Source organism: Balaenoptera physalus (genome assembly GCF_965194825.1).
Source record: "Balaenoptera physalus genome assembly, chromosome: 5".
Classification (NCBI taxonomy): domain Eukaryota; kingdom Metazoa; phylum Chordata; class Mammalia; order Artiodactyla; family Balaenopteridae; genus Balaenoptera; species Balaenoptera physalus.
This window is the reverse complement of record NC_138884.1, coordinates 92,734,891-92,806,979: the sequence shown is the minus strand read 5'-3', so window position 1 is coordinate 92,806,979 and position 72,089 is coordinate 92,734,891. Positions and strand designations below refer to the sequence as shown.

At 34.9% G+C, this 72,089-nt stretch overlaps 1 pseudogene across 1 annotated transcript; it reads right to left on the bottom strand.

Annotated features, from left to right (window-relative positions):
* Window positions 1-12,757: 12,757 nt before the first annotated feature.
* On the bottom strand, window positions 12,758-60,173 carry LOC309662117 (DNA-directed RNA polymerase III subunit RPC4 pseudogene; annotated as a pseudogene). Its single transcript has one exon. The product of its transcript is annotated as a DNA-directed RNA polymerase III subunit RPC4 pseudogene (transcript).
* Window positions 60,174-72,089: the final 11,916 nt, after the last annotated feature.

Here is a 72,089-nt window from a genome sequence, read left to right as displayed (position 1 = left end):
CTTCAAGGATGCTGGGGCTCCCTCACAAATTTATTCCTCACAGTCTTAGTAAAACTTGTGTTCTCTAGTCCCTGGGTGAGCAGGTCTTAAATAATTAATCCTCTCTAACATTCCAATCTCCCTAAGCCTTTGGATTTCTTCCACTGTAGTATATATACCGCAACACTTCTGATATTTCAACTTCATTTAGTGTAGGCCAACTTTTGTTTGAGTCAACCAACTAAACAAACTATTACATCATTTTTTAAACCACCCAATTTGCAACATTAAATCCTGAATCTCTGTTTAGTGGGTCCAAATCAATAAATTCAGCCTAACTCAACTTTATGTCCCTTCTACTTAATATTTATTTCCACACATATTCCCGAGATTTTCATCTGTATAAATTGGAGAAATCATTTAGTGTTTTTTGGAGTGCAGCATACTTCCTCATGTGTCACATGCTTTGTACCTACCTTTAGGAAAGCACTGGGACTCGTGTTCAGTTATAGGTCTAGCAGCAAAGAGTGATGGGAGTGGGTCCTAAGGAGAATCAGCAATGTCATGTAAGGCAATGACCTCAGAAGAAGCTATTATACTTTATTCAGAAAAAGTAGAGTGAGTCTCCTCATTCAGAGATAATAGAGCTGTCTTTGCTAGCAAACATTCATCAGAATTTGTGCCTTAATGTCCCCAGTTTCACCAAGATCTCCTAATATGTCCCTATTCCAATTTTCAGGATCCTGTTATTTTCTAATCAATGCCCTCAGTTTAGCACAGACACTCTATGAGGTTAGATACTAAATTTCTGTAGCAACTAAGCTATTTGCTAAATGTGATTCTGGATTTAGTTCTCAGCACCTTAGCTCTGAATCTATAGGAGATAATGGTTTCTTTCAGGGAAGCAATAGTAAAATGGCAGAGCAGAGAGATAACTATGGGAAAGAATTGATAAACAAAAGGGGACATGGACTTGATGATTTTGAAAAATCATCTCCAGATGGCAAAAAATGCTAAATTAAGAGATTTGTTGTCCAGATACCATGCTCTAGAAGAAAAGGCCAAAAGTGTGACTATACAGTCTTTTGCAGAAACCTTATAAGATCAAAAGTTTAAAGTCAGAATATTTTGTCACACAAAGGGGTCTTTTAAGAGATTAAGGGTATACCTCCTTGAATCTATCAATCAAATTTTGGGGCTCTATAAGTCTTCAGAGTACTGTTCCTGAATCATCTCAATAGAAGGCCAATATAAACAAAGGATTATATTAAAAGAATCTGTGGAAGCAGCTTTTATCTAATGGAGTGAAAGCTAGTAAAACCCATGGAAGATCCAAAAAGCATTTCAGAAAATTGTTCCAGCAGGAACACTGCCAATCTGCACTAAAAAGGACATAAAGAGTACAAATTAAAAGGTATCCAAAATTCTACTGACAAGAAGAAATTTGATGAAATTATTCAGCAGCAAAACTGTGCTACCTTTCATGAAAAAGAAAGAAGGAATTAGAGGGTAGGAGCAAGATTCTACAGGAAGAGCCTAGGACCACTGTAAACTACTCTGAGGCCTCGAAACTCAATCAAGAAACCCCCACTCTTTGTCAGCTTAGAGTTCAGAACTTCAATGACTTGCAACATTTTTACCTCCCATTTGCCTCCTTTTGAACTGGAATTTAGAATGCTTTTTTTCCTAGACCTGTTCCATCATTGTATGTCAGGTTTGTTGGGGGCAATTATTTTGCCTCTTTAGTTTCACAGGTCACAGATGGAGAGATTTTGCTACAGGAGCAGTACTTAATGGATTATGTCCTAAAGACTCATCTGCATCGGTAACTGGTTTATATGATGAGATCGTGCATATTGAGCAGATGTTGAAATGGTATGAAACTCTGGGAAACCTGGAACATGGTGAATATTAGGAGGGATATGAATCTTTGGGGATCAGAAGGAAGACTGAAAAAGACATACCCAAAGGTTATGTCCAATGAGTAATGCCCTATAATCTCTCCATTTGAGTATGGGTAGACCTGTGACTCACTTCTTAACAGGTCAAATATGACAAAGGTGATAGGATGATTCTCCCCTGATTATGTTACATTGTATAAGACTCTGACTTAGCCATTTGGAATAGACTTGTTCTCCTTCTATCCCTTCTGGCCTTGAAAAAGCAAATTTCTTTGATGTGGAGAAAGCCACATGGCAGGGAACTATGGGCAGCCTCTATGAGCTGAGGGCCTACAAATACAAGGAACTGAATTCTGCCAACAACCACATGAACTTGGAAGAGGACCCTGAGCCACAGAAAGATTGCAGCCCCAGCCAACACCTCTACTGTAGCTTTGTGAGTCCCTTAGCAAAAGACCCAACTAAGTCATGCCCAGACTCCTATCCCACAGAAAATGTGAGATCATAAATGCGTGTTTTTTTAATCACAAATTTTCATATATTATTAGAAAATTAATACAATACCTACTCCAATTTAGGCAATATAACAAGAGGTTTGGATCAAGTAGATGGTCTCCAAAGTAAAATCTGGCTCTAAAATTCATGATTTGGATGATGTGGCAATAAATTATAGTGCCAAGTACCAAATAAATTAATAGGTCATCCTTCAGATGCATTGGATTCCAGGATATCTATTCAATTTGTATTAGAACAAGGAATTTCCAAAATAACAAGATATAGATATGTTAGTTGAGTTCCATATCAATTACAGATAAATGCAAAATACATTTATAACTCTAACTTGCATTTGGAACATGGCAACTAAAAGAATCATAAGCTAATCAAATCACGGCCTGAAGAAATTTTCATGAGAACAAGTTAGGTGTATATCACTCCCTGTGCTCAATACAGACAATTTCACAAAGATACCTGGTTTTTAAATGTCATTCCAATGATTGTCAATGAGTGTAAAACTAACATAGCAATGACCTAATTTAGAAAGCATGCTTGTAAATTATTGCATTGTTATTTTTATTACTTTACTTGATTTTCTAGATATCACTATTATTTTTTCTTCATGGTAAGCAATTGCTTCTGTAAAATAACCTTGATAACCAGTCATAATTCTACATATTCACAAATTAAAACTAACTTTCTGAGAAAAAATTATATAAGAAAGGTGAGGACAAATAATTTTTCTCTAGGAAGTTTCCAAAAAATTAACATTTTCCTCCTTGCAAATTCTCCAAGAAATTGTATGATTTTCTTATATATGGTAAACTTTATATAAATAAATGTATTAATATGGTGCATAAAGGCATTTCAGTAAAAAAAATGATGTCAAATAACCAAAGAGACATGGTGCCATAAAATAACAGCAACCCCCCCCCCCATTTTGATGTGATGTTATTATACAGCTTAAAAAAGTCTTGAACCAGCAATATTCAGATTTATTTAGACTTTTCTTATTAATCCTCAAAGAATTTTTGGAAGTGGAAGACATGAATGATACTACTAAAAACTTTGGTGTCTTTGAGCATTCCTCCCTAATTCTAATACTGGGCAATAATAGAATGTATGTGTGATTTTAGGAGGACTCTGGATCACATGGTAAATATATTCAAAGAGTCCATGAAACCAAGAGTCAGGAACTAAACTCTCCATGGACTCCAATCTAAGTTCCGAAGCTCTAAGTAGAGTTTAAGCTTAATGCTCTCTTCCAGAGGGAATAGGAACTCCATGTCTGAAAGACAGCTACCATAGGATATTTAAGCCTACATTTAGCATTATCTTCATGGATGAGAAAAATTAAAATCAAAATAGAGATAATTACATAAACTTCACTTACCATAATATCAAGGAATTTATGGGTTTCTTAATTAGGTAAGACATTCTAAAAATAAAATAACAAACATGTTAGGAAAGGAAATTAGTAAAAATTCATGAAGAAATGGAAAATTTCAATAAAATATATCTGTAAGTAGCTTTAAAATGATTATTAGTGTGTTGAATTTTGGACATAATCTCATCTAACATGAAGATAAAAAATTATCTGCAGTCCAAATCTTATGCATCTTAATATCCTCCTCCATAGTTACCATACAGTGGATATTCAATCAAAATATGCTGTATGGCTGAATAATCCTTTCTTTTTTCATTTTCTTTGTATTATATTTTATTATATTTCTTTATAATACAACCAGGGTGATTTTGTCTCCTAGTGGATATTTGGCAATGTCTGGAGACAGTTTTGAATGTTATAACTGGGCAGGAGCTACTGTCATTTAGTGGAGACCAGGAATGCTGCTAAACATTCTATAATGCATAGAATTGTCCTCTATGCCCAAATTTATCTGGTCTAAAATGTAGTAGTGCTGTGGTTGGGAAACTGCTTTAAAGGAAGCAAAGTGTGAAATTATTTCATGGTTTGTAAGACATAAGCAGGATTGGTGCAAAACATTTATTAGACAATGATAAATGAGCATGTGGTTCATCAGGAATTCTTTCCTGGAATTAGACAGACAATTTCATATCAACACTGCCTGATTTCCTCAACTGCTCCTGGATATTTTCTGCTGTAGACATAACATTTCAAAAAAAACATTAAATGTAAAGATGATGAAAATGTAATAGAAATGGAGAATACATTGGCAAATCCTCTAATTCTAGAATGACAAAACAATTCTGATTGTCCTGATGAGAGATTAATTGAAAATGATTTGGGTAGAAAAATAAGATAATTTATTGATATGAATATGGTAATATGAATAATTTGGTTTTCACAGCAATAATTTGAGTGCTGTGGCTTTTATGCTGAAAGTTTCCTATTAGAATCTGAATCTAAAATTTTAAATGACTTATAATGTAGTAGGAACTCATGGCTGAATGACACAGACAAACTATTCTAAGGAGTCTTTTTAGGGATTCTAAATAAAATTAGACTTAGCAGGATCAAAGCCAGAGATTTTATTAGAAATATAAATAGCCCAACACAAACTGCTCTGATTTTAAATAGTTGCATAGTAGTATACATCCTTGAAACACTTCTACTGCGTTACATTCATGATACATAAGAGAAATCCCAGTAGTAGTGTGCTTCAGTCATCCAAGGGCCAAATTCAAAATACAGATTTAAACAGCCATGTCTTATCTTTATCATCTTACTTTAAAAGAGGAAACATTAAGAGGATATTTGTTTGAAACATAATTTGCTGAAATTTAAATGGTAAGATGAAGTTATCTTAAGTCAGAGATTTGTCACTTGTTACTTTATCCCTAGTTCTTGGCACAGTGCCTGGCACAATAAATGGTGCTCAATAAATATTTAAATGGATGAAGATGATCATACTCATCGGTATGAGGATTGTGATGACGCATCTGCAACTGATTATCTATTTTACACTTAAAATATTTAGAGGGATTTTTAAAAAAAATTATCCACTACAGCCTTAGTAGTTTGTGCTTTCCTCTTTGATTTACTGTATGCTAAAGCTGGCATCTTATTGTCTGTCTGGCTCATTTATTCCATGTTTTTCTTGCTATATGTACAAGGTACACCAAACCAAAATACACAGATACTGAACAATTCTATTTCAGGGTTAAATGAATAGGGTGGAGTCATTTATTTTATATAATTTATAGAACACCTGGTATTTTTCTAATACTCATCAATGTGAATATGAGTACAATAGGTCTGAAACAAAACAAGGCTCATTGGTGTAGCCAATGTCAGAGTGTTTCAAATACTATATTTCAACTGTAATACTTCACTGTATAGTTTTTGGGACCAAAAATCCAAATTAAAAGTTAAAACTACCCTAGGACCTTGTGAAACTAACCTTTGGAGTAAATGACTGCTTTAGAAAGAAAGACAGGAGAAAATATATTGTGACTGATATCATACCTTTTACTATAGACACACCAATATGTTTAAGATAAATGAGAAAGGGATAAAATGGCTGACAAAGGCAAAGGGTTTATAATTCTTCTTGCTATTATCTCCTAAAGTTTGAGAAAGAGAGAGAAGAGAGAAAATACATTGAAACCCCACTCATTTTCTTACTCCCTAGTTTCAGAAAGGAACTTAAGACCATGCTAAATCACATTAGGACTTCATTTGAAGAATATAATAATGTTCTTTCTCCAAATTCAGAAACTTCAGGGATAGTTGTTTCTAATATCCTAATTGGAAAAGAAAATAGTCAGTTGAAGACCATAATTGAGGAACAATTGAAATATTGGTGCATTACAATGACATGGCACACAGAGGATACTTTGCAACTTTCAGAAGACAAGAGATTAAATTTGTACACCATGATATATCAAAGGGGAGATGGTTCATGGTATTATGTTATCAGAACTGAGGATGAGCTGGAACAATTTAGCCACTAGCCAAGGGTGATACAAGAGATCTGCCTCAGAAATGTTCTGTCCTTGGTAGCATTGGGGCCTCTAAGATTTTCTGGAACCAAGGACACCAGGTGAAATGGGGTGGTTAATTTTAAGTGCTTTGTACATTGTTTCTCTTTTGATCTTGTCTTCCTATAAACAGTCCATGGTATATTTAGAGGCAAAAGAGGTAATGGAGAGGGGAATTTCTTTATTTTCCAATAACTACGAGGAGACTCAAATTAATGCTAATAGGAAAGAAAGAAGGTTGGGTAATTATATTTATATTTGCATTATCCCCACACCCCAATGACAAGCTATCATCTATATCTCTCATGTTACAAAAGTTCTTGGAGGTATTTTGACCCCTTGAAACTATGGGATAAAATTATGTTAACATAAACTTATGGGAGACCTTCAGGATGGTGGAGGAGTAAGATGTGGAGATCACCTTCCTCTCCACAAATACATCAAAAATACATCTACATGTGGAACAACTCCTACAGAACACCTACTGAATGCTGGCAGAAGACCTCAGACTTCCCAAAAGGCAAGAAAATCCCCATGTACCTGGGTAGGGCAAAAGAAAAAAGAAAAAACAGAGACAAAAGAATAGGGACAGGACCTGCACCTCTGGGAGGGAGCTGTGGAGGAGGAAAAGTTTCCACACACTAGGAAGCCCCTTCACTGGCAAGGCTAGGGGGTGGGCTGGGGGGAAGCCTCAGAGCTACAAAGGAGAGCACAGCGACAGAGGTGCAGAGGGCAAAGTGAAGAGATTCCCACACCGAGGATTGGTGCTGACTGCACTCACCAACATGAGACACTTGTCTGCTCACCCACCAAGGCAGGTGGGGGCTGGGAGCTGAAGTTTGGGCTTCAGAGGTCAGATCCCAGGGAGACCCTTCACAGAGGGCTGGCTGTGTGAAGACAGATTGAAGGGGGCTAATGTGCCACAACTAGCCAGGAGGGAGTCAGGGAAAATGTCTGGACCTACCTAAGAGGCAAGAGACCATTGTTTTGGGGTGCTTGAGGAGAGGGGATTCCTTCCCTGCGTGCCCACAGAAGTCAGAGCACCACGTAAGCGAGCTTCAGAGATGGGAGTGAGCCACGGCTATCAACTCGGATCCCAGAGACCGGCATGAAACACTAATGCTGCTGCCACTGCCACCAAGAATCCTGTGTGCAAGCACAGGTCACTACCCACACCCAACCTAGGAGCCTGTGCAGCATGCTACTGCCAGGGTCCCGAGATCCAGGGACAACTTCCCCAGGAAAACACACACTGTGCCTCAGGCTGTTGCAACTTCATGTCAGCCTCTGCTGCCACAGGCTCGGGCCTCATTCCAACTATGACTACTGTACCACTCCCTCCTCCCAGCCTGAGTGAGCAAGAGCACCCTAATCAGCTGCTGCTTTAACCTCCTCCTGTCTGGGCAGGGAACAGACACCTGAGGGTGACCTACACACAGAGGTGGGGCCAAAACCAAAGCTGAACCCCAAAAGCTGGGCAAACAAAGAAGAGAAAGGGAAATTTCTCTGTGCAACCTCAGGAGCAGCAGATTAAATCCCAACAATCAACCTGATAAATCCTGCATCTGTGGAATACATGAATAGACAAAGAATGTTCCCAAAATTGAGGTGGTGGATTTTGGAAGCAACTGCAGACTTGGGGTTTGCTTTCTGTGACTGATTTGTTTCTGATTTTTATGTTTATCTTAGTTTACTTTTTAGTGCTTGTTATCATTGGTGGATAAGTTTATTGGTTTGGTTGCTCTTTTTTTAATTATATTAATCTATTTTTTTATTTTATTATTTTTTAATTTTATTATTATTATTCTTTTCCTATTTTTTCATCCTTTTCTTCTGAGCCATGTGGCTGGCAGGGTCTTCGTGCTCTGGCTGGGTGTCAGGTCTGAGCCTCCGAGGTGGCAGAGCTGAATTCAGGACATTGGACCATGAGAGACCTCACGGCCCATGTAATATCAATTGGCAAAAGCTCTCCCAGAGATCTCCATCTCAACACTAAGACCCAGTTCCACTGAATGGCCTGCAAGCTCCAGTATTAGATGCCCCATGCCAAACAACAAGCAAGACAGGAATACAACCCCACCCATTAGAAGAGAGGCTGCCTAAAATCATACTAAGTTCACAGACACCCCAAAACACACCAGCGAATGCAGCCCTACCCACCAGAAAGACAAGATCCAGCACCACCCACCAGAACACAGGCACCAGTCCCCTCCACCAGGAAGCCTACTCAAGCCAGTGAACCAACCTCACCCACTGGGGACAGACACCGAAAACAACAGGAACTATGAACACGCAGCCTGTGAAAAGGAGACCCCAAACACAGGAAGTTAAACAAAATGAGAAGACAGAGAAATATGAAACAGATGAAGGAGCAAAGTAAAAACCCACCAGAGAAAAAATGAAGAGGAAATAGGGAGGCTACCTGAAAAAGAATTCAGAATAATGGTAGTAAAGATGATCCAAAATGTTGGAAATAAAATGGATAAAATACAAGAAATGTTTAACAAGGACCTAGAAGATCTAAAGAGCAAACAAACAATGATGAACAACAAAATAAATGAACTTAAAAATTCTCTAGAAGGAATCAATAGCAGAATAACTGAAGTAGAAGAATGGATAAATGATCTGGAAGATAAAATAGTGGAAATAAAAGCCATAGAGCAGAATAAAGACAAAAGAATGAAAATAATTGAGGACAGTCTCAGAGACCTCTGGTACAATATTAAATACACTGACATTCGAATTATGGGTGTCCCAGAAGAAGAAGAGAAAAAGAAAGGGTCTGGGAAAATATTTGAAGAGATTATAGTTGAACAGTCCCCTAATAAGGGAAAGGAAAGAGTCAATCAAGTCCAGGAAGCGAGAACAGTCCCATACAGGATAAATCTAAGGAGATACATGCCAAGACACAAATTAATCAAACTACCAAAAATTAAATACAAAGAAAAAATATTAAAAGCAGCAAGGGAAAAGCAACAAATAACATACAAGGGAATCCCCATAAGGTTAACAGCTAATCTTTCAGCAGAAACTCTGCAAGCCAGAAGGGAGTAGCAGGACATATTTAAAGTGATGAAAAGGAAAAACCTGCAACCAAGATTAGTCTACCCAGCAACGATCTCATTTAGATTCAATGGAGAAATTAAAACCTTTACAGACAAGCAAAAGCTAAGAGAATTCATCACCAACAAACCAGCTCTACAACAAATGCTAAAGGAACTTCTCCAGGCAGGAAACACAAGAGAAGGAAAAGACCTACAAAAACAAACCCAAACAATTAAGAAAATGGTAATAGGAACATACATGTCAATAATTACCTTAAATGTAAATGGATTAATTGCTCCAACCAAAAGACATAGACTGGCTGAATGGATACAAAAACAAGACCCGTATATATGCTGTCTATAAGAAACCCACTTCAGACCTATGGACACATACAGACTGAAAGTGAGGGGATGGAAAAAGATATTCCATGCAAATGGAAATCAAAAGAAAGCCAGAGTAGCAATTCTCACATCAGAAAAAATAGACTTTAAAGTAAAGGCTATTATAAGAGACAAAGAAGGACACAACATAATGATCAAGGGATCAATCCAAGAAGAAGATATAACCACTGTAAATATTTATGCACCCAACATAGGAACACCTCAATATGTAAGTCAAATGTTAATAGCAAAGGGGGGAAATTGACAGTAACACAATAATAGTAAGGGACTTTAACACCCCACTTTCACCAATGGACAGATCATCCAAGATGAAAATAAATAAGGAAACAGAAGCTTGAAATGACACATTAGACCAGATGGACTTAATTGATATTTATAGGACATTCCATGCAAAACAACAGAATACACTTTCTTCTCATGTGCTCATGGAACATTCTCCAGGATAGATCATATCTTGAGTCAGAAATCAAGTCTCAGTAAATTTAAGAAAATTGAAATCATATCAAGTATCTTTTCTGACCACAATGCTATGAGACTAGATATCAATTATAGGAAAAAAGTCTGTAAAAAATACAAACACATGGAGGCTAAAGAATACACTAATAAATAACCAAGAGATCACTGAAGAAATCAAAGAGGAAATCAAAAAAATAACAAATAACAATGAAAACACGAAGACCCAAAACCTATGGGATGCAGCAAAAGCAGTTCTAAGAGGGAAGTTTATAGCAATACAATCCTACCTCAAGAAACAAGAAAAATCTCAAATAAACTTCCTAAACTTACACCTAAAGCAATTAGAGAAAGAAGAACAAAAACAAAAACCCCAGAGTTAGCAGAAGGAAAGAAATCATAAAGATCAAATCAGAAATAGATGAAAAATAAATGAAGGAAACAATGGCAAAGATCAGGAAAACTAAAAGCTGGTTCTTTGAGAAGATAAACAAAATTGATAAGCCATTAGCCAGACTCATCAAGGAAGAAAGGGAGAAGACTCAAATCAACAGAATTAGAAATGAAAAAGGAGAAGTAACAACCAACACTGCAGAAATACAAAGGATCATGAGAGATTACTACAAGCAACTATATGCCAATAAATTTGACAACCTGGAAGAAATGGACAAATTCTTAGAAAAGCACAACCTTCCGAGGCTGAACCAGGAAGAAATAGAAAATATAAACAGACCAATCACAAGCATTGAAATTGAAACTGTGATTAAAAATCTTCCAACAAACAAAAGCCCAGGACCACATGGCTGCACAGGTGAATTCTATCAAACATTTAGAGAAGAAATAACACCTATCCTTCTCAAACTCTTCCAAAATATAGCAGAGGGAGGAACACTCCCAAACTCATTCTATGAGGCCACCATCACCCTGATACCAAAACCAGACAAAGATGTCACAAGAAAAGAAAACTGCAGGCCAATATCACTGATGAACATAGATGCAAAATTCCTCAACAAAATACTAGCAAACAGAATCCAACAGCACATTAAACGGATCATACACCATGATCAAGTATGGTTTATCTCAGGAATGCAAGGATTCTTCAATATATGTAAATCAGTCAATGTGATACACCATATTAATAAATTGAAGGATAAAATCCCTATGATAATCTCAATAGATGTAGAAAAAGCTTTCAACAAAATTCAACGCCCATTTATGATAAAAACTCTCCAGAAAGTAGGCAGAGAGGGAACCTACCTCAACATAATAAAGCCCATATATGACAAACCCACAGCCAACATCGTTCTCAATGGTGAAAAACTGAAACCATTTCCTCTAAGATCAGGAACAAGACAAAGTTGCCCACTCTCAACAGTATTATTCAACATAGTTTTGGATGTTTTAGCCATGGCAATCGGAGAAGAAAAAGAAATAAAAGGAATCCAAATAACAAAGGAAGAAGTAAAACTGGCACTGTATGCAGATAACATGATCCTATACATAAAGAATCCTAAAGATGCTACCAGAAAACTACTAGAGCTAAACAATGAATTTGGTAAAGTAGCAGGATACAAAATTAATGCACAGAAATCTCTTGCATTTCTATACACTAATGATGAAAATTCTGAAAGAGAAATTAAGGAAACAATCCCATTTACCATTGCAACAAAAAGAATGAAATACCGAGGAATAAACCTTCCTAAGGAGACAAAAGACCTGTATGCAGAAAACTATGACACTGATGAAAGAAATTAAAGACGATACAAGCAGATGGAGAGATACACCATGTTCCTGGATTGGAAGAATCAACTTTGTGGAAATGACTCTATTAACCAAAGCAATCTACAGATTCAGTGCAATTCCTATCAAACTATCAATGGCATTTTTCACAGAACTAGACCAAAAAATTTCACAATTTGTATGGAAACACAAAAGACTCCGAATAGCCAAAGTAATCTTTAGAAAGAAAAACGGAGCTGGAGGAATCAGGCTCCCTGACTTCAGACTATACTACGAGGCTACAGTAATCAAGACAGTATGGTACTGGCACAAAAACAGAAACATAGATCAATGGAACAAGATAGAAAGCCCAGAGATAAACCCATGTACATATGATCACCTTATCTTTGATAAAGGAAGCAAGAATATACAATGGAGAAAAGACAGCCTTTTCAGTAAGTGGTTCTGGGAAAACTGGACAGCTACCTGTAAAAGAATGAAATTAGAATACTTCCTAACACCATGCACAAAAATAAACTCAAAGTGGATTAAAAACCTAAATGTAAGGCCAGGCACTATAAAACTCTTAGAGGAAAATATAGGCAGAACACTCTATGACATAAATCATAGCAAGATCCTTTTTGACCCACCTCTTTGAGAAATGGATATAAAAACAAAAATAAACAAATGGGACCCAATGAAACTTAAAAGCTTCTGCACAGCAAAGGAAGCCATAAACAAGATGAAAAGGTAACCCTCAGAATGGGAGAAAATATTTGCAAACGAAGCAAATGACAAAGGATTAATCTCCAAAATATACAAGCAGCTCATGCAGCTCAATATCAGAATCAAACAACCCAATCCAAAAATGGGTGGAAGACATAAACAGACATTTCTCCAAAGAAGATATACAGATTGCCCACAAACACATGAAAGAATGCTCAGCATCACTAATCATTAGAGAAATGCAAATCAAAACTACAATGAGGTATCACCTCACACTGGTCAGAATGGCCATCATCAAAATACCTACAAACAATAAATGCTGGAGAGGGTGTGGAGAAAAGGGACCCCTCCTACACTGTTGGTGGGAATGTAAATTGATACAGCCACTATGGAGAAAAGTATGGAAGTTCCTTAAAAAACTAAAAATAGAACTACCACATGACCCAGCAATCCCACTACTGGGCATATACCCTGAGAAAATGCATAATGCAAAAAGAGGCAAGTACCACAACGTTCATTGCAGCACTATTTACAATAGCCAGGACATGGATGCAACCTAAGTGTCCACGACAGATGAATGCATAAAGAAGATGTAGCACATATATGCAATGGAATATTACTCAGCCATAAAAAGAAATGAAATTGAGTTATTTGTAGTGAGGTGGATGGACCTAGATTTTGTCATACAGAGTGAAGTAAGTCAGAAAAAGAAAAACGGATACCATATGCTAACATATATATATGGAATCTAAAAAAAAAAAAATGGTTCTGATGAATCTAGGGGCAGGACAGGAATAAAAACACAGACGTAGAGAATGGACTTGAGGACACGGGGAGGGGGAAGGGTAAGCTGGGATGAAGGGAGGAGAGTAGCATTGACATATATACACTACCAAATGTAAAATAGATAGCTAGTGGGAAGCAGCTGCATAGCTGCTGAGATCAGCTCAGTGCTCTGTTACCACCTAGAGGGGTGGGATAGGGAGGGTGGGAGGACAGCGCAAGAGGGAGGGGACATGGGGATATATGTATACATATAGCTGATTCACTTTGTTATACACCAGAAACTAACACAACATTGTAAAGCAATTATACTCCAATAAAGATGTTTAAAAAATATGAACTTATAACATGTAAACATGGTGTTAAAATTGACTAAGTTTGTAGGTGTCAAAACAATCTGGCTAACTTCTGGAATATGAATGTGTAAATGAAAGGGTATTCAAAGGTCACAATAAAAAAAGTGAAAGTGTAGCTTCTCTCTTTAAGTCTGCCACAATATCTTGAAACCTGCAACCAGCTACTTAGAAGAAACTTTTTTGTACAAAAAAAGGAAACTAAAGAAGATAGATATGAAAGGAGAGAAACCTCCTTTAAACTGGACTGTGCTTTGGGCCAGTAAGAAGGTGGCTCAAGGGAGTTTCTAGGCAAGAGACCCAGGCAAAGTGAAATAACCCTTTTTAAGAGTGTAGTTTTAAGGAGTGTAGTTTCGATATTGAACTGCAGCAGAAACACCCAGAAAGAATTCCAGAAAGGACTTTGTTTCATCAGTGGCCAATGCAGTAAAAGGATGATGTTAACTTCAACTGCGGTTGGAGGCAAAGGTGAATTGAGTAGGTAAAAGTTGAAACCCCTGATCAGTGTGCAGTAGAGTCAAGTTGAAAAATGGAACACTATCATGCATTTATAAGTGTTTTGTACCTCCCAGTGTAGCAGAAGAGTTTTGCTCTCTAACCTATGAGTTTTGCTAGAAACACTGCCAATGAAAGATATCGAATAAGAATAGTGAAAAGGCCCTAGTCCCATTGTAAGATTCCTACTTTTAGATGAAAGACTCCCAAGCTCCTGGGAGGTAACAGTAGACAACTACTAGGGCTGGAATCACACAATCTTAATTGATTGTTTCCTATGATTCAGGCACTGGTTAAGTGCATTTTATGAATCATTTTATTTAATCGTAACTCTACAGAGAGTTGTATTTCTATTTAATATATGAAGGAAACAAGGCTTTAAGCAATGAAGTGTTATACCAAAATCCCAAATATGTTAATAGCAAAGATGGGATAAAAAACAAGGTATATCTCTTTCCAGAGCCCGTGTTCTTAGATTATATACTATACTCTACGTTGGTGAACCATGCAATTTGTAAGTCACTCAGATTTGCTTTGGTATAGAAACCACCAAGGGGCTAGATGCACACCACTGTGAATAACATTTAGTACATTTGTGAAGTTAGAACCTCCGCTTGACCCATAAGCTCTCAACAGAGAGCATTTGCAGAATAATAATAAGCATGAAGCAAATACAACATTAGACTTAAAAGAAGAAAAGAAACTAAAATCACTAATAAAGCAATACAAGTATAGTATTCATAATTTGGTTTTTTAAGTCATTATTAGTACTATACATGTGAAAATATATGAAGTGGAGAATAATACCCTGGAAAGGAAATGTTTGGCTGCAGATCCTCAAAGCATTCCTTCCCTTTACGGAGTGACATTCCTGGGAATAAAGAAGGCAGATAACCCCATTGAGCGTCTCCTTGTAAATATAATGACGTCAGACCTTCTGGCGTTTTGCGCTCAGGTCTTAATTTATAAAGATGACTGAGTGATTACACTGTGAAGTCAATGCCATTGAAAGAAAAGTTTAATGTTACTTCAATTTCTCATAGAAACAAGAGACATGACTCACCACACAGATCCACAGGAGAAACACCAGGTTTTGTTCAGGAAGCAGAAGCAGAAGTGAGGAAAAACCCATGTCTTTACTGGGGTTTCTACAAGAAAGGCAAAGCAAGACAGGGTAAACAAATTAGGACTGGGTAGTTTGAATAAAGTTGGCTGGCTTTGGGCTATACGGGTGGTCTCTAGTTGCCTGGGACCTGGCCTTGGGATAATTAAGACAGAAGGCTACTGCCTGCTGGGGTATATGAGCCCAGAGGAGGGATAGATCTAGATTGATTAATTTGCATATCAAAGGTTTGCAGGCCAAGTCCCTTGCCATCTCTAAGAATTGGCTAGCCCAGAAGGGACAGTCTACTCAGCCAGAAAGTTTTTTTAAGATGTCAAAACATGTGACACAGGTGTGATGGATCCAGGAGTGATCTCCTTGGATCTCTGGAGCATTTCATCAGCCTGGGATTCCACCCATTTGAGCTGGCAATGGGCCCTATTGTTTCTAGGACACCTAGAATTCATCATTTGTGCCTGGCTCGTTTTATTCACTTATACTTCTAATTTCTTTGTAGTCAAGTCATTTCCTGTTTAAATCTCTTCAGCTTTTCCTCTTTGACCCAGAACTGACTGAACAATATCTCTGCTCTGCAGTGCATGAAAGATTCTTCTCAAAAGTAAGCCATTTGTGGGATGTTAGTCTGTCATGGGAAAAAAGGCAAAGTAATCAAGAGATTCAGTTAGCCCACCTGATTTGGGAAGTTTTCCACCAGCTCAGCTCTTATTCAACACCCTGAGGCCTTTTATCCAATCACTCATGTTTGACCACTTGTTCTAGGAACAAATGTTGGGGTGACCTCACAGAGTCTATAACTGAAATGAACAGAGGAATCAGCAGTCAGAGTGACCCAAGGAAAACTGAGGGCAACTCAGGAATCATAATTTAATTTTCACTTAGAGTTCTCAATCAAAAATTTAAAATAGGATTATAAAAATAGTATCTACTCCTGATGGAAAATTTGGAAAAACAGAAATATAAAACAGGAAAAAACACAAGTCCACCACTGACATATATTGGGTGTATTTATTTTCATTCTGTGTTCTCTGCCCACATGAATGTATAAAATTGAGATCATACTATATATACATGGTTTTATGTTAATTTTTATCTAACACTATACTATAGTCATTTCCCATGTTATGAAGCATTGTAAACATTGATTTTAATGGCTGTATAATATTTCATCCTACAAGTAAATGATGACTTATTTAAACATTCCCCTTATTGGGGCACTTAGGTTGTTTGCAGTTGTTTTTCCATTTGTTTTTTGTGGGGTTTTTGTTTTTGTTTTTTTGAAGTAACACTGTAATGAATATCTGTACATATAAATATTTTACTACAATTAAATTTATTTGCTAAGGAAAAGAAAGGTTTCAAAACATAATATACAGAAAATAAATATATATATATAAAACAATATACCTAGCAAATAAATAATATTTTCTAGCAAGAGAGTCCTCATCTAAGGCATGCTTTTAGCAGAATCTATCTGATCTGTCTACTATTGCTTATGCAGGGGTCAGCAAACCATGACCCCATGAGTTAAGAATGTTTTGACATTTCTTAAGTGTTGTAAAAGTAGAATACAAAGATTAACAGAGACTATATGTGGCCCACAAAGTCTAAAAAATATTGACTGTCTGGCCCTTGACAGAAAAAAAATAAATTTCTAACCCCTGAATTATTGTAAACAAACAAATCTATGGATTTATGGGGAAAAATAAATTTGCTAGAAACATCAACATTAGGAAGTAAAACTGTTCTGCTACATTAGGATGCACAAAACACTTAAAATGCATGATTATGTTATATTTTTCAACTTAACTACACGTGTTGATCAAGGGTTTCAAGTTTTACTTATTAAATTCACCTATGGCTTAATGTGGAAAATGTCACTTAAGCAATGTACCTATCAGAATATAAAATGGAAATATTTCATGACCAAAGCAACTCCTTTCTGCACAACTGATGTGATGAAATATGGAGCTTAGAGACCTTTTATGTTGATATGGGCCAGAGAATGCCCTAATGTGGCAAGAAAAAAACCTGGGGAGCTATATTTGTGGTCCTTATGCCTCCCTCTGCTTTGTCAGTGCTCACAATTAATTGTATCTTTGATATTGTTAGTAAAGTAAACTGGTTAAGGTCCTTGATTTCTTAATTCTCTAATAATTTGATCTTTAGTGTTAATTCATACAGTTTCTGTTCAATCATTTTCATATACAAAAATGTAATGGTGATGTTTTATAGAAAGAAACACTAAAGAGTGAAAAAGGAAAACTGCAAACCTGAGCATTTAGGATTATATTATGGACTGAATGTTCATGAAATCCTCAAATTTATATATCGAAGCCCTAATCCCCATTGTGATTGTATTTGGAGGTGGGATCTCTGGGAGATAATTAGGTTTACAGGAGGTCATGAGAATGGGACCCTCATGATGGGATTAGTGTCCTTATAAGAAGAGACACCAGAGAGAGGGCTCTCTTTCTCTCTCTAATATGTGAGGACACATCAAAAAAAGATGGCCCTCTGCAAGCCAGAGAGAGGTCTCACCAGAACCTGACCACGCTGACGCCCTGATCTTGGACTTCCAGCCTTGAGAACTGTGAGAAAATAAATTTCTGTTGTTTAAGCCACCCCGGGTCTTCAGTATTTTGTTATGACAGCCCGAGCTAAGACAGATTTCACCCAGGATACTCTTGCGAGAATAAGGACATGGTAATATTGCTAAGCTGACTAGGCCAGTGCTGATGCAGGGATAATGCATGATGATAATGTTGACTAGAATTACATCCACCAAATGAACATTGAACAGATGAAGATGGATGTTGTACACATTGCAATAATTGGTATGATTTTTCCTGTGACTTCACATGGGAGGCAGAAGTTAGGTCCTCAGTGTCTGATGTCAGTCTAACAGGCAGTGAGCCATCAGCCTTAGGTGTCAGAGAATGAGATGTCGTTGTTAGCTCCACTTCATCTTGAATTTTTGTGTGTGTATAGACCCTGCTGCTGGTGATTGTTAATTCTTTTTTTTTTTTAATGGTGACAGGTAGCCATCATGTATGTTAAGCTGCTTGTCATTTTCTTGAAACAATATCAATGGATTCTTAACACTGGCTGGCATTTCCTGTATGATTATTCATCATTTCCTAGAAATATAATCTTTAAGGTTTGGGATTTTTTTAAACCTCATTGTTAATTAATGTTTTATTCTAGTCCTTAAGAAATCAATCTCTTCTTTCCGGATGCTGATGAAACTATCACAATCTGTTACTCCATCCACTTACTTAAATTTTGTTTTTTCATCTTTATAAATTGTTGGATTCATTCAAACATTATTTATATGGCTTTCACTAAAATTGTTTACTTCGTTCAAATTTGGGTTTTTTAAACTGTTTTTTTAAACATAATGAGGCATTAACATATACACACTATATATAAAATAGATGATCAATAAGGACTTACTGTAAAGCATGGGGAACTCTACTCAATACTCTGTAATAACCTATGTGAGAAAAGAATCTGAAAAAGAATAGATATATGTATATGCATAACTGAATCACTTTGCTGTACACCTGAAACTACCACAACATTTTAAATCACCTATACTCCAATATAAAATAAAAAATTTTTAAATAAATAAATAAATATAGTGATGCAAAGATCAATATTTAAGGGCTGGCAGTATTCTATCTCTTTGAGATACATACCATAGTAATGTAGAATCTGAAGAATGTAATCCGTAAATATGTGACTTTGAACCTGAAAACAGACCTTGTTGGAGAATACACAAGGATGACATGGTAATTTCCAGCTAGAGATGGGAAAAGTTATCAGTCTCATTATGTATAAACTGTAGTTCCTCACGGGGCCAGGAGCATTGTATATGACTGGTGGCATTGCAATCATTTCTTTTCTAGGGTACCAATCGCTCTCCAGGATTAGACACCTGTGGCACTCATGTGGTTGTAAAGCTGCGGTCACAGTTTGTTGTTGTTTGACCACCAGAGTAGAAATATGCATTTTTGGAAAGGCAACGTAATTTATTTTCTTTCCTTTTATTATTTATGTATTTATTTTTGGTACACATGTAGTAATATTTGAGTAAGTCACAGGATATAATTTTACAGTAAAATATACATGCTTTTCTTAAATTCATTTTGCATGTTTTCTTTTCAGTGAAATTTTCAGTGATTTTTTTTAAAGCTATACTACATAATCATTTATTTGTATCACAATGGAGTTCCAAGTGTTCAGATGATTAAGTGAGTTGTCCCTTGAGGAATAGCAAAAAGGGAAACACTGTTGTGCTGCTTCATTAGACTCGTAACCAAATAATGAAGGAAAACCAATTTGAAACCAACAGTAAGAGGTCACCTTATTAAAACTATCCAAGTCAACTTAAGACAAATGAATGCAATAAAAAAATTAAATATCTGTAGCATTTTTCATCATTGAATATGGTTAGAATTGTAAAGTCTGTTTATTAAAAACTGTTGATTCTCATTGGGTACTTTATAAATTTATCTATCTATTTATTTATTTATTTATGGCTGCGTTGGGTCTTCGTTGCTGAGCACAGGCTTTCTCTAGTTGCAGCAAGCGGGGGCTACTCTTAGTTGTGGTGTGCAGGCTTCTCACTGTGGTGGCTTCTCTTGTTGCGGAGCATGGCCTCTAGGTGTAGGGGCTTCAGTAGTTGTGGCTCGCGGTCTCTAGAACGCAGGCTCAGTAGTTGTGGCATACGGGCTTAGTTGCTCCGTGGCATGTGGGATCTTCCCAGACCAGGGCTTGAACCTGTGTCCCTTGAATTGGCAGGCAGACTCTTAACCACTGCGCCACCAGGGACGTCCCTTATTGGGTGCTGTTTTACATTTGGGTAGGCAGTCTTAGGCTTAGTTTTAGTTTCTAGTTTTGTTTTTTTTTTGAATCTATTTAAAGTCCACTACAAAGACTTACACTAGTTGTAAATTCACACTTTCATATTTTCAATATACATTTACTGAGAATTACTGTGATTCGGGATATTTGGCTTGATAATAATATCAAAAACCTGTATTAACAAACCACTTAATATTTGCTAAGCTCTGTTGTAATGTTTTACAGGTACTAACTCATTCCCTTTTTGCAACAACATGTAGAGCTAAATGCTATTACAAGCACATTTAAAGTAAAGAAACTGATTATCAGAGAAGTTAAATTATTTGTCCAAGAGCACAGTGAGAAATTAGCAAAGACAAGACTCAAACCCATGCATGTTAGAACTTTGCTCTTAACCAGTGAGCAAAATGCACTAATTAAAAGATGGTTCAATAACAGAATACAGAAGATATATGAACAGTGCCCTGGTGCCTCAGAAAACAGTCAGCTCTGGTAGAGAAGGCTTTCAGAGAGGTCCTAACTGAGTAAAATGAATGAGTTGTAGTTTGCCAGAGAAAGAAAGAAACTGGAATATTCTAGACAGGAAAAACACAACATGTGTAAATCCAAGGCCACGTGAAATAACGGGGCTTGATTAGGAAAAGCTGGGAATTGTGTGGGAAGAGTGGTGTAACTGATGCTAAGAGAGTGTGGGTGGGAGAAAGCCAGAAGCTCAGTTAGTCTTTTGTGTAAATAATGTAGTTGTAATCATCTGTACGACCTTTCTCATGTACTAAACTTTAAGTGCCCTGATGGCAGGGAACATTTCTGTATCATTTACTGTACTCCCAGCATCTATCTCAATGTCTCTTGTTTCTCAATCAATATATATTAAAAGAATCAATGAGTGACGAAGATATGGCTTGATGGATGCATTGGGGTTCTTTGAGGCTCTTTTGAAGGTTCATTGTTTATAATGGAGAGTGACAAGATTGCGCTTTTTTTCTTGCTTTTTTCTTTTTTTTGGCCTTGCCCCACGGCTTGTGGGATCTTAGTTTCCCCAACCAGGGATTGAACCTGGTCCGGCAGTGAAAGCACCGAGTCCTAACCACTGGACCGCCAGGGAATTCCCTGCTTGATTTTTTAGAAACATAACTCTGGGAGTAGTTTTGAAGGAGCCTTTGGAAGTAGCCTCTCTTGGAGATAAATGATAATTTATACATAAATGTATGCTTCTACAATACTTCTGCTGCTGAGTAAATCATGAGAACTCTCTATTTCCTCCTCTGTAAAATGAGGGGATGAGATCATCAGGTAATCCTGCTCAGCAAGCGTGTAGCATGAATTAGAGCCTGTGAGCATGGGTCTTACTGTGTTGAGAGTTATACAATGAGCAAGATTTGCATAGCAGAGCACCCATGGCTGGGGCCTGGGAAGCACAGGGAAATCAAGCAGGGGCCATTTATGATAAAAACCACAAAACCAACTTTAGAACGGTTATACTTGACTTATGTCCAGGTTGGGATCAGGGACAAGATGACTTTAGCACTTTGGATAAGTCCTAGAAAAGAACTTTCCTAAGGAAAATATCACTATCTAAAATCTTTGAAAACAGAATTCGTAGTCTGGGCCATAGGCCTCCTTATTCCAGCAATTTACTGAAATATTGCATAAAAATCCTCTTTTGTCCAACTGGCAAATTCAGTCCATCCCAACTCACAATTCTTTGAATAATAGCTAAAGAAACTAGGGCCTCCGAAAAGCAATAGATGAACTAACAGTGGGAGAATTCCAAATAGTTTCAACTGTTTTAGATCATGATTTTTTTATGATTCAAAGCATAAATTGTTTTCCAAAAAGAAATTCTTCTTTAATAAAATAACAATTTAAAAGTTAATTCCTTTCTTTTAAATATGTAAGAAAAATAAATTAATGACTATAATTGATAATGATATTAATTCTAGAAGAGTAATTTATAGAATACCTGTTCTTATATTATCTCCACAGACAACCTGTAAATCAGAAGTCCTGTATTCCTCTTCTTATTGTGTAAAAGATGACACTGAAGGAAGCAGGAAGTTTTAAGTGATTTACCCCAAGTTACACAATCATAACAAAATTTAGAACTAAATATCAAATTTTCTCAAAGGACTGGAATATCATTTTATGTCTGTTAACTCTGACTTCTACTCCTCATCCATACCTATTTTAAGTGTTGGTGTTCTCCGGGAGTTCTGATACATATTTAGCGTGTGAAACCTTTGGCAATGCTCACAGAACAAGCAGCTGGAGTTCTTCTGGTTTGATACATCTCAGCAGCTGCTTCCAGAATTATTGAAGCCACACTCTTTCCCCCTCTACTTCTGCACTTCTTGGGAACTGTTGATGTCATGCTATTTTTCTGCAAAAGCTGCTATTCATCTTTTCATAAATAATGCATTTTTGGTAAGGCTTCAACTTAACTCCTCCTTAACCTTCTTCTCTTGTTTCTTCTCCTTCCCCAGTGACACCTAGTGGTGTTTTGTTTACTTCCATTTTGTTTTCCAAGAAGATATCTTTACCTTGGTGATGAGACCATTATTACTTCCTTGTATCCACACATTTTGAATTAGTGTATTTAGCACACCATTAGCTTCTTACTTGAAGTGAACAAAATGATTTATCTTGCCCTTAATTTTCCCTTTCATAAACTTGTGCTAGTAAAGTGCTGAGGCCATATTTTCTCAGCAATCTTTCATGATATATTTTGGAAACCAGACCAAATCATTTTTTAGAGACCCATACACGCCTTGCAAATGAGATGTGTCATGATGGTGGCATGGAAAAACTTCTCTGAGAGTTCAGAGGAGTGGGGCATAACTTGGGTCTGGGGTGTGCAAGGAAGGCGTGGAAAAAGAGCATTTTAGATCAGTCTTGAATAAAATTATGGTTGTGCTGCTCATTTAGAGAATAGTGAGGTGAATAATAAGTTACAGAGTCAGAAAAATTCATATTATTTTGGTCCCCATGACCTGAGGAATCTCTGATAGAGTGTTATGATTCATTATATGCACAATAAATATTTTCTGATTAGATGAATCTTCTAGTACAGTTTGATTTAGTTCTCTTTTGATGGAGTAGAAGTTGTAATTGTTCCATAGAGAACAAAGGCTCAGATAAGATCACTACTATTGAGTGATGGGAATGAAGATAAGAAAAAGTCATCTTTTAAAACAAAAGATTGTAAAATCAGTATATAGTGAATGGGATATACTATCCACAGAAATGCTTCTCCTTCAGGAATGATCTGTAATAAATAGTTAACTTTAGTCAGCATTTGCTATTTGTTAGATATTGTGCCAAGCTGTTCACATGCATTTTCCCATTAATGTTCATAACAGACTTATATGGTACTACCAGACACACTAATTTACAAGTGAAGGAAAGCAGGTGTAGTGAGGCACAGACACACAAACTTGATCTATGTCAGAAATGTATTCAACCTTCACTTTTAATCTCAGGAATAATACACTTTGAAGAAGATACTGCCTGGAATATGACAAAACAGAATCAACAACAAAAACTTTATTATTTTCATTTTGTTCCTGCTCACCTGAAAAGCATCAAAAGCCTGTATTTAGCAGAGAAAAAATGGAGATTTGCAAGCAAAGTTCCAACGAGCATTTATCAAAGCCAGTGGAGAAGGGAAGCTTTGTTCTACAACCTGCCTTAGTTTTGTCAATGAGAATATCCCTATTTTATGCAGGAGCACAAGATAATCTATGTTAATCTATGAAATGCATAGATTAACAAAAAAAATCATTAGAAATATCCTATTTCTTTTGTTTATATTTTATTACCAATGAACACTCTGCTTGATGGGTTGGTCACCTTTGTGACTTACTCATAAACACTGTCAATTATATTATCAAGCCATATGTTAAATTTTGATTTTGATGGTAAGCACAGTCATACTTCTAACTGCATATTTTTTTGGCATCTAAAATTTAGTTGTTGAGGCCTTGGTTATTTGGGCTGCAAACTACATGCCTAGACAGTACTACAAAGACACAATTTTTAATTTTTTGGTACTTTTTGACTACCTTTGACCAAAAACACACCATTTCTTAAATTTCTTTTAACTCCTTGAGATATGAAATATTTCACATATATAGCAATTATGTATCCCAGCAATGAATTCCAAAAAGTCATACCTACTGCTCAGTATCTTGATTTTAAGTAAACTACAATAGAAGAAAATTTCTATGAATATTTTTAAGTGTTAACTACAGATATCACAACACCTTTTTTTTTTTTTTTTTTTTTCGGGAAACTAACCTAACATTAATTGAGTGGCAACTTTGTATGTCTGGCCTTGTGCAAGGATTTTTCATTGACGATATTCCATTTCATCGTCACACCAACCCTGTAAGATAGGTATCACCCTCATTTTTGTCAGAAGAGGAAGATGAGGCTCAGAAAGGTTAGGTAGTTTGTCCAGTCACACAGTTGGTAAGAGACAGAGCTGCGACTGAGTCTCAGACTCAAGTCCCTGCTCTCTCTCCGACGCCGCCTCTCGGGAGGAAGGAGGGAGAAAAGGCAGCAGCAGCCATCCTTCCATTTTCTTCCCTGAGAACCAAGGCGTTACCAAGAGAAGGAGCCTGTCCTTTCCCACAGACCGTCCCCTCTCCACCTGGGGAGGATGCACTCAGTTGAAGAGCCAAAACATAACTATAAAAATAAGTAGCAGGGGGGCTTCTCTGGTGGCGCAGTGGTTGAGAATCCACCTGCCAATGCAGGGGACACGGGTTCGAGCCCTGGTCTGGGAAGATCCCACATGCCGCGGTGCAACTGGGCCCGTGAGCCACAACTACTGAGCCTGCGCGTCTGGAGCCTGTGCTCCGCAACAAGAGAGGCCGCGATAGTGAGAGGCCCGCGCACCACGATGAAGAGTGGCCCCCACTTGCCACAACTAGAGAAAGCCCTCGCACAGAAACGAAGACCCAACACAGCCAAAAATAAAATAAATAAAATAATTAAAAAAGAAATAAGCAGGGACAAGACGCCCAGCAGCGAGGGTGTGCGGTTTCGGGGCTGTGGGAAGGTCTTTGCGCCGTTCACAGCTGCTGTGGGAGAGAGCCACGTGGGCCCTGTGGACAAAACGGGGACAGTGGCTGGAGTGGGTGGGCTAAACAGGCCCCTTTTGGGTCGAACAGATTTTAGATCACAACGCCTGGAGCAGGCAGCAGCCGCTGTTTGCACGGTCACCACCGCCCTCCGTCTGCTTATTTTACCGGTGTTTGTGATCCAACAGGGATTCAAAATTGGGAGAGCATACAAGTTTGTGCTTTACGTGTCCCAGGACTGTCGTCTCACCCCTCCTACTGTCTCCAAGGCCCACAGACAGGACAGCAGCAAAGAGCAGGCGGTCCCCATCGTCACGTCCAGAGTCACCTTGCCCAGGAGGCGCTGCACCTTCCCGGACTTGCGGATGAGCAGCTTGCAGACCTGACCCTCTGTCAGGGTACAAGCACTCTCTACCAGCCTGGCTTCCCGGTCTTTCTCCTGCTTTGTAACCACCCTCTGTCCGCCCTCGCTCTGCGCCTCTGATTTGGTAGGCTCGACGTCCGGAGTGGGCGGCTGGCCGGGGAGCCAGTCTTGCAGCTGCAGGAACAGCAGCTCCTCCTCCTGCGTGAGGCTCAGCTTCCTGAAAGCTCTGCCACGGACATATCCTTCGGGAGGCCGGGGGTCTTCCTGGCTGCTCTGGGAGGAGGCTTCATCTTGCCCTCCTCCTCCTCATCTCGGGGCTCGTGGCTCGTCTTTCACTTTCACAGCAGGCCCCGCCCACTTCCACGTCCTCTTCCTTGAGCCAAGGTTTGACATCTGGTTCTTCATTCTCTTCCTTCAAAAGCCAGCCCGAGTGAGCCAGAAGCAGCTGCACAGGCATATTTCGAGCGTCGTTCCTCAGCCCAGGGTCATCGATGAAATCATCCTTCTCCAGCGTGCACAGGATCTGTTTTGTTTCTTCATCTGTCTCCCTCGTGTCCTTTTTGATGTTGATGTTGTGAGAGGGCCCCATGTCCGACACATCCACAGTCTTAGCCCAGTTCCCCTTTTTCTTCATCATTTCAGCTGGGTCCTGCTCAAAGATGGAGTGGGACCGGAACACTTCTGGGCGCCCCCCGCCCTGTCCATGGCCCTCTCGCTGTCGGTCTCTATCCCTTTCACGCTTTTCCTTCTTGATGGTTACTTCTTCCTTGGGCTCTTCCTTGATCTTATGACTGATATTTGGGGAGAAGGTTTTCTTCTTGACTCCCTGAGGGTGAGGTCCCTGGAGTGGATGGAGGGAAGGCAGCCCGGGGTGAGGGGAGGCACCGGCCTCCACAGGAAAAGACCCCCGTGCCCCAGAGAGGAAGGGTCGGGGCCCTCCCGGAGCGCTGGGCTCGCCTGCGGCGTTTTCTTCATGTTGCCCCAGCGCACCGGGGCTGGAGCTCCGCACCACGCGCATCCCGACTTCACCTCCTAGGCGACCTGCAGCCGGGCCTCGGGGCCGGGGCGGAAGTCCACAACACCTTTTAAAACTTAACCTGAGTATCTTTTCATCTTATTTAAATTAATTAATTAATTAATTATTTTATTTCTATAATTCTCATTGCTTGCTTATTACTTATCAACATTATTAAAATTAAGAAGAGGTTTTTTAACTTATAAAATATATTCTTTGGAAATACATAATATGCTATTATAATGGGTTCTGTGTGGTTATCTACTGCTACCATAATGTTGTGTAACCAACAACCACAAAGCCTATATGCTTAAAACAATAAGCTCTTTTAAGTTCATATGTGTGTGTGTTGGCTAGCGGAGCATTTGGCCTCCAAGGGCCTAGAGATACCCACGTGCACGTCTGTGATTAGCAGCAGACAACCAGGTGGTTCTGTTTGTACTGGCTGGACTCAATAACGAGGACTAAGCTCTTCCTCACTTGGTTGCTTATTCTTTAGCAGGTTAGCTGGCATTCACTTGTTCTCAAAGTGGAGTCAGAGAAAAAAGAGAACATAGGCACTAAAGGACTCTTGATGTCTTGTTTGGAAATGGAATACTGGCACTTCTTTCATACTCTATTGACCACAGCAAGTCCAAAGCCAGCCCACATTAAAAGATTCAGGAAATAAGGTACAACTCTTTTAAAGTTACAATGTTATGTTATCAAAGGAGTAGTTACAGGGAAGCATATAGGATCTGGGACATTTTTGTAACTAATCAAAATTTTTTTTATTAATTTTGGTAGATATTTTAAAATGTATTAATCTTTGAAGAGAAAAAGTAAACTTGTCTCTGACAATCTTAACAATTTTATGTCTGTATGTCTATTTTATTTCTACCCCTTTTTTTTTTTTCCTTTCTATAGTTGTTTGGAGGATATTTTATTAATAGTATACTAATTGTAAAGTTTGATGCTTAGCTACTTAATTGGCTGCTATTTTTCTTTTCTTATATATTAGCATATTTAATTCTCATATAATAACAATTCAGCTTCATCTCATAAGTTTTGAGAAATAATAACTTTTACATATTTAAGTATAAATATTTTCTAATTTCAAGTATGGGTTCTTCCTTACTTGATATAAATTATTAGTGTGTTCTAAATTTTAAAAATACATTTTTAAAAATCTTAACTTTTAGATATTATTTTCTAACATAATAGCATTGTGTTCAGAGAATGTGAACTGAATCATAACATAGATGATTCTAACAAACGTGATGTAGAACTAAGTTAGACAGACACAAAAGAATACATACATATGATTCCTTTCATACATAAAGTTCAAAAACAAGCAAAACTATTGTTTATCCTTGGGGAGTATGTAGTGACTAGGTAGGGGCATAAGGGAGCTTTTGAGAATGCTGGTGATATTTTCTTTCTTGATCTAGGTTCTAGTTACAAGGCTGTTGGTAATTTGTGAAAATTTATCAAGCTGTTTATACTTGTGATTTATGCACATTTTTATGTATTTGTTATACTTCTGTAAAAAGCTGGAAATCTCAGTGAACTTGTTTATAGCAGATTAGACAGAGCTGAAGAGACGATTAGGAGAATAAATATAAATTTAAGGAATTATGAGTTTACAGATTCAAAGAGAGAAAAATTATGAACAAGAGGTTACAAGATACACAGAAGAAAGTGAGAATTCTACAATTACACATATTCCTTTCTAACGTGTCTTTGTCACTCCTCCCATCAAAGCACAGAGTCTAATCCCTCAAGGCTTGAATCTGGTATGGCCCTGGGACATGCTTTGACCAATAGAATGTGGCAAAAGTGACACTGCTTTTATTTTCAAGTCTACTATTTGGAAAAGCTTGCAATCAAGTAGTCCCTAAACTGCAAGCTGCTGCTCGGTGAACTTGTCACACTTCCACAGACTTAGTCAGTAAGGAGACAACCAGACCAAATGGTTTTGCACAGTTTATAACTTCTAGTGTAGCAGGCAGCTTGAACTTCATGCTCTCACTGATCTCTTTTACCTTCCAAGTCCCACAGGGGTGATTCAACATGGGCCTAGGTGAATTCTGAACACACAGCTAATCTGTGTCCAGCTTTGAAACCCCCAATCCCATAAGGTGATGCTAAAAAACTTGCCTAAACTTTGCTCCAAAGGAGACATTGTATTTATTACTTTGTAATATAAGAAAGTCTTCCCTGATAACACAGTACTAGCTTGCTATAACTCCTTATACAAACATTCTTAAGTTGTCCATAAATGCCTAGCCATGTAGAAATGTGAGGGATTCGTGGAGAATTGTCTCTAAACAGCAACTTCTGAATGCTTCTACAATCATTTAAAAAGGACTAGTCTAGCATCTAGAGGATGAAAGGGCATGTGGAAAATCAGGAGCCATTCCATCTGAGGACTCATAAACAAGTAGAAGGAACTCTCCCTTGAATTCAGCTCAAATTGCTGACTCACACATTGTGAGTAAATAATAAACTAAGTTTTGGGATGTTTTGTTACACAACATTAGATAACTGAAACAAACATGTTAAGAATCATGAAAGAAAATATCTCAAAGCATAGCTGGCTACTTTTAAGAATAATCATGGGTTGTTTGGTACAAAATGTTTATCAATAATCTCATTCTTCTTCTAGGACAATTTTTGTAAAGATACTTTTTGGAAGCTATTTGGGGAAAAAAATCTATTCCTGTAACTAAAACATTAGCCAGTGGTTCTTTATCATAGGTGGCTAAGTTAAAACTAATGAAACACATTTTTATAGATATCACTATTTTTTTTCAATTTTCTTTCAGTAAGGTTTTGAACCAATGAGAGGTGTTATTAGAATATACCTACCTGTGCAAATACTTGTTAATAGTACCTGCATTTGTTTGATGTAGACCTGGTGAGTTCAACTGAGTTTTTCTTTTGGTTTGTGGTAGAATGAAGTGGAATACTTAAATCTTATCATTATGGAGATTGTTCTTTCATTTATTCAACAACCATGCACTGTTCACAGTGAGCGAGTTATGCCAGATGAAAACTGAAGAGCCCACAAGACCCTCCTCTGCCTCTCTGGTCTTGCCTTCATTGTACTTCCCCTCTGTCACAAATGTTAACCTCCTTACTGTTCTTTAATGACAGAAGTTTGTCCCTTTTTCTTGGAAAAGTGCTTCTTCAATATAACTATACGCCAGGCTTCCTTTCATCTTTCAGCCCTTTGGTCAAATATCAGTCTATCAGCAACTAACTCCTTCAACACACAGTTTAACCTGCATCACTCCCTATTACAAGTTCACATTTTTTCCCACAGCACTATATCACCGTTAACAGACAGTTAAAAAAAAAAATAGTTTTCTTTTTTTTTGTTGGTTTGTTTTTCCTTATTATCTATCTTTTCCCTGAAAACAAGCTTCAAAGAGGCATGGGTTTTTGTTTTGATTACTATAATTTTCTTAGTGCTTGGAACAGTACCTAATTCATAGCAGGTACATAAAAATGTTTGTTGATTGAATGAATACATGAATTAATAGTGTACAATCAGCCTCTGGTTTCTAAAAAGAATCCCCAACACCGTGGCGGCTTATAATAAAGTTTTATTTATCACATTGGCTAGGGGCTCTGATCCATGTCTCCTCACTCTAGGAGCTGATGGAGCCTCCGCCATCAGACACATTGCCTGCCAATGTGGCAAGGAAACAGGGATTAAGCCAACCTCACACTGGTTTTAAACTCTCCCACTGAGAAGTGATAAATAGAAAGTTCAATCACATTTCACTGTCCACAGGTAGGTAGGCTGTAGCTACCATGTTCCAAAAAAGACAGGCTGTGATAATGGCAGAGATGGTATTTGTACAGAGTCGTTAGGGAAGGCCTCTTAGAGAGAATAATATTTGAACTGAGCTCAAATTTCTTCCTAGAGGCCAACAACTAAGGTATTCTAAAACATGATTTAGATCCCAGTTCTATGTTATCTGTCAAAAATTAACAGCTATCCTGCTATCCTTACCTCTTCGTGTTACTGCATTAAATGAGATATTTCATAGAGAGCACTTAACACAGTGTCTGGAAATTAGCAAATGCTCAAAAATGCTATCCATTACTAATCATTATCACTGACATTTAAAATCATTTTGAATTAAATGGTAAGTCTTCCTGAAAACAATTAAATAGGAAAATATATCTAAAGGGAGTAGATCAGTGCTAGGTGGATTTTGTCATAAAGAGGACCATCCAGGCTTGTGGGACGATCTCATAAAAGGTAAGTTTTGAATCATGTTTGGTTGAAACACTGGCTACACACTGATCGGCATGTAAGGTGGGTAATACTCTTGAACTCAGAGCAACGATGGGAGAATATATGAAATATATTGAAGCAAGTGATTTCTCAAACACCAAGCAACTAAGCCCTGACAGAAATACAGGATCAAATTCGTATTCATAATTTATGTTTTATAACCCACCTACTACCAATAGTATCCTGAGGTATTAGTAGAAATATATTGTGCAGTAATAATAGTTAATGCTAGAGACAGAGAAGGTCAACAGAGTATTATCCTTGATTACTTTGAAGCAGATGACAAATTTTAAGAAGATGGTCATGCATGGTCATGTACTATAAGCTGGAATGCTTTGAAAAAGATTAATATGGTAATATCAATAATTGTATAACGCCAAAGCACTGACCACCAAAGAGGAGGAAAAAATCACTGGTATTGGATTACAGGAGGAAAACCCTGTAAAGATAGTTTGGAGGCAACTTTGATGTGATGCATTTACAGTGGAGAAAGGTGACAATGAATTCACACACAAAAACAAATAAATAGAAGTAAAACTCTCTATAACATTCTGTGCCTCCTATATTGTTTTATCCTCAATAATCAAAATTTAAGATAATTAGGCACGCTAGTTAAACACATAGTACTCATTAATAGAGCAATTACCATAGATTTCCACAGTAAGATAAGACTGTATATCTTAATACATGATTTATTATGCAAGGACACTATGTTCTTTAACTCTTTATTATAACTCATGAGGATTGCTAGAATTTAGCTCATAGAATTACTGGAAAGCCTACTTGAAGTTGTGCTGTACAAAAAAGAGTTAAGAAGGTAGAGGAATAAGATCCAATATGGTTGCTTATAATCATATGATACCAATTAGTGTTTCACTAACACTGATTATTAAGAAGCACAGTGTGACTTACATTTCCATTTTCACTTAACACGTTTTATCTAGGTGTTTAGTTGTTCATGGGTATGAGAATTTATTTTGCCATTCACCGAGATCTCAGTTGGAGCTCTGATATTCCTGACTTATCAGTGCTTTTTCCACTTCAAGAAAAAAAAAAATTACCATTCCTCAAGGCACTAAACTACTTTTAGTATTACAATTTCTAGTCCTTTGTCTCTCCTTGATCCTCTGACATTTTTTTCATGTCTCTTCTTGTAGTGCACTTAAGCAGAGCTATTTTGATTAAATAACTCCCCAGAGGACTGAGATTATAATACAATAGTCTTCCAAATAGGTTATTCTTGAGTACATATTGCCATTATGCAGTACAGATATAACATCAGTATTTCATAAATGCATGTTTCTATGAAATCCGCCAAGTAGATGAATATCTCTTTGATTGTTCCTGACATCATTGAGTTATAAATAATAAAGTGAAGCTCAAATTGTTTATTTGCAATGGAACAGCTCTGAGAAGAATTTCAGCTATCAATGATGTAGTAACCTCTAGAAAAGACAGGAACTTTAAAATTACACTGAACACTATCTGAAATAATTCCCTTAAATTGGGCAATTGCTCAAAATTGCCATAAATCAATTCTCCAAATCCAATAGAATTAAAATGAGTGGTGAGTACATTCTTATTTAATTCACTTTTTTTTTTTTTTTTAGAGTCAGTCCGCTTCAGTGTTTTGGAGTTAAGATAGCATTAGATGGGTGAAGTAATTACTAATTAGCATGGTTTCAGCAGGGCAGACTTTTCACTACTAGTCAGATTCTTTACTCTTCTGAGAAATTGGTTTGCACTTATTTAGAACAGCTCCCAGGAAAAGGACTCTTTCTTCTTTATGTCAAATGATCACTATCATTACACACTTGGAAAATTTCAAACATTAAAGTAAAACATGGGACAATTTAATTAAATCTTAAGAATTGGACTTCTTATGTAAAATAAAGCCAAAAATAGAATTTTTATCACTGTGATTAACTATTAATCTCTTCCATCTTTTCACGTAGTTAGCCTTTTAGTAAAGACCATTGTATGTTAAATCTTTAGCACATAGAAGGCCAATGAAGCCTGATTCAGTTTTAAAGTTCCCATTTCATATAGCTATCTTACTCCCCTGGCCTCAGAAAAATTTAAAAATTCTTAAAAAAAGTTTTTTGACAGATTAAAAAGTAAGCAAAGCTACAAAGTTTCAGTTATGAAAGATTAGTCCTAGAGATCTAATGGACAATGATGTGACTATATTAACAATATTGTACTGTACCCTTGAAATCTGCTAAGAGGGTAAATCTTTAGATCACCACACACAAAAAATAAGAAAATAGTAACTATGTGAGTTATGAATATGTTAACTAGCAAAATAGTGGTGAATATTTTATAATATATATGCATATCAAATCATCAAGTTGTACACTTAACCATATACAATGTTTAACTGTCAACTATACCTCAATAAATCTAGAAAAAAATTTGAAGTATGCAAAGCTGTAAATCAGTGACAGAGTACAAAAAACATATTTCTTTGAGGAACAAATCACTCAGAAACTATTTTGTAATGTATATTTTCTCAAAGTGCTTCCTTTTGAAAAACGAAAGTCCACATATTCTTTTTAGCTTATTAATTTGAGCACAATCTGGTTGTTAATTTTGAGAGATTTAATAAACTTTGGTAAGAGGTTAGGAACTTAGATTTGTTTATTTTATATCTTTTTCTTGGGTTAGCGCTAACAACAGAAAACAAAGAGAATGACAACAGAATTGTAGAGCTAGTTGAAGGAAATAAAAACATATTTTCTATTATTTAGCTAATTAAAGCTAGAGTAAAATTTAGAGGTTGATTTTTTTTGCTATTTTCTTTTACCTAAAACTAACAAGTTAATCATGGTTAGGTATTATCTAGTTTTTTTTTGTATGGAGGGTATACTTTGCTTATTAAATAATGCATTTCCAAACTTTTATCAATTTAGGGAAGAGGAAGGGTGCAAGCACTCTGATTTTCCCACTGAAACATATGCCAAGTACATTTAACTAAAAAAACATTTGAAATGTACACTTTGTTTCTAGAATTTCCTGAGCTGTAACTCCATAGTAACAATGAATAAGATCAATGATAAGGTGGAGAAAGTAGTTGCTTCAAGGATAAAATTCTCTTTTTTTTTTGGAAAAAAATATTTAAAAGAGAAGGCTGCTGTATCCTGATTCATCTCTACTGACAGGACAATACTGAAACCGATTTACTTCACTTTCACCGATCCTTCATCATTTTCCCTGTGATCTCACAGCTATTACAGTCTCTTTTGACATGACCAAACAAGAACACTGAAAAAGAACATTTACTGTATATCTAAATTAATGAAACCAGGGGTAGAAAAAGAAGCACTGTGCCACTTGAGATATTTTTGCTCTCATAAAAGACAGAGGTGCTCATGAGGTCAAGAGCTCTTTTGGTTATAACTTCCAAGCATTCTAGCAATAAGAAAAAAAAGTTCTGTATTTTACTGTACTTCTTAAAATTCTTCTCTTTTTCTTTTTTACTATCCTATTTGTAGCACTCTTGAAAATACAATAGACACAAAAAATCAACTTTCATGTTTCTCTTGGCTGAATATAAAAATTCTGAATATTTTCACAAAATCTCTTATTTTTCATTTTGCTGTCAGCCTTGGTAAAATAAATATTGAAAAATTCTGCACAATAGTATATGTTTCAAGTATATTTTACACTTTTACTTTTATATGAAAATGCTTTATCTTTTTCACTAGTTTATTTCATACTATTAATGAAATATGTCAAGATAAACAAGAAAAATGTGTAGAGAATGACATTAAAATTCATGTAAGTTTGAGATAGTTATCATTTGATATTTCCATTGTCACTGTTAATTGCATGTTACTTTTAATCTTAGGTAAAATTATCTAATAAAATTTTGTTCTTTCTATAAAATATGTAAAAGCATTAATTTTACAGCAGAATTATTTTAATACACTCAAATTGCAATCCCAGGGTGTTTAAAATTGTAGGATATTTATTCCAGAGATGTGACTTCAAGGTTTTTAATCTATTTGGGTTTAAAAAAAACTGTGCCTTCAAATATTACCATGAATATACAAAGTTAAAAGTGAAAATCAAAGTCAGGGATAGAATCTAAAGTTACTTTACCCAAGTATCCTTTGATCTAAATAAATTTGAGGTGAAAATTTCATTTCTTAGGAAAAAGAGTTCAAGGATGTTCCATGCACTTGAGAATATCATTTTGATACTAATCGTTCGTAGATTGTTTCTTTTTCCCCCTCACTCTTCATCTACTTTCTTTTTTGATTCTGAATATATGGTATGTATTCAATTAAAGCAGAGTTATGTAAAATAATCCACTTTTCAGAAGAACTAATGTTTCATAAATGATACATTTATAAGTTCCTGTCACACTCAGAATCTTTCCTCATAAGTGCACTCATAGCATGTAAAACTATGACCAAGACGACCAACTATCACAATATTATCATTGTTATTGTCATTATTATAAAACTATTATAATAATATTACAATATACTTAACAATTAGAAAAATAATCACATCATATATGTCCATATTCTGAGTGAAACAGCTCATTTTTCTGCACATTTCCTTTCAGTCTCTGCTCATATGCATGGTTTTCATTGTCACTTCTACTTAATACTTTTGTTTGCATGTTATATTTGACCACAGTCATTTTTTCCCTGGTTTCCAATTCCTACTCCTGGCATACTGATCTTTCAGTATTAAGGCTACTACTGACGAGTATGGCTCTGCTCATTGGGAGAACTCATAACTACCTGGCCAGCCTCAGAGCAGCAGAATTTTTTCCCCCATGTAAGTGACTAATGACATGCTCTACTGCTCTCCAGTTCAGGGTAAATTGTGGCCCACTGATGTTGAAGGGTAGCAAAATATGCCACTTTGGTATATTGATTATTTTGAGCTGTAGGCAGTTAAAAACCAGCAAATGCAGGGAGAGTCTTTCTCTGAACTCTCCTTATCTGCCTAAAGACAAATCCTCCAGAAAGAACTCAAGTTGTCTTAAATCCTCTCCTGAGAGTTTCATCAACCAAGAAAGATTGATTTCTCATCAGCTAGAAGTTGATACCACACCCAGACAAACTTTGTCACAAACTATCGTATCTCTCATCTATTCTTCTAAGGGCCCATTCAACTTTCCTAAAAACCATTTTCTCTCCCTCAAGAGACCTACATCCCTCCTCCTCTTTCCAGAATAAGATGGTAATTAAGCCTGAATTCTAAGCCACCTCTTTGAGTTACTCATTTTTCCCTGGGTATTTCCCATGCATACATGAGGTATACATGTTAATAAATGTCTGTTTCTTTTTCTCTTGTTAATCTGTTTTTCATTAGAGGGCTCTTGGCTAAGAAGTCAGACGTTAGAGGGAAAAATATTTTTCCTTCCCTACACTATGTGTAAAATTATTACTCCCCTTGTTCTAATACCCTATATAACCACTGTCTTCTGGCATTATCTTCAAGGAAATACATAAAAAACAAACCTATTTTTCTATTTCTTATAATAATAAAAATCTTAAATTGAATTTAAAAATACCATTTACAAAAGCATCAAAACTATGAAATAGTTTATTTACAGATAAATCTGGTAAAATATGTTTTTGAATGTGCATGACCTATATACCAAAAACTACAAACTATTGTTGAGAAAAATTAAAATAAATGGGGAAACAGCTTTTTCATGGGTTGGAAGACTAAGTATTCTTAAGATGTCAATTCTCCTCAGATTTATCTATACATAGAATTCCCAATCAAAATCCCAACAGGAATTTTTGTAGAAATTGAAAAACCAACTCTAAAATTCAGAATCAGCCAAAATACAGAAATTAAAATCTCTAAAATAGCCAAAATGACATTGAAATAAAACAGAGTTGGAGGTTTAACACAACCTAATTTTGACACATATTATAAAGCTACAGTAATCAAGACAGTGTGGTAGTGATGTCAAGATAAATAGATCAATGGAACAGAGTACTCAGAAATAGACCCACACAGGCTTATTTCAAATTTTGTATTTAAACCTTTGACAACTTATTTTTATTAAAGGCAAAATGGTAACTCATTGAGCAAGACTAGTCTTTTCCACAAACAATGCTCAAACATTTGGATAATCACTTGTAAAAATATGAACTTTAATCCAAATTTCACACTATTACAAAATTAATTCAGTGGATCATAGACCTAGATGTAAAACCTAAAGCTATAAAATTTTTAGGAAAAAACACAAAAGAAAATCTTTGTAATCTTGGATTATGGGAAGATTTCTTAGCCAAGACACCTAAAGCACAATCCATTTTTCAACAACAACAACAACAAAAAAAAAAAAAAGAGAGAGAAAGACAGAGAGAGAGAAAATAAGAATGTCTGTTCTTTAAAAGACACTGTTAAAAGAGTGAAAAGGCCAACCACTGACTGGGTGAAAATTTTTGCAAAGCATGTATTGGATCAATAAATTTTACCTAAAATATATAAAAAAACTTTTTAATAATCTCAAAAACCAACTCAATAAAAATGGCCAAATATTTAATTTAATATTTACACAGAAACCTTACCAAAGGAAAATCTCCTATGTACTGGTTAAAGTTTAATCAAAAGAAGCAGTACACTATATTCTGGGGACTTCAGGTGGTTTTAATTTATGTTTCTGTCATTTAAGTCTAAAATTTTAAATATAATTTTACTTATTTCTTATTGGACTTTATAAAAGAAAGATGAGACAAGTAAATTGGTTTTCAAATAGATAACTTGGTTTAAAAAGAAAAAAGCTGGCTCATTAGTTAATAAGAGCTTACTAAATTTTTAATTCATATAAATATCTGTACTTCTATTAGGCATTTTTGGCGACCATGGTTAGATGGGAAAAATAAAACAAAACAAAACTTGATTTTCTTACAACACTACAATACCATGTTTACATTCGTTTATACAGCTTAATTAAATCTCCCTTAGTTTTATTGCCAACATAAGCACTTTTATGTTGCAGTGGCCAAACATAAAGCAAGATATTTAGCAAAATTACTAAGTGGGGAGTATTTGTTGCTTAAAGCTGGATAGTTGATCAATAGCCTTTTAAATTAAATCTGATTTTTTTAATTGCCATTATTCCCTTTTTTCATCAACTTTGCTTAAATAAATTTTAGTCATTTAGGAACACAAAATGCTGAATGGTTCCCAGTGTCTTATTTAGCACAGATCTTAAGCTTTCAGGAGGGATTTTATTTTCTTTTTCCAGATATAATCATGTTGATGCTATTTGTCATGTACCAAAACTGAACAGCTTAGTGTTTTAAAGCCAACCCTTTCTATCAATCGTTCTGAAAGAGCAATGAGATTAACACTACAGGCTTCACATTATTGATTATTCTTAAAGTTATCACTCCAAAAGTTCAATGTGATAACATAACCCTATTTCACCAATCAAAATGTTGAAGAAGAAAGGTTAACACTTTTATCAACTCATCAAACAAATTTTGGCATAGCCAAAGTACATATGTTTATTCAATATATTGTTTTTCAAAATTTCTAATATATTTTGGAATTGGAAAACTATTAAAATTTAAATTGTATTGAGTTTTTTCTTTAGTTCAATTTTATTTACTTTCCTCTCTATAATGTAGTAGTAAGAAAGAGTATCATAATACTACTTTACTTCAATTGGTATAAGATATTCAAAATTAATCACAAATTTAAAATTTAAACCTCTAAGCCATGTTCACCCAAAATATTTGATTAGTGGCACGATATCATCCTTTCTCTCTACTACATACATACACTTACACATACAATGCAAAATCTGGAGAACAAACACTCTAGGTATTTTCATTATTATTAATAAAAATTTAATGTTCTGTAACCACATTAGTAATGTGTTGTCCACCTTCAATAAAAGAATTATGAAACACAATCCTTTTACACATATATGCAAATTCAAGATTATTCTTCAAACATTTGAATATCAAAAAAAAAACATTTTTGGAAAAAGTTAAAAAGACCAACATAAGTTGCCATCTTATCTTCTAAAATTTTGTGAAGGACATACAAACAAAATATTACTGTTCATTAGTACAACTGCTTGATAAAAGCAATAGAGAGATGTTTGTCAAAGTGTACAAACTTCCATTTATAAGATGAACAAGTTCTGGGAATCTAATTTACAGCATGGTGACTACAGTTAACAATACTGTGAGAGAGTAGATCTTAAATGCTCTCATCACTCACACAAAAATAATAAGGTAACTATGTGAGGTGGTAGATTTAACTAGCCTTACTGTGGTAATCATTTTGCAATGTATCAAATCATCAGGTTGTACACCTTAAATGTACACAATGTTACATGTCAATTATATCTCAATAAAACTGGGGAAAAAAGGAATAGAGGACTGCTAAACCAAACAAGTGAGAAGACTACAGTTTTTTAAAATAAATTGTTTTATTTAAAATTCACCTCATTGTCCTTATTCTCCTTTCTCAGCATACTTAAATAAACAAAACAAAGGAACAAAGTAACAAATATATTGCCATTGATCAGCACAGCTTTTAGTCCAGCAAATGAACCATCAAGAACCATACATTTACCCTCCAATCACGACTTACCGAATGCAGTCAAATCCTGATCCAGTCAGATAAGCATTTCGCCCCGTTGCCCTCCTTTTACAGATTCTAAATTGCAAAGGTGTCCATTGTAAAGTTATATTACTGACTCGATTTAATTCAGTTTTCATTGAGTGGTTCTAGTTTCACAGAAGTAAGCACAGTCATCGCTCCCTATCCTTTTCTGTGGTGCTAGATTCCAGGACGCCAGAGGATACCAAAATCCTTGAACGCTCCAGTCGGCCCTTCCTATTCTATCTACAGGTTCCAGATCCGCAGATTCAACCAACCCCGGGTCGTGTAGTATTTTCCGTTCTAGGTTGGTTGAATCTGCGCCTTGGAAACCCGGCAGATTTGAAACCCGTGGATAAGGAGGGCTGCCCGTACTCATCTGCATGTTAGACCATCTTTACATATTCTTTACGTTTGTGTTATTTCGCATAGCTGGAGGTAAAAATTACAAAACATGGAAACTCACTCTAACAATTAAAATATACATTATGCATTACATCATCTTTTCTTTGACTCCATTTCTCATTCTGACTTTTATATTTTTATTACGGTTAAAAACAACACTTCCTTCCTGATTTGCATTTATGAGAACATCCATTGTGAATAGAAGAAATACGTCTGTGACTTTTCTACTTTGGAGCTGGAAGGAACTTTATAAACATTAAATAATTAATTCTCACAACACTCAAGGCAAAGTTTAATATTCTCATTTTATAACCAGGGAAATGAGAACAGAATGCTAAAGTTATTTGCTGAATGCATTAGTTAAAGTGGTTGCCAGGCCTAGGCTGAGCACTTGCAGTGTGAGCCCAGATTTGTAGATGCTATAAATAAACTAGATGTTAGAAGGATTACAGAATATTACTTACAATTAATATGTTAAGAGTTCTTGAAAGGATTATATCTTTTGCTTTGTATAAGCTTCTGAGTAACATGGTCTAACTTTTTGAAGGAATTGCAAAATCAGTAAATTTTGTTAGTAGTGACACAAACCACAGGGTCTTTTCATTTAGTTCAAGCTTCTCGTATTTTTGGCATAAATATGTGATTTTTGAGCTGAATTTTATACTTCACTGAATTCAACATCCCATGACTTGTGTTTTACTTTTCACATTCACAGAAGTAACTTGAGTTACTTGAATAAAGCTCATACAAGTAACAGAAAAAAAAAAACAAAAAACAAAAACTACCGTGTACCAAAATTTGTCGTTAGAAAGGAACAAATTTCCTTATAAAACTGATTTTCTTTCCACTCAATGTAGCTATGCTTTTGGGGATGGATGGAGGGAACGTTTTAATAATGTGAAACTCATGTCAAAAACAGTTTACTCCATGCTTCTTAAGCAGATGAAAAAGCTACTTTAAATGAGAAGCTAATACAGAGCCTGAAGTTCGGAAAACGTTTCTCATCATTTTCATAGCTCACATAGTTGATCAAGGATAGAGATTCCATTAAAAAAAGAGAAAAAAGAAAGGTAACAAAAGGAGCTTAAATTACAGGTGGCCTGGATGCCTGAGTTTTCTCATATAATATCAAAACACTGTTTATTTCCAACTTTTCTCTCTACGCCATAACAGAGGGTGAATGAAATGAAGGAATCTTAGATATCAGAGAAAATAAAATGTAAACTGAGCTTTTGGACTCCAAACTTTGAAAAAAAAAATCAGCTATTTCTCTTCCATTTCTAAATATCCTTCTATTATTCTGATACATAAGTATATGTCTTTCTGATGATGACTATAAGTATATTTAGATTATGATAATGAATTAATCTAATTTATGTGCAAAGATTTAAGAACAGGGTTTTTCAGGCATTTTCTTAGCTTTTAAAGCTAAACAAGGACTTTTTTTCTTAAAGAAAACGTGTTTATATTAGTGAAAGCTTTATTTGCTTTATTGCTTTTGCTTCAGATTCAGAACACTTGCTGCCATTTCACTTTAAAGAGTATTTAAGAGGTTTTCTAGAGTTTTTTTCAGCTGTTGATTTTTTTTTAATCTCTAAACTCCTACCACTTTGTTACAAGAAGATGAATCTTAAAAGTGCAGAGCAATAAAATTTCAAGTTGAAAGAGACAAAGTTTGAAAAGAAATATTTTCTCAAAGGAAGTTTATTATGATTTGCAAGGAAAAACAGCTCAATTTTATCTTGACCTTTGGTTGGACTTCTAGATGATCCTATAGGTGCCTTCAAGTTCAAATATCTTAAAAATCGTATAATACTAACATTATAGCTCTAACATAATTATATTTTTAAAAGTAAAAACCCTTTAAAAATTACTGATATTCACAGTAAAAACTGATATTCTGAACCTTAATTCCAACCAGAAATGTGAGTACAGCAAGAGAATATGTATCATTTTATAATTTTGTAGTATGAAGCCTGTTTTTATTCCTACCTTATGGAATAAACATTCAGTACATGTATGTCTACAATACATATAATTTTAAATTAGATAAGTGGCCAAGTATGGAATGTATAAAAAGAGGCAATCTCACTGCTGGAACTGTGTTTACTCTGAAATAACTAAATAGCAAAGATTCTATTCTGAAATGTTTTCCAAAGGCATAATAATAATTCAATTTGTTATTTTCATAATCGCTCCTGAATTAAGAATTCACAGACATATCAAACAATCATATAGGGCACAATTGAGTACTTATCACACAGTAAATAAATTTATCCATTTTGTGTGAAACCACACATCATTTTTATCTAATAAATTTAATCTTACTTAATACTCAAATATTGTTTTCCAATTCTACCTTAAAAAACTTAATGAGAGCTACATTGCATGAAACAAATTAAAATTGCACATACCATGTGTAATTTTAGAGGTGACACAGTTTTCCATGGTGGGGTGAGATGATATTAATTAATTAATCAGCAATTTAAAATTCTTCCCTCTCTACACTACCTCCTAATAATTAACAAACTACATCTTATGGGATACATAGTAATAATGTTTACTAGTGCACAATTTCCAATTCAAAAAAAATTTTACGGGAGTTAATTTGGTAAAATAATTAGTAAAAGCATTTGATTTCCCCTTTGAAATAGATAAACTCAGTAGTTGATTTATTTTAAACTGTCCTAGATAAATTATATTTTATATTCCAATCCCAATGCATTGGCAAAGTTTTCTGGAACCATTATTTTGAGAAGACTGTGAAACTTACCTTGACTCAATGTAACAGAATAGCATGATAGAAGTGCTATCTTTTCAAAGTAAAAGTAGAAAATGTATGGCATATGAATCATACGTATGCTATTTCAAACTTGAGTCTAGTATATAAATACTGAGTTAATGATTAACAAATGAAGCAAAAATATTCCTCCACATGGCGACTTATTATTTGACTATATGTTATTTGCCATATGGTTTATATATTGAAACTTGCCAAGTAAGAGATTGATGTTTAATAAATAATTCCATGTACTCTGCAGAGTTGCATATCCAGTACTATACTTTAAAATTCTGGTTTCCTGTCGACATTTAATTGCTCAATTCACATGCTTCTCCCTTTAAAAATAACCAGTTTCTAAACTATGGGGGGAGGAGAGGAGATTGAGAGTGGAGAAGGACTTTTTATGATCTTTTCCTCACAAAGTAAAAGTACAGTACTCTGGGACACATTGATTATGTATTTATATAGAGATAATATTATGTGAGAGTAAACATAACCTGTTTTTATCCATTTAATTTAGTTATACTCACTCTACATGACTAATCATACGGAAAATTATCTCTTTCAGGGTTGATCTATATGAAATGTAAAAAAAAAAAAAAAAAGCTTCCTAAGACATATATTAAGTAGACTCCATTAGTGACCTGTCATGAGCTCATGCGCATTAAACCTTTGTAAAACATTTCCAATGTTCTAGGATCTGACAAGACCATTATAAGTTAATTTAGTATGCAAAATTTTTGCAAATACATATAACTTTTATTATTTTCAGGAATTAAAAGTCATTCATAAAAGTGGTTTACATAAAACAACTTTAATTAAGTAATTTATTCATTCCCCTGTGACAGTCTTCACACATGATCGAAGATGCAGGCTGAAGAAGCATCATCATTTTTAATAATTTCAACATATTCTACTAAATGCAAAAAAACAGTTGTAATTAGGAAAGAAATATAAGTCTCTGCCATATAAGTGTTATTGAAATATGTTATTAAAAATGAAGTACACACTTGATGAGTGATGCTGGGTAGCCACATTTCATACTTTAAAACCAAGGCCAACAAAAGATCAAAATACTCAAGGTGTGTAAGCATTGATTACTTTAGACCCCTCGTAAAAGTTGCCTGATTTCACAAAGGCAATAATTGCGGTCACATGGATAAATTAAATGCATGTTGGAGAAAAACCTTTACCAAAGACAACGTTTTTTAAGTAATATCTTTGAATATTAAATGCTTGTTATTGAAGATTCTAAAGGGAACATATTAGCTCTATAGAATCCAAACAATCTAAATATGAAAGAATTAAGATATAATCATTTTATGGTTGAAGTAGGTTAATGTATAGTTATACAATTAAGCAAATAATTTAGATATCAATGCAAAATCTTCTAGTCTCACGTTACTTGTTCTTAAAGCCAACATCCTTCTACATAAGAATATTTTGGGAAGTGCTGAGAAGACTATTGACTTTATCTGATATATTTTCCCCAAGAGTTTGTCATTACTTTTCTACAGTTTTGTCAGGAGTTATGCCTTTTCGTTATGTATTCTAATATATTTCACCAAGTATTTTAAAAATAATTATATATAAATTCCAGAAAAATATATTGAGTGTGAATGAGTTTGTCAGTTTGATGGTAGAGAATGGAAAGGAAAAACAAAGGCAGTAGATCAGTGTAAACCAAATTAGCAAACTTGATGTATCTTGCTGGGGCAAAGCTTGTTACTTGTAGCCTGCATTTCCAAATGCTTAAATTTTCACTGCACTTAGCAACTTTGTTTCCAGAAAATTGAAGATTGTACTATGTTTCTATGAAATTTACAACTTTCAGTAATGAAAATGCTCCTTAGCATAATAATATTTATAGTCTTTCTCTAAAGCACAGGGTTCAAAACTCCCCCCAGATGATGGAAGATCTTAAATGAATGAAATAATTAGACAAACGTGATACTACACTGAGGTGATTTTTATGAACGTTAATAAAGACCAGTGACTAAGGCCTTCTACACACAAGGCACTGGACAAAGCTTTTTGTATATATTATCTCTTTTAATTCTCCCCACAGTTATATGACATAGAGAGTTTTATCACCATTTTTCATATTTGGAGCCTGAGTCAGAAGGACCATTGGCCAAAGTCATACAATTAATAAATTAAAAAGTAGAGCTTTGTATTGGGTTTGCCAAAAAGTTCCTTTGGTTTTTAAGTAAAAATAAAAGACACATTTTTCATCTTCACCAAGAATGTTATTGAACAATGTATTAACCCTTTTGTTCCACTACCTTCTGCCATTTTTCAGGCAACTTCATAATTCCATCTTCTCAAAACTTTTTTTATCTTTTTGAGCAAAGAACTGTTCCAGGTGCCTTTTACAGTCTTTCAGGGAATTGAAAATTTTTTCCATTAAGAGAATTTTGTAAAGACCGAAACAAATGGAAATCTCAAAGTGCAATGTCTGGTGAATATGGTGGTTGAATCAGAACTTCCCAGCCAAGCTGTAACAGGTTTTGCCTGGTCATCAAAGAAACATGCAGTCTTGCATTATTCTGATGGAAGATTAAGCGTTTTCTGTTGACTAATTCTGAGTGCCTTTCGTCGACTGCCACTTTCAGTTGGTCTAATTGGGAGCAATACTTGTTAGAGTGAATCCTTGGTTTTTTGGAAGGAGCTCATAATAGAGGACTCCCTTCCAATCCCACCATATACACAACATCACCTTCTTTGGATGAAGACCAGCCTTTGGTGTGGTTGGTGGTTGTTCATTTTTCTTGTCCCACGATCTGTTCCACATTATTGTACGGTGTCCACTTTTCATTACCTGTCACAATTTGTTTTAAAAATGGAACATTTTTGTTACGTTTGAGTAGAGAATTACATGTGGAAATACGGTCAAGAAGGTTTTTTTTGCTTAACTTATGTGGAACCCAAACATCAAAGCGATTCACATAACCAAGCTGGGGCAAATGATTTTCAACACTTGATTAGGATATTTTGAGTATGTCGGCTCTCTCCCACGTGGTATAACATTGATTGTTCTCTAATATTGTTATGATTTGATCGCTATCAACTTCAACTGGTCTACCTGACCGTGGAGCATCGTCCAGCGAGAAATCTCCAGTACGAAACTTCACAGACCACTTTTGATACATTCAATCAGCCACAGCACCTTGTCCATACAATGCACAAATCTTTTTGTGCATTTCAGTTGCATTTTTACCTTTCTTGAAATAATAAAGCGTAATATGCCGAAAATGTTTTTTTCTTCCATCTTCAATATTAAAATGGTTACGCAAAAATTCACCAGTTTTGATGTCTTTTTTTAAATGCACACTGATATTACAGCTGTCACATACAACCTAACAAAATTTTTCCAATGAAGTTAAAGACAACTAAGTGCTACTAAAGCCATCTTATGGAAAAAAACAAACAAACCTTTTGGCCCACCCACTATGTACGATAGAATATTACTCAGTCATAAAAAAGAATGAATGTCATTTTCATCTCCATGGACCTAGAGATTATCATACTAAGTGAAGTAAGTCAGAAGAGAAAGACAAATACCATATGATATCACTTATACGTGGAATCTAAAATAGTACACAAATGAACTTATCTACTAAACAGAAACAGACTCACAGATATAGAGAACAGAGTTATGGTTGCCAAGGAGGAGGGCAAGGGAGGGTTGGATTGGGAGTTTGGGACTAGCAGATGCAAACTATTATATATAGGATGGATAAACAAGAAGGTCCTATTGTATAGCACAGGGAACTATATTCAATATCCTGTGACAAACCATAATGGAAAAGAATATGCAAAAAAATATGTATGTATGACTGAATCACTTTGCTGTATATCAGAAACTAACACAACATTGTAAGTCAACTATACTTCAATAAAAAAAGAAAAATGAAAAAAAAAAGACATGAGTTTTATCTGAGTTCTGAGGGATGAGCATCAGCAACATGAAGAACCATATTTTTCCTATGATAATACCAAATTTTCATATGAAAATATCATGACTGTGTATGAATATCAAAATTTCATGTAAGAGTTTTTATACTGGAGGAGAATGATGATTACCAGCTTGTAAATACAACTTTAAACTCGTTACAGTAGAAAATGCTTTTCACATGCATGCTGCTAATGGGAAAAAACGCCATTAAAATACCATTTTATCTATTATATAATTCATATTTTACAGTGTCTTTATAGTATATTGGCCTTTTCTTTTACAGGGGGGTTTAAGATTACTTAATTCAATTTCAAACTGGGAACAAGTTTCATACTAACATTTAGGTCATTGTCAAATATAACCTTGCAAGAGCAACATATTAGATAATATGAGCAAAGCCAAGAGGTTTGGTTATAATGAGTGTTTTTATCTACCACCTTCACCCATTGTGTTTACCTCCCACCCCTGGCAACCACTAATCTGTTCTCTGTATTTATGAGTTTGTTTGTTTGTTTTTAGATTCCACATATATGTGAGATCATACAGTACTTCCCTTTCTCCATCTGACTTAGCTCACTCAGTGTAATGCCCTCAAGGTACATCCATTTTTGTCACAAATGTCAAGATTTCCTTCTTCTTTAATGGTAGAAAAATATTCCATTGTATATATGTATACCACATTTTTGTATCCATTCATCCATTGATGAACATTTAGGTTTCTTCCATGTCTTGTCTATTGTAAATAATGCTCCAATGAACATGGGGGTGCAGATATCTTTTCAAATTAGTGTTTTTCTTTTCCTCAGATAAATACCCAAAAGTGGGATTTCTGAGTCATATGGCAGTTCTGGATTTCATGTTGTGAGGAACTGCCATACTGTTTTCCACAGTGGCTGCACCAATTACATTTCCAAGAAAGAGTGCACAAGGGTTTCCTTTTGTCTACATCCTCTCTTGTCTTTTTGCTTATAGCCATTCTGACTGTGTGAGGTAATATCTCACTGTGGTTTTGATTTGCATTTCTCCACTGATTAGTGATGTCAAGCACCATTTCATGTACTCCTTTCCCATCTGTATGTTTTCTTTGGAAAAATATCTATTCAGATCCTCTACCCATTTTTTAATAGGATTGCTTGTTTTTTTGCTATTGAGTTGGATGATAATAATGCATTTTTCATGTTCTGAAGATTCAAATCAACACACCAAATATAAGCAAAATTATGTTAGATCTAGTACTATATAAAACCAGATACATTTCAATAGTAAAGTAATAAATGTAGGCCAACCTTCAAACTTCCAGAGTTACTGGATCATGTTATTGATCCTTAAAACATTTTCAGTCAATGTATCTAATTTCACTTTCACTTGTATTGATTAGTAGGATTGTGCATTAGATTAGCCATCCAGAGAAAAATATTAATATGTAAGATTAGATTACAACAATAATACTCTGTATAGTCTTATTTTTCTTCTTGTTAATTTTTTAGATAGTGTTACTCTGATCTTAGGTAAAATTCAGTTATTCCTGGACTCTTGAGACAGTCCCATCAAATAAAACCATGTTTTACCATAATTATAAACATAACCTTTGGGTTTATTTTCGTCCTTAATTGTAACTTTTATTTCCCTTGATGTCTATATAGCTTTATGAGCCTTTCCTATTGTGCATATTTTGTCAGGTATCTCAAATAGCATTTTGAAATCTGGAAAAAACAAAACAAAAAGGTAGGAAGGAAAGAAAATAAGAAAGGAAGTGAAAGAGGAAGAAAATAAGGAATATAGTTACTTAGTTAAACATCAAACTGAGAAGAAACCTCATACAAATGTTCTCTCTCAAATATAGCCATGCAAGGGCAGGAAACTAGAAAATGTGTGCAAAAGTCAAGTGAAACAAAAGGCAATAGATACAGACCCACAGCAATCCAGTTAACAGAGGTTTCAGATAAGGTTTTTAAACTAACATATATTATGATAAATTTATTCCATGGAAAATTATGCAACAATAAAAAAGTATGAATGACTGCTATACTCAAGAATATGAATAATCTTACAGACATAATATTGAGTAAAGGAAGACAAACCCAAAAGGCACATGTATGAGTTCAATGTATGAAGTTCAAAACTGTGAAAAATAAATCTATATTTCTAGATATCCAAAGATTTTTACCTAGTAAGGGCCATGAAAGAGCTTGCTGCAATACTAAAATAAAATACATATTTTGATCTATGTGATGATGCAAGTTTTTATACATAACGGTTAAATATGTGCATTAAGTACCACTTATAAAATGAAAAAGTGGATACTATAAATAATTATATTCCAAATAATATGAAATATATATGATATACATATAATTTGAAATATATATGAAAGATAAAATTTCACAGAACAATGAAACTTGCCAAAGATTACATGAGAAGAAATAGGAAACATGAATATGAATACCAAAGAATTATTATCAATAACCAAATGATTTCTCAAACATAAAATTGGCACAGATAGATTTTTCTGGTGAGCATACACAAACTTTTAATTAATAGCTCCAAACATATAAAATGTCTTCCCAATTTAAATTGTGTATACTTTTCCCCCAAATCATTTATAACTTAGAACACCTTATTACTGGAACAGCATAAGAAATGAAAATTAAACAAACCAAGAAAGTAAGTCCAAGAAAAATATACTATGTACATCATATACATATTATGAAGATCAAGTTAGGTTTAGAGCAAATATTTAACATTATTTTAGCTTTAGAAAATCAATGTAGGTAGTCCATCATGTTAACCATTAAAAGAGAAATTTTATATGATAATCTCAGTAGATGCAGAATAAGTTAGTGATGAAATTCAATATCCATTCTTAATAAAACCTACTAGCAAACCAGTAACAGAAGGGGACTTTTTTGCATTGATAGAGATGTATTAATTAGGGTAAGTTAACTGCTTTAGCATATGATCCCCAAATTTAAGTGATCACAGGATATAATTTTTCTTGACTATACAATAGTTCAGTATATAGGCTCCTTATGAAAGGATCGATCTGGGAAACTCTTCTCAAAGTAGAGATACAGGAACCAAGTTCCTTTTATTACATTTCTCAAATATACTCTATAGACTTTACTTTCAACTACAATAAGTAGAAAAAAAATTGATTGTGTAGCTTTTATGTGCTAAGCCAGAGTGGAGCACATCACTTATTCCTATAACTATTTATACCTAAGTCAGTCTCTCCTAAGGTTAATTGAAACTGGTAAACGTACAGCAGATCTGTGCCCAGTTAGAAGAGAGGATACAATTTTGTGAATGCCTAGCAATTGCAACTACTAAGTGGATCTACAACATAGCTAGAGAAAATATCATACTTGTTAATAAAAATATTTGAACTTTCATTTTGAGATGTGAACAAGACATAGACATCTGCCAGCAACATTTCTATTCAACATTGGGTTGGAAGTCTTAACTAGTGCAATAGGTCATGAAAAGGGAAATAATAGGTATAAGATCTGAAAAGGAAGAAATGCACACTCATTTTTTCATTAAAAAACCCACTAAATTGAATTTGAGTTTCAATATAGGCTAAAATTTTTTGTGTTAAATTTAACAAATTTGTTATATTGAAATCAATAGTCAAGGATAGAAAAGAATCTTGAAGTGAAGAAAATGGGGATGAGTGATTTCTCTATCAGACACCAAGACTTCTTTTAAAGTTATAAAAATTAAGATGGAGTGATGTTAGAGCTGGAAGAGAAAGAAAAAAAAACACTGAAGTAAAATAAACAACCCAGAAAACTACCCATAAATATAGAGCCCTTGAATCACAAAAAGGTCATACTGCAGGAAAGTGGAGAAATAATTATCTTTTTAATAATTTGTAATGGATCATTTATATATCCATTTGCTAACTCTATCTCACACCACAAATAAACAAAAAGGCATTTAAAATATCTTACCAGCACAATTAATAACCCTGAATATATGGATGTATGTCTAGCCACCCTGTACCAAAAAACAGCTTAAAAATTGACAGAAGTTGAATAAACACTATTTCTAAATTTAATCCTTACAAACTTCAAAAAATTCAGATAGCACAGAGACCATTTTTAATTAAAATGCAAATAAATATCACCTTAACATTAATACATATATATTTAATTAATATATATTAAAATATTTATTAAATATATTTTATATATTGAAATAACATTAAATTTAACTTATACATAAATATATATCTATATTAAAAATTACTGAAAATTAAATATCTATCACTAACTCATTTCCATCTGTATTTTTATCATGTAATATTGTTCAGGAATACTGAATGGGCAAGTTAGTACATGAAAATTTTAATGCACCCTAATTAAGATATTTGTTTTATTCTTACTTATTTAACAACAGAAATTAAAATTAGAAATAGATTTCTTTTCATTAAACTTCTGTTAAAAATTTGGGTAAAGAGTATTTTCTGATTGGAAAAGAAAACCTTATGTTTACCCATGTAATTTTATCAATTTTGGGGGAAAGAGAGTCATGATAATAAAATCAATTCCTGTGTCTTAGTAATGCCAAATGAGCTTCTCTTGATTTCATTATCCTCTTGAAGTAAAAACAGAATATTCTACAGCTTCTCTTAAGTCACTTTATTTTCATTTTTAAAAAAATTAATAGACTTTATTTCCCAGAGAAGTTTAAGGTTTACAGAAAAGTTAACAGTATGTACAAATATTTCTCATATACTCCCAATACCCCTTCCCATAGTATCCCCTACTATTTACATATTACATTGGTATGGTATGCTTGTTATAATTGATAAACCAGCACTAATACTTTATTAATTAAAGTCCATAGTTTGCATTGGAATTTACTTTTTATATTGACCAATTCTATGAGTTTTGTCATATGCATAATGTCATGAATCCACCATCATAGTATCACACAGAAAAGTTTCACAGCCCTAAAAATTCCCTATGCTATGCCTCTTAATCCTTCTCTCCCTCCCCCCCACCCACAGTCCTTGACAACCACTCATCTTTTGCAATTTTGCCTTTTCCAGAATGTCATGTGGTTGAAATCATTCAGTATGTAGTCTTTTCAGGGTGGTTTCTTTCTCTTAGCAATAAGCATTTAAGTTTCCACCATTTGTGTACATATTTGTGTGAATGGCTTAATAGCTTATTTTTCTTGGTTACTGAATAATATTTCTTTGTATGAATGTACCACAGTTTGTTTATCCATTCATCTACTAAAGGATATCTTGGTTGCTTCCAACTTTTGGCGATTATCAATAAAGATTTTAGAAACATTCATGGGTAGGTTTTTGTGAGGACATAAATTTTCAACTCATTTGTAAACACCTATGATGGTGATTGCTAAATTGTATGTTTAGCTTATGTTTAGCTTTATAAGAAACTGTTAAATTGTATTCCAAATAGGCTGTAGCAATTTGCATTCTCACCAGCAATGAATAAGTATTCCTACTGCTCTGCAAATTCACCAGCAATTGGTATTTTAAGGTTTCTGTTTGTTTGTTTTTTGACCAGGTTAATATTTGTGTAGTGGTATCATATTGTTTTAATTGGCAGTTCCCTAATCACATATGACTTTGAACATCTTTTCCTTTGCTTATTTTCCATCTGTTTATCTTGTTGAATAATGTGTCTGTTCATGTATTTTGCCTATGTTTAATATGGGTTGTTTACTTTCTTACTGTTGAGTTTTAAGAGTTCTTCATATATTTTGGATACAAGCCTTTTATCAGATATGTTACATCTTTTGTAGTTGTCCCAAGATTCTTGGATATTCAGTTCCATATTTTCCTTTTTATTTTTGTCTTTGCATTTTTAATTTTGGAAATCTCTATGGATATATCCTCAAGCCCACTGCTTATTTCCTTGGCCTTATCCAGTCTACTGATTAGCCTATCAAAGGTATTCTTTTTTTTCTGTTAGGGTGTTTTTTATTTCTAGCATATCAATTTGATTCTTAATATTTTAATCTCCCTGCTTACATTACTCATTTGATCTTACATGGTGTCCACTTTTTCAGTAGAGCCCTTAGCATATTAATTATAGTCTTTTTATTAATCATAGTCTTCCTATTCTGATAATTCCAAGAACTCTTGCCATATTTGAGTTTTGTTCTGATGCTTGCTTTGTTTCTTCAGACTGTATTTTTGTGTTTTAGCATGCTTTGTTATTTTTTGTTGAAAGCCAGGGGTGATGATGTATCCAGTAAAAGCATTGAAGTAGATAGGTCTTTTATGTGAGATGTTTATGCTTAACTGGCTAGGAGTTCAGATGTGTTTACTGTTTGCTTTAGGTATAGGTGTCAGAGGCTAAAATTTCCTCTAATATCTTTGTTTTTATCTCTCTTGTTTTCTTTGGATTTTCCTAGAGACTCCTCAAATAGGGTCTGAGACTTGCAGGGCTTTTTTTTTTTTTTTTTTTAAATCTGTAATCCCCTGTTGTTATATAGGATCTTTACTGATATGGTGGTAAAGTGTTAAGACAGGGGAAGTGCTCTATGGTTCTATGATTAGGCATGTGTCTTTCATTGAACCTGAGTTGGGTATTTTCCTTCTTCCATATCAAAGCCTGGAGTTGGATTTTTCTCTTCCCACAGGTTGGGTAGACTGTGGTAAAATCTCAGTTGATCAAGCTCTTGTAAAATACTTTCCTTAAAGGGCAGACCTTGTTAAGAAAAACAGAGAGCATAATACTACTTCAAAATGGTGACTGCTTTCCCCTTCTCTCTGCTGGAATGAGGAGGAGATTTATTTCAAGTGTTGAAAGTGAGAATCTGGTAGCCCTCCTTACAAAATTGTGGGGGCATCCCTAAGACTGGGCTCCTTCAAAGTCTTTAAGTCACAAGCTAGTCTGTACTAAGCCTCCAGCAATTTATTACTTAGAGTTTAAAATGTTCCTACTGATATTGGCTCCAGCTTTGGGCTTCTGCATCTGGGCTACTCCTCACATGATCTTTGATTCTCTGTATGTGCCTGTCTATCGCTCCAGTTTTTATGGCATAAGTTTGCCCTGGAACCTCAGTTCTCTGATGGATCCAAGGAGAGTTGTTGATTTTCAGTTTGTTCAGCATTTTGTGTTGTTGTTGTGAGGATGGGGGTGATGACTTCCAGTCTCTGTACATGGTAGACTGGAGTTTGGTAGCTTTGTAGGTAGAAGTAACATATTATCATTCTCTACAGATTCTTCATTTACAATGATAATTTTGTGTCACGTTGCATCTTCTACCTTTTAGAGCGAATGGAAATTTGGGATAATTGAACATGTTTCTCATTGTTTTAGTTACTAAATCTAGTGATGCTATTTGATTTACCTCAGATTTAATTTCAATTAATTCAGTGAACACTGCTTTTTGGAATCAGAAAAGTGTCTGTCTGGAGAAAATATTATGCAAAATGTGTGTGTGTGTGTGTGTGTGTGTGTGTGTAAGGGTATGAGTGCTTGTGTGTACTTCTTTTTAAATAACATAATTATAAAGTTAACTTAAGAAAAATGAAATCTATGATAAGACATTTTACAAAGCTACTAATATGTTTGTGTATTTTGACATATGACTAAAAATTCATAAATACGTCTAATAAAATAATAACTGAATTTTCCCTCATTTTCATTTAAATTGCTAAAACATAGAAATAAGTTATTTACCTGTTCTGTTGTGGCTTTTCGTGGTTCAGGACCCTTTATTTGTTGAAGTCACGTAGGTTCCTATACCATATTTTCAGTTAAAAGAAGTATCTCTAAAACACATTTACACAAATGGACTTTGAAAAGAGTTGATTTTTTAACGAGAATGAAAGTTAGAAAAGAATGAACGTGGAATGCTGCTTCGGTTTGGGAGTACAGTGAAAAACAAATTGACATGATTCTGAAACAGAATAGAGAGAGTAGAGACATTATTTTTTTAAAAAGATAATGAGAAGTGTCAAGTGTTAAAGAGGATTAAATGATGGTGGTGGAAGTTGGGGGGGGATGTCTTGGGGAGTGGGGGAAGGTCAAGGAAAAGTTTTCTGGAGTAAATGATGTTTGAGTTTAAGTTTGGGGTCACTGAAAAGGAGATTGAACAGAAGAACGGTCCAGGCACAAGGAACTGAATCTCTGAGGTTGAGGAAGAGAACAACTGGGCACCTAGGGGTGGGCACCTTAGTCTGTGGGAGGTGGGGATGGGGGAGGGGCATTGGACCTTTGGTTTTTTTAGAACTGCAACTGGAGCCTTCCTCCATAGGAAAACACCTTGCTGAAGCTTTCCCGAAATGTTGCCAACACCTCAAGTTTATCCCACTGCCAGATTGCTCTGACCATGATATGATAGCAGGAGGTGGCCACAGCTCCTGCACCTCCCATGCAAAACAGCCCCAGTGACATTCCTTCTTCCTCTCTCAGCCATAGTCATAGAAGATTACTTTATCATCTTAGAGGAGCAAAATCAGACTTTATCAAAATTCAAACATCTGCATTTTGAAAAACACATTTAAAAAATGAATAGGCAAGCAATAGACTGGGAGAAATGTTTATAATACATATGTCTGAATCCCGAAATATGTATTATGCATAAAACAACTCCAGTGTTAGAGACAAACCAGGAAATGAACAACAACAATTAAAATGACCTGAAGAAACACTTCACAGAGGAAAATGTCAAATAGTTAAACAAGCATTTGAAAAAGTATTCAACATCTTCAGTGAAATGTAGTTAAATCTATAACAAGATAGAGAAACACATCCAACTGAGGGATGGTGAGGAATGTAACAACCAGAACTCTACATTGCTAGTGAGAGTGTAAAACAATCATTTTAGCAAACAATATGGTAATTTATTATAAAGCTAAAAATATACCTTTCCTATAATTCAACCTTTCTACGACTAAGCATTTAATCCAGAGAAATGAAATCATATGCCAATATAAAGAATTTTACAATAATATTTCTAGCAAATTCATTCATAATCACCAAAAATCAGAAGACAACTCAAATATCTCTCATCAGGTGTAGATAAATAACATGTGTATGTTCATACAATGTACTACAACTCTGGAATAAAAAGGACAAATTACTGATTCACTTAACATGTATAAATCCCAAGGCATTAAGTTTCACAAAAGACACCACAAGCGGAAGAGTTCATATTTTATCATTTCATTTATCAAGTTTAAAACTGACAAAGCTGTTTCGTGGTGAAAGAAAGCAGAAGAGAATTTGCTCCCAGGGATTTGGTGAGAATGGGGATGTTGTTGATTGGAAACTGAGACAAAGGGAGCTATGTCTATATTTTAATAAAAGCACACTTTACATGGATGTATGCATTTGTCAAAACCTATAGTACTTATATTTAATAACTGTTCGTTTCAAAGTATGTAACATATACCTCAACAATGAAAAGCATTAGGAAGATATTTCAATAAGGACGTTTCAAGAAAGGTGCTCCTGAAAGAGCAATTAAGGTGAAAACACATCTCCCTGCTGAGTTTCCATGTGCTTCTTCAAGTCCAAAATCCACACTTATACATTATATCCCATCTGTACTTTCCTCCACAGGGATATTTCTCAGGCAATTTTCCCACCTCTCTTCTGATCCATTTTTTTTTCCTTTTTAACTGGATCCTTATCCTCAGCCTGAAACATGCTTCAATTTCTCCTAACTAAGGAAAAGTTACCTCCCACTTCATATTGTACTTGTCTTCACGTTTCCCACACTGAAGTCTCCCTGTAAATCCAATCCTCTTGCAGGACTGAAAATGGAAATACCATATTCTCCATTGATAACGAGGAAATCTTTGAATTATCCTTGATTCATTTTCTCACACTCTATGTCAATTTCTTCAGCAAATCCTGTTGCTTCAACCTTGAAAATGCATCCAATTTCCCTCAACGGTTTACTACCCGCATCCACCCCAAACCACTGGGACCAAAGGCAATGTTATCTAGTTCCTTGTTATTCCATGGCCTCCCAACTGGTTTCCCTGCCTCCAGCCATCTCCACTTCTGTCTGTTGTCAGTACCAGTACCATAGCCAGGGTAATCTCCTTACCATATCACTGCTCTGTTCCAAATTCTCTAAGGGCAGGGTAGAGTTGACAGTATCTTCATAACATAAAATTCTTCCTCCATCTGACACCTTTTCCATTCTGAACATGTCTTCTACTACACGGAGTCTCACTGTCTCCCTTGCTTTCTCTTAGGCAGTAGTTTTGAGTAATTTTCTCCGTTGCCTCCTTCAAGACTTGGATCAAATATCTCCATCTCGGTGATCTTGACAAGGACGGTTTTGGTGGAATAGTAGCTGTGAAATCCTGATTAAAGTGGGTTTAAAAGAGAGCTGGTAGAGAAGAATTTGAGGCCAAATGTAGACAATTCTGTGAGGAACTTTGCTGAAGTAAGAAACAAAGAAATAGTGCTTCAGCTATTGGGGAAAAGGGTTAACAGTGGCCATTTTTTTTTTTTTCGTTTTTTCGTTTTGGTGGTGGTGTTAAAGAATAAGTTATTTTGATGCTTGTTAAAAAAGTAAGACCTATCACCACAGGTGTCAAGAGTATCTCAGCATGGGAGAGAGATCAGGCTGAACTCTAAATATATACAAAAGAGGAAAATGGGGATTGATAGCCAAGGAGCAGTTGGGGGAGGGGGGTTGCTAAATGGAAAATTACTGAGAAGAGGCATAAAGGGTAGGGGGATTCTTTCTAAACTAACTTGACATAATTCTTGCTTGAAGGTAGGCCAGGGTGATCAGATATCACCTGGGAAATGATGGTGTGGGATAGAGGAATTTGATCAGATATTGAGGATGATCAGATAACAGAGGTAGGAGATTCTCTACAAATTGCTTTAGCAGGATTCTTGCCAAAAGTAGACTCTTCAAGGATGGACATGGAAGCCCAAAGATGATGCCTAGTCTGAAAAATGCTCAGAGGAGCCTGACTAAAGTTTGGTCAAGTGGAGAGTCTTTGTTAGTGATTATTGTTGTTCTAGATAGGAATATTGGGATATGCCTGTTATGTGATAGGAGAACACAAAATGTGGTAGAGAAGAAATCTATATAGGAGAGGGCAATTTTAATTTATCCGTCCATTACTTTTTAACAATGTTTCTTTATACCAAGCTCAGGGGATGCAAATAAAAAGAGACACTGATCATAGGATGGCAGACATATAAAATATGGCACACATTCCTTACATTCTCTAATTCAAGGAAGCATTATCTGCTGTAGGAACTTTAGGGTTTAACTCTACCTATGGGGAGATATTCCAGAAAGAGATGGGATTAAAAGATAATGTCTCATGTAATAAAGTGATGGCACTATATTCTCCACAATTGTGGGTTCCATAGATAGATTTTAATCAACTGCAGTTGGTGTAATCATTTATTATTGCTGTTTACTTTAAAAAGGAGAACACTAATAGAGAAAGATAATTTTTTTTTTTCCCATAGGGATGGGTGCATAAATCAGAGGCAATTGTCCTAGATGTGATGTTACTAAAGTAACTCGGGTAAGACCTGATGGTACCTGAATTAAGTGTGCCAACTGTCAGAAAAGGAAAAGATACAGCTCTCCGATGTCCCTCCATATGCTACAACCAACAAAACACTTTATCAACCTATTTGTCCAGCCTATACTGTAAGATAAAGACAAACTGCCTTTGTTTTATAAACATAAGCTTAATGTTATCATAATTTTAGATTTTATGATCTCTTCTTTGACTTGTATTTCTTTATCTTTAATCAGTCCTTTACTTCTTCTCTTGAATACAGTTGACTCTTGAGAAACAAGGATCTGAACTCTGTGGTTGCATTTATATGTGGATTTTTTTCAATAACTACTGTAGGACTAAATAATCCAAAGTTAATAGAATTCCTGGATATTAAATCAAGGATATGGAGGAATCCTATATACAGAGTCCACTCTAAGTTATATATGGACTTTCAACTGCTTGGGGGGTCAGAGCCCCTAACCTCCGCATGGCTCAAGGGTCAACTCTATATCATTCCTTATGTTCTGCAGGGAGATACAAATTAAATGTACCTGAATAATTTTTCTGTTCACTTAAAATGGGACTTAAATGAGGGTGAGAGGTTTTTAAAGTGTGATATGGTAAGTGAGAACTAAGAATGACCACATATACACTTTATTCTTAGAGACGGGAAGATGTGCAAATATTGTTTTTCTTACATTTCCTATTATTTAGAGACACAAACTTAAATGTTCAAAAACAGTATTTCAAAATATTTTATCACCACTATTTTTTTCAACTTACACACCTATATTACCTGGGTTGTTTTAGAAGATTATAGTTACATTTGCTACCACTGCTTTTGATTATAGTTTTTGGTACAGTTCCCATTTTTCACTCTTTGGTAACTAAAACTGCCTTTGCTTCCTCAATATTTGTTTTTTCTCATTCATCAATGAAATTAAATATATATAAAAGGTTAAAGCCTTGTGTTTATTATTTGCAGAATGGAATTTTAACAATAATTCTTGTATAAGTAAAGGACAGAATACAAAGAAACATGTTCTTCCTTTGCAACAAAGATTAGAAAACACATGGTAGAAGATGGTAAGGACCCTTCAGGCCTCTCTTGTGCCTATTCTGTAAAACAGTTTCCCAAAGACATGTTTTCATTCTAGCGGCTCTTCAGTTTTATTTACAGGTCACAGGCGCAGAAATGTAAATAACTTTGCAAACAGAAGAATTTCTGGAGACTGGGACTCTTAATCTAACTTTACTTAGATGTCTTCATACTCTTAAATTCTTTGAGATACCTGAGGCAAAATTGTGAGATATGGTTGTCCTTCGCTCGGAATTCTAGGTTAGGAGGCGCCTAAGGCATGGAAGAATTTTAGTGAAAAACACGAGTGTTTCTGGCCTGTGGTTCAGGATGTGTTCCCTTCTGTTTCTTTGTTGTCAGCTACAGAAAATAGGATGCATCTGTTATGTACCGATGTGGATGTTCTGCAGAGATTCTGACAGAGGTGAAGAAGTAAATGGCCTGAGGTGAGTACATTAAAGTGACTCTCATGTTGGCATAACCGTTTTATGGTTTTAACAGAGAACTCTCTATATCCAGTTAATAATATCATTTTTATCTTGAGTTTCCTGCATTGTTGAACTAAAGTATAAAGAGCCTTTTGGAACAAAGCTGTGCATAGGTTTTGACTGTGCCTTTTATGTGAGTAGAGCTCACCCTGGTAGGTTGAGAATTCATTAGGTAAATTTGTACTGCAACTGGTTGTGTTCTATTGAAGAAAACATGAACATTCTGTGAAATATTGATTTTTTTTCTTTTTTTGAAAAATTTCAAGTAAAGCTGTGAACCAGCATAAATTAAAGGTGACTCTCTTCCTCCAAATATTGAACCCAGAATTAATGTGCTGCCTGTCTCTAATTTCTGTGGTTATTTGGTAATCCAAGCTTCTGAGTAAAACATTATGTCTGTGAATTTTGTCTGAATGTGGGATAAATTTCCTGACTCACGTATACATTCCAACATATGAAATATTTGTAGATTGACATTCTATTCATTGAAATATTGTAAATGCCACACACAAAAAAACATTAAATATCCTCTGGGACAGTGTTAGTTTCCTATTGTTGATGTAAAAAATTGCCAAAAAATTAGTGGCTTATACAATACAAATTTGTTATCTTAAATTCTAGAGGTCAGAGGTTCATAATGTATCTCTAGATTATTATAAAATCAAGGTGTGGGTCTATGTCCCATCTGGGGCTTAGGATAAAATCCATTTCCTTGCCTTTTCAGCTTTCTTGAGGCTGCCCACATTCCTTGGCTGATGGCCCATCTTCTTTCTCTATTTTCAAAGCCAGCAATGTTGGGTCAAGTCCGCTCATGCAGCAATCTCTCTGGTTTTCCTCTTCTTCCCACCTCTTCTACTTTTAAGGATCATTTGGGATTACACTGGTTCTACTCTACTAATACAGGATAATCTCCCAATTTTAAGGTCAGATGACTAGTGACATTAATTCCATCCACAACCTTAAGTTACTTCCCTTTGTCACATAACCTCACATATTCACACATTCCAAGGCTGAGAAACATCTAAGCCTCTTTGGGGACACTTTCTTTGGACATCTTTGGAGACTATTATTCTATCTACTATTGAGCAATATTCACATGCTGAAAGACTGTTTGAAATTTACCTTTTGTATTTTAAGAACTTAAAATACACTCTCCAGTGCTGAGATACAATGAAAAGACATTTTAAATTCACAGCGAGGCACATTTTTTCAAGAAGTCAGATTTTGAATTCCTCTGGAGAGTTTAATTGCATGGAAATTAGGGAAATATGATTGTTCCTTTCTCTGTATAATTATTGATATTACTACAGACATATTGACTTAAATGAAAGACTGGCCTCATTTTATTTGTAATTCTCTGATTTGTTAGTGTACAATTGCCCTAAGATATTTGACTAAATGATGAAATCATGAAGACAATCAAATTAGTGATAGTCTTGAAAACAAAAAAATAGAAATATCTGATCAACATTCTTTTTGGTAATCTTTACTGTTAACACCTCAATTCTACATGTGTTTGTTAGTAATTCAAGAAGAAAAACCTTTACAAGAAAGGATGGGACTAAATTACAAGAAACTTCTTTAACTCTATGCATTTATGACTTCTGACAATTTGTCAACTCCTTTTATGCTGAAAGTACACAATACTAATATTTGTCATGACATGTACAGAAAAAAAAGTGCTTAGTGCTACATTTTCCATATAATTTTAATATCATTTTTCAAGAGGTAGAAATTTACAAGTTAAATGCTTAGAAGTATAATCTCAATCCTTTTAAAAGACACACTAAATTTCCAAAATTGGATGCATTTGATTAATTAGGTCCAATGGGGTTAGGGTAGAGGAAATATTTTTAAATGTAAATGCAATCACAAATGTGTAGGAAATAGTGAAAATTTGTATTGAAAATGTTTCCTCTGCCACTAGCAATTTTAAAAATTTAAGGTTTCTGTTCAGACCTGATTAAAATTCTTTCAAAAAGTTAGATAATTAAATATTCAAAAATACATAAAATGAAACTAATAAATGCAAATGTAGTTGTTGCTAATATGATTTAGATTTGACCAAGTTAACAATATTAGTGGACCAGCAAGTACATTGATGATGGAAATAAAGGTTACTTGATTTTAATCAAAAATATTCTCTGGATGTTGGTGAACAATTACTTTGAAAGATAAATGCATTTAAAGGCAGCATATTTTAAGAAGTTTATTTATGTCCAGTTTAGTTATAGATTTATATGTCTATTTCCAAAAATAATACCCTCATCTATGCCTTAAATATTTAATAGAACACCCATCAACTCTAAGACTCCTCCCTATAGTACTCACTGGAGTGCTTACAGAGTATATTACTAAAATAAAGGTAAAGATATGCATATCCTATAACCCAGTTATAGGTTATGTAGTTCTGTAATCCCAAAGAAACATGAAGGCTTATAATAAAAAGTTACAAGAGTGAAAAAGTGAGGGAAGGGGAACTAAGCTCATACCAGTAGAACAGGTAAATATACTGTAGAATATTTATGCAGCAAAATAGTAGACTGAAGTCAAAATAAAAACAAAGTATAGCTGTCATATCAACATAAATAAATATAACAAGTTAAGAGTGAAGAAAGCAAGTTTAAAATAAAGATACCATGAATTTAGATTATAAAAATGCAAACAGTACCTACTAATCAAGGATATATTAAATTCATTAGGGATGAATTTAAATGTAGTAAAATACAAAGATATGCATGAAAATGCATTGGAATAAGGGTAATGGTTAGTTCTTGGTAGACAGGAGAATTTGTTCAGGAAAGGGACATATAAGACTTCAAATATATTTGTAAAGTGTGAATTCTAATGTTGGCTCTTGGCTACATCAGGTTTTTTAAAAAGTTTTTTTTAATACATTTTGATTGTATAAATTATTTCATAAAGCACCCTTCCATTCCACAAGTATGGTCTGTTAGTTCATGTTTTCTGTTGTGTCACTTGTCTGTGTTATGTATAACAAAACTCAGGAAAATAGAGTTAACAGAGGTATTCCTTTCCAGAGCTTTTTGCCTCAAGCAGAATCTCCAAAGTGCCAGTCCTGATACAACTTGTAGAGTGTTTTCCTTTAGAAATAAGGCCAACTTCAATCTCAATCTCCCTTAGATATATATATTTTTTAATTTTTTTTTTAATTTTCTTTTTGGCTGTGTTGGGTCTTCATTGCTGTGTGCAGACTTTTTCTAGTTGCAGTAAGAGGGGGCTACTCTTTGCTGTGGTGTGCAGGCTTCTCATTGCGGTGGCTTCTCTTGTTGTGGAGCACGGGCTCTAGGCACATGGGCTTCAGTAGTTGTGGCATGTGGGCTTCAGTAGTTGTTGCTTGCGGGCTCTAGAGCGTAGGCTCAGTAGTTGTGGTGCACAGACGTAGTTGCTCTGCAGCATGTGGGATCTTCCCAGACCAGGGCTGGAACCTGTGTCCCCTGCATTGGCAGGTGGATTCTTAACCACAGCACCACCAGGGAGATCCCTTCCTTAGATATTGATGAGGGAATGTGACCAGCAAAATTTCACAAAATGGAAAAAGATCTTGGGTGCTGGTAGTGACTTAACAATTGGCAGTCTGCCCTCTCTGAGATAGACACTGGCCTCTTAGCATACTAGAACCTCTTCCTAATTCCTCTGCAATCAAGTAATTTGGAAACAAAAATTGTCACTCAAAAATTTGACATTGGAAATCACTGATCTAAAAGATTCTTACCAGAAAGTTAGATTGAGGTCATGGTAAACTCCTTCCCTAAATACCAGCTTCTATTATTTCTATTAGCAGTTACATCGTCACTGTATTATTCAATTCTTTGTGTCCCACTATTATCTATATACATATGAAAGATTCTTCTGTATGCAACATAACATGCATCTTTTGTTTGTAGGCATGCTTAGTAAATACTGGTTGAATAAATAAATAAGAACCTATGGAAAATAAACTTGTCTACCTTGAGAATGCCAGGTGCCTAAACTGGATGTAGTCACTAGACTCTATCTTAGATGAGCTTACAACATAGGAACACACTTGTCTTAGTCTGTTCAGGCTTCTATAACAGAATTTTACAGATAGGAAAAATTATAAACAACAGAAATTTATTGCTCACAATTGTGGAAGCAGGAAGTCCAAGGTCAGAGTAGCAATATGGTTAGGTTCTGGTGAAGATACTTTTTTGGGGTGTAGACTGCCAACTTCTCACTGTTTCCTCACTTTGTGGAAGGGGCAAGAGAATTCTGTGGAGTCTCTTTTAAAGGAACAACAACCCCATTTATGAGGGCTTCACCCTCATAACCTAAGCACCTCCCAGAATATCCACCTCTTAATAATATCACATTGGGCATTAGGATTTCAACATAAGAATTTTGGGGGGCCACAAATATTCAAACCATAGCAACCTTTGTGTGAAGATACCAGGAATGATAAACATCATTATAGAATTACGTGTCATTTTATATTTCTGAAATCATTAGCTCAAACCCATTGTAAATGTATCAAATGTTGTCTTATAATCATCATGCAGCTATATGCATTATAATACATTTACAATTGGATTGTATATTAAAAACTATATATGTGGGGTACGGTAGACCCTAATGATTAGGTTATTGTTATAAATAATTTGAGAGCATAAAATACTTTCAACTACTCTAAGACATATGTGGTAACTACTCTAAGACATAACTCTGCTAAGACAATTGATGAAGTAATAATACACTGTATTTTTTTTCTTGGTGTCATCACTCAAAGACACAAAGCAGTTTCCATTCCTCCTCCTCCTCCTCCTCTTCGTCCTCCTACTAATCTTTCATTTACTTGGACTTTAAGGCAAGAGTTCAATCAAGCAAAACAGATATTATCAAAAATTCATTCCAAGTTTTATTTGTGTTTGGTTATAAATATTTGAAAAAGGAGATGAAAATGTAGTATGGAAATAACCATTTTTTATATAAAGATATGTTCAAAAGAGTGGGATCTCTTTTTCTCCTTGAATCAACCAAGTTACAAATGAGAATTAATTTAAAATTACTTTTCACTGTAGCATTACTTTTTCAAGATAATTAAAATTCCTGGTTATATTATGCACAATACTATAATACTATACTTTCCTAAATTTCATAGGACAGATAGAAAGTTTAATAGACTGGCTACAAAAGTCTTTCAATTGCATAGCTATCCAAAAGAAAAATCTAATTTCATACTCTAACTGCATTTGTTGAGAAACACAGCAATGATTTCCTAAAAACTCTTCCTGGGATGACTACAGGCACCCAAATTCCATTCTGAAAAGGCTATAGTACTTGTTCCTTGACATTTTCAAAGTTCATGCGATCCTGAGAAATGATTAAAGGTTATCTCTAGAGCATATTGTTGATGACAGTTTCCCTAGTTTGCTGTAGTTCATGGGTAGCAAAGAATGCATTGTTTTAAGAATTCTTATTTTCTTTTTTATTCCATCCCTCAAGTCACAATTTAAGCCATTCTTTTTTCCCTAAGCTGATTTAAATTCTATATACACTAGGGTAGTATATAACTGAGAGTGATACAAACACATAGTTTGAGTCTTAAGAAATCATTTTATTTCTATTATTTCCTTTGACTTTGTTCCAGCTAAATGGTACATTACTCCTTTATCATAAATCAAGAAAAATAGAACCCAAGAATCATCTTGTAATATATTACCAGTTTTATTTTTATAAGGGCTACGTAAGATAAAACTAATAGAATATCTTCACATTGTAGATGCTTGCATTCTTAACATGTATTTTTATTCTGTTCTAAACTTGTTTGATTTACTATAAGCTCACTTTTTAAAAATCAGATGATAAATGTAGATAAAGTTTATTAATTATTTTAAATTCTAAACTAAATAGCTATAACACTAAATATGTAAATGCGAACAGAATCTCTAGAATTTTCTTCTTCAGCCCATGGGGTGAAATAGTTCCTACTTTAGAGACCACCAGTCAAAAATTTTGTCAATATGCAACCATTAACTGACTATTGTCTATCTACCCCAAGATCACAGGCTCTCCTTTAATTAATAATTAATATATGTTAATTCTCTCTTTCTCTTTCATACTTTCAGATGTGAATTTGCCAGAGAAAGAGTCTCTCTCTATAGCCCATGTGAATACTGTGGCAATATTTTGTTACATAGCAAATTCAGCAAGACAGTTTTTCAAATATTTCACCCTCAGATAACTGCCAATTTTTTTCCATTCTTGTTCTCTGTTCTCTTTTCCCTCCCTTTGTCCTACAATGCATACTTTTAAACTTTTCCTCATTTTACAGATGATATGCCTGAGGCAGAGTGAAGTAAATTGTCTTTCCCAATATTACACAGCCCACAAGTGGCAGGACCACTATGCATGAGCACCTGTGATGAATGACAGGCATATAAAGTTGGGTAAATTGTGGTTTCTTCCATTAAAGAGTTTAATGTACTGGTGTCTACACATGAGCTGTACCACAGTGAGATAAATTTGAGTGTAGGTTTGTAAACACAGTAACTGGGAGTACGAGCTTTTGAGTTCAGTCTGAGAGTGAATCCCAACTCTATCATGAAGTAACTGGTGACCTTTGGGTCATCTTGTCTCTCTTTGCTTTAATTCATTTAGCTATAAAGTGAGGTAATTATATAATGCAAATGTATTGTGGCAATTAACTGAGTTAAAGCAGATAAATTATCAGATACAGCTTTTCACATATAGGTAGCATTCAATAAAGAAAAACTGCTAGTATAAAATGTTATGGAAATAGTGCAATGACCTGTCATAAAAGAGACTGTGAGCTGATTGCTGAAGCTAATTTAGTGACGTGCAAGAGATATAGTACATTCAATCTAGCCTATTATTTATTTAACTGTCATATGTTATTTATTTTTAAATTATTTTATTTTGCATTTGTAGATGAGTAGAATTGGCCACCCCAAAATGTGTCTTTCCGGCATGCAGATTATTTCAAGCTGAAAACAACCAAGGCCCAAAAGACTGAGAAAGAACCTTTGACCTTCCCCCAAACTGCCAAAAGAATTTAGATAGAGGGGCTGTTCCTGGAATAGAGCTATCAGCGGAGATATCTGCAAAAAATATGGACTAGGTGTGGTGGGGAAAACTTGACAGGGCCTAGAGATAAGAGTCCACTCTGTATCCTATTGTTTCTGCATGGCCCAGCAAACTTTTATTTACCGAACATTTGCTTTTTCATATGAATCGCCTTCCTCCCCTTTGAAATCCAAAACACTACCCCCAACATCCCCTTTTGTCTCTAGCCAAAGATAGTATTCAAGGTGAGGGCTTCAGTCATTTTGGTGAATTTCTCAATTTTTCTGGGTCTCTGCCATATATACCTGTTATTAAGCGTTTTGTTTGATTTTTTTTCTTTGATCTCTCTCATGTCAATTGAATTCTCAGAACAGCCAGAAGAACCTAAAAGGGGTAGAGGAAAATTATTTCCTCCCTAACACGTGCATTGGTTGAATAATTGCATTAGATAATGTGTAAGGTCCTCCTGAATTACAGTGTTACATGAAGTAGAGGCTGACTGAAAGCCTAGTATTTGGGTCAATTTCACTACCTACAGTTAGACTACTTTTACAGTATTTCAAACACTTTTCCCTCTTATTTACATAACTGGAGGCCTTAAAAACCATAAGTAGAGCCTCCTCTAAATTATGATTTTTAATGATACTCTCTGAAAGCTTCCTAAGATTGGTCATAATTTATATCAGGATTATATCATCACTTGTTGCGCCCAGAAAAAGAAAATTGCATGAAATTTTGAAAGTGTTGAAAAGACTTATAATGGCGGCAGAGAAACAGAGGTTATAAGTGAGATTGAAACTATTTTATAGCCCCAAACTGCTGTAATCTGAAACATAAATAAAGGCTATAGGATGCCTGAGTGCCTACACTGTACCAAGTGTTGGATATAGATACCATGTCCTTCCAAACACATTTGTAAGCCATTTTTAACACAAAGCCACAAATGATGTTTTAGCAATAGCAAAATAAAATAGATCTTACTAAAGCATAGAAACTCAAACATGATTTTTTACAAGAATCAGTTAGAGAAGAAGCACTTCTCTTGCCCTTGTGGATAAATGGTTAATGCATTGAAGTGTGATATCTAATTACCTCTTTTTATTTTACCCATCATTATTTTAACTTTCATAACTACACATGTTACACTGGCCATAAAATTATATAGTCCATTTTAAGGTGCAGCTACAGTATTTTTCTGGCTGATTTCCTGATGCAGAGTATTTTGCCAGTGGTCACCACACTATGGGAAGGTTTTCCTCTAATCGGTTCCAAATTGATAGCCCTTAAACTTTACCAGTGTCATGTCATTAAACAGGGGGGCCTATGTGCCTACAATCAATTAGAAACCTTCTCTGAGTTCCAGCCTTCTCCATTTGATCACTCTACTTGGCAAGATGAAGATATTAATCCTAATTGCCAATGTCTCATCATGCAAAATACCCTCAACATTGTATAAAATCCTACCATATGAGATCCTTTCAAAAAGAGAAAATACATAAATTTGTAGGGAAAAACAAAAGAGGCTGACTTGCAGAATAATTCTAAGCCCTGTAAGTGCATCCATGGTAGGAATCATTAAAAAACAAAAGTTTTATTTATAATATTTGCATACCTATTTGAAAGCTATTCAATGCAAAAAGATTGACACAGAGCTATTATTTAGTTTTCTTAGTTTCAATAGTACAGAAAAACAATACCCAAAGCATATTAAATACACAGTGTAAATCGTTGAAAATATAGGAATTTTCTGGTCACCTTTTAATTATCTAGAATATCTAAATGTTTACAAATACCATTTAATTTAATATATTCTTTTAAAATCAGAGATTCTTATAATCATTGGCTGACATCATCCTGACATCTGTCTCTCCCCACGTATAGGAAGACAGAGTTAGACAAACTAGCTAAATTCTAACATTTCAGTATTTTATTGCTTTATACAAAGCTAAAAGAATAAGAACATATTTCAATATGTTCATTCATGTGTCGATGTTACTCTTCTAAATGTGAAACATATATATTTACACATATACACAAATATATACATATGTATTTTACACATGCATATATGTATACATATATACATATTTAGCTGTGTGTTTACATACTTATGTTGAAGAAGTGAATTTATCAAAATACAAAATCCAGAAAAATCTTTGCATATTCTCTACCTCATTACAAAACACTAATCATGACACATTAATATAAACGTTGAAAAATTCCACTTGTACCAATATGGCAATAAGTAAAAGAGAAGATACGATGGCATTTATTCACTACTTTATCTTCAGGCATAGAACAATGCCTGGTAAGTGACCAATAATATTTATTGAAGGAAAATATAAACTCATAAATATTTATTCATTTATTTTCTTTAATAAAACTTCACTTGGAACTTACAATTGGTAAGCACTAAACAAGATGTTAGTAACTTCGAGATAAAAATTACTCTGCCCCCAGTAAAATCCCAATTTAATGGAATATAAATCTATTAATAACCTAATCGAATATAAATCTATTAATATATAGAGATCTTTCTTGACTTCTGATGGGATTATATCCCAATAAGCCCATCATAAGTTAAAAATATCTTAAGTCAAAAATACATGTAATACACTTATAGCTTAACCTAGCCTAACTCAAACATGCTCAGAACACTTATATTAGCCTACAGTTGAGCAAAATAATCAAACCAAAGCCTATTTTACAGTGTTGAATATCTCATGTAATTTACTGAATACTGTACTGAACGTGAAAAACAGAATGGTTGTCTGGGTACAGAAGGGTTGTTAAGTGTATTGGTTGTTTACCCTCTTGACTGGATAACTGACTGCAAGCTGAGTGTCATACTACATATTGTTAGCCCTGGGAAAAGATCAAAATTCAAAATTTGAAGTAGGGTTTCTACTGAATGCATATCACTTCCACACCATCATAAAGTGGATGAATTGTAAGTGGAACCATCATAAGTTGGGAACCGTATGTAATAAAACTGCGATGTTATTATTGTCATAATCCTCAGATACATTGAACAATTTCCTATTAATGCTCTATTTGAAAACCTATGTGAAGACCTCGACTGCTAACTGGAACAAAATATTTCCTGGATTCTACTAGTCAAGACCAGTCAATTCAGAATATTTCTCATTTCTATTAGCCTTGAATGCCATACCAAATGCAATTCAGTAATCATGTTTCCTATCCTAAGCTTCCATTCTTACGACTTTCATCTTTTCTCCTTTTTCTTTGTGAGTTTGTGTCTCTACTGACCCATTTCACTGTGCCTTAAAAACTCTCCTTTTGAAGAATCAAATTTAAAAAAAAATTCCGCACAGAACATGCATTCCACCTTCTTCCCTAAGTGAAATCTGACTGCCCTTTTAGCTGACCTCTTCTCTTCTAGTTTGCTGGATTTGGAGTGCATGGCTTAATAATATTTCTTGGCAGCTTGAGACTGGTTTAACCATTCTCCTATCATATTTGTTTTTTACAATTTTGTCCAAAATCTGGAAAAAATCCTTTTTTTATGATTGCTAATGCCACCTGTTGCTCAGTAAACTTTTAAGACATTAACTGTGTTTATATACTTCTCATGTCTTTTTTAACATAAGAACTCTCCCTCAGTACATGAAAGGCAAATTAGAAAATTGATTACACTTAATAGAGAAAAAAACAGAGTGAAATTCTTGTGTTTATAGTTATAAAATAAGCTCTTGATACCCACAGCAATGAAAATAATCTTCCTGTCTCTTTGAATGTGCTGGGATTAGCTAGAGAGAAAATGATCTCAATAGGTTAATTCTTAAATAATTTAGCATACAGTTTTGATGTAGAAGCTTGTTGAGGGCAAGGAGCTACTTAAATGTGGGCTCAGATAATGAAGACAATGTCCACACATGCAGTTATAGGAAATTAAAAATATATATACATATATATATATTAACTGGAGTTTCTAGAGATTTTTAGCTGTGGACACTAAAAACCATCATTCCTATGGTACACATGACTTGAACAGACACATTTGTAACCATTGCAATCCACACTTTTTTGACAATCTAGAATGTTTAACATGATGTGAAACAAAACCTTGCACTTTCTTGTGGACTGAACACCTTGCCATGAAGAGGTGGGTCCTCTGTCCATGCTAGGAAAACCGTTGATAGGTACTCCTAGAGCTAAGATTTCACAGGTCATAACCTACTTTTTTTACAAACAGATTTTGCTTCAGTCACCTGGAGAATCTCATTCTCTTCTTTTTTGATTATTCAACAAATTGTGAGCTTGTTATAATCCTTCATAATTCTATCCCAACCTCTTTAATTTTCCAATAACTTCCAGAATAATCCCCTTAAAAACAGGTCTGATTAAATTAATTCTCTACCAAAAGTCTTCAGAATTGAAGATATTGTTGCTCTCTTCATGTAGAAAGAAAGGTTCTCCCCCTTTTGATTTTTTTCTTAAATCCCACGTTTACCACTGACAATATTATTATCTATCTCCCGTTTGCTAATATAGAGGCATTTTATACTTTATTTCCTAAAATTTGTCATTAATGCCATTCCACCTCAGGATCATTGCACAAATTGCTCCATTTACCTGGATATGCATTGCAAGCTTGCATACCCATACATATACATATACACACATCCATCCATGTATGCATGCATGGGATATTTATATTTTTTCTTAGAACTTCAATTTAAAAGATACTATCTTCAAAAAGCAAATTGCATCCCTAGTGGATAATGAGGGCCCCTTTGGTGTATTTTCTTCCCCTTCTCACTATCATATAGTTAGCACACAGTATTTTAATGACATATTAACATCCCTTACTCTCTCATTATGCACCATACATCTTGAGAGTAAGAACCATGTATCATCAGCACCTATTATAGTGCCTTGTGCATAGCAGATGACCAATATTTTTTTTAATGAATAACAAATATAATCATTGAGTTACATTTTTATAATGAGAATTGAGGTAGACAAAACAATCCCACTCCAACCTTAAAGCTGTCTACACCCTTATCCCTGGAACCTATGAAAATGTTATATTACATGGAAAAGAGGAATTAAGGTCACAGATCAAATCAAGGTTGTTAATCAACTGATCTTAGTAAAGAAATTGTTTAAAAGTATTTGAATGGGCCTTAATCTAGGAAGAGGCA